General features: G+C 34.9%; 5 protein-coding genes, 1 non-coding gene and 3 pseudogenes across 7 annotated transcripts in view; 3 read left to right on the top strand and 6 right to left on the bottom strand.

Annotated features, from left to right (window-relative positions):
* Nucleotides 1-24,240: 24,240 nt before the first annotated feature.
* LOC143625618 (ferredoxin pseudogene) lies at nucleotides 24,241-24,657 on the bottom strand (annotated as a pseudogene).
* A 1,226-nt stretch (nucleotides 24,658-25,883) lies between these two features.
* Nucleotides 25,884-30,249, bottom strand: LOC143552045 (transmembrane 9 superfamily member 1-like). Its single transcript, XM_077042380.1, has 12 exons — nucleotides 30,103-30,249; nucleotides 29,081-29,273; nucleotides 28,893-28,997; nucleotides 28,765-28,782; nucleotides 28,563-28,657; nucleotides 28,318-28,470; nucleotides 27,950-28,084; nucleotides 27,698-27,864; nucleotides 26,994-27,088; nucleotides 26,510-26,883; nucleotides 26,142-26,415; nucleotides 25,884-26,054 (listed from the first exon to the last, which is right to left on the bottom strand). Exons 1-12 carry the CDS (start codon nucleotides 30,181-30,183, stop codon nucleotides 25,987-25,989), a joined length of 1,758 nt encoding a protein of 585 aa, XP_076898495.1. The 5' UTR covers nucleotides 30,184-30,249; the 3' UTR covers nucleotides 25,884-25,986.
* A 3,986-nt stretch (nucleotides 30,250-34,235) lies between these two features.
* LOC143625543 (uncharacterized) lies at nucleotides 34,236-35,771 on the top strand. Its single transcript, XM_077095866.1, has 6 exons — nucleotides 34,236-34,279; nucleotides 34,353-34,515; nucleotides 34,603-34,870; nucleotides 35,000-35,105; nucleotides 35,186-35,313; nucleotides 35,767-35,771. Exons 1-6 carry the CDS (start codon nucleotides 34,236-34,238, stop codon nucleotides 35,769-35,771), a joined length of 714 nt encoding a protein of 237 aa, XP_076951981.1.
* A 1,420-nt stretch (nucleotides 35,772-37,191) lies between these two features.
* On the top strand, nucleotides 37,192-44,340 carry LOC143625444 (uncharacterized; annotated as a pseudogene).
* Nucleotides 44,341-45,418: 1,078 nt separating this feature from the next.
* On the top strand, nucleotides 45,419-48,637 carry LOC143636447 (protein CONSERVED ONLY IN THE GREEN LINEAGE 160, chloroplastic-like; annotated as a pseudogene). The gene is made up of 9 exons (XR_013154247.1): nucleotides 45,419-45,727; nucleotides 46,729-46,778; nucleotides 46,873-46,945; nucleotides 47,439-47,534; nucleotides 47,640-47,720; nucleotides 47,799-47,890; nucleotides 47,998-48,090; nucleotides 48,195-48,263; nucleotides 48,469-48,637. The product of XR_013154247.1 is annotated as a protein CONSERVED ONLY IN THE GREEN LINEAGE 160, chloroplastic-like (transcript).
* A 3,103-nt stretch (nucleotides 48,638-51,740) lies between these two features.
* LOC143636358 (uncharacterized) lies at nucleotides 51,741-54,017 on the bottom strand. Its single transcript, XM_077103992.1, has 2 exons — nucleotides 53,825-54,017; nucleotides 51,741-52,230 (listed from the first exon to the last, which is right to left on the bottom strand). The coding sequence occupies exon 2, from the start codon at nucleotides 52,200-52,202 to the stop codon at nucleotides 51,750-51,752; it is 453 nt and encodes a 150-aa protein (XP_076960107.1). The 5' UTR covers nucleotides 52,203-52,230; nucleotides 53,825-54,017; the 3' UTR covers nucleotides 51,741-51,749.
* A 1,744-nt stretch (nucleotides 54,018-55,761) lies between these two features.
* On the bottom strand, nucleotides 55,762-61,273 carry LOC143625350 (uncharacterized). The gene is made up of 6 exons (XM_077095716.1): nucleotides 61,100-61,273; nucleotides 60,523-60,644; nucleotides 58,963-59,404; nucleotides 57,982-58,100; nucleotides 57,103-57,844; nucleotides 55,762-56,209 (listed from the first exon to the last, which is right to left on the bottom strand). Exons 1-6 carry the CDS (start codon nucleotides 61,271-61,273, stop codon nucleotides 55,883-55,885), a joined length of 1,926 nt encoding a protein of 641 aa, XP_076951831.1. The 3' UTR covers nucleotides 55,762-55,882.
* An 8,313-nt stretch (nucleotides 61,274-69,586) lies between these two features.
* On the bottom strand, nucleotides 69,587-69,657 carry TRNAG-CCC (transfer RNA glycine (anticodon CCC)). Its single transcript has one exon. It is a non-coding gene; the product is annotated as a tRNA-Gly (tRNA).
* Nucleotides 69,658-70,888: 1,231 nt separating this feature from the next.
* The window catches only part of LOC143636272 (kinetochore protein NUF2 homolog), a 6,320-nt gene continuing 5,119 nt past the window's right edge, over nucleotides 70,889-72,089 (bottom strand). The window contains exons 7-11 of the mRNA XM_077103933.1: nucleotides 71,815-71,868; nucleotides 71,465-71,579; nucleotides 71,238-71,395; nucleotides 71,071-71,166; nucleotides 70,889-70,982 (exon numbers count right to left, since the gene is read on the bottom strand). Coding sequence (XP_076960048.1) covers nucleotides 70,917-70,982; nucleotides 71,071-71,166; nucleotides 71,238-71,395; nucleotides 71,465-71,579; nucleotides 71,815-71,868 — 489 coding nt within the window. The 3' untranslated portion in view covers nucleotides 70,889-70,916. The remainder of the gene's footprint in view (nucleotides 70,983-71,070; nucleotides 71,167-71,237; nucleotides 71,396-71,464; nucleotides 71,580-71,814; nucleotides 71,869-72,089) is intronic.

The raw sequence follows: 72,089 nt of genomic DNA, 5'->3' as shown, positions 1-72,089 counted from the left end.
CTTCAAATTGTGTTTGGCCTTTGTTCTATCTTCGGCCGGCTCATCGGACGAACTTGACCTCCTTCAGCTACCGGTTCTGCATCACCTTCTCCTTCTTCAGATGCCTCATCCCCAGCAGGCTCTGTGTCTTCAAACAATCCAAACTTGGCCCAGGTCGTGGTCCAGTGTATTGATGACCTCTGCCCTTGGTGCTCAACAGCACGCCAAATACTGACATCTTGATCTCGTGAACGTGAAATGGCTCGGGGTGTGACTTCTTGTCTTTTGCCTTCTTGTCTCCCGGCCGTTGAATGTCTGGGACATATCATCCAATAATAACTGCACAAATCTTGGGTACATCAACCATGTGGCCCCACTCTTGATATTTGCGAGCATGCACAAGAATGTACGTCGTGAGTAATTAAACTTCTCTTTGTTGGTCAGTGCGCACATGACTCGAACCCAATCTGTGCTCATGCTGTCAAAACCGCCTCGAATATCTGTGAAGCAGTGTGTAATGATGTGGAAGAGGAATCTCCAATACGGTGACAGATGGCTCTTCTCTAAACTTTTCCATTCCGTATCATACCCCATTTGGGTAACGAGTTCTTCCAACATCTTCTTATTTCCTCTCTCATATTTGTAATCAGACTGGTCGTCGATCTTTAGCACCCTTCTAATATCCTCCTCTGTGATAGTTAATTCTTTTCTGGCAACTGTCGTGGTGAAGGACATAGAATCATCAGCAATTTTGGCGAATGCCTAGAAATCTAAGATCCACTTGTAGTAGATTGCTGGATCTGCGGCGATGGCATATGAAAGGGGCGATTGCCTGAGCCCCTTGACCATAGGAGTAAAAACCTTGTCACCCTTTGCTTTAGGCAACGCTAGAGTACAAAAGTTGTTATGACCCTAAAATGTAAAAACAAAAGATCATGAGAATCATCATTAAGTCAGACCAAGACAAACTAGATATTTACATGGATATTAATAATTTATACATTTGATAAGTTAGATTTAGCATTATGTACATTCTAGATATAATAAGTTAATAAGTTAACTTCAGCCAAATTACAAGTTAATAGGAACAAAAGGTACAAAGATCAAGTTCAGATCAGTCAACAATTTCAAACAGTGTGTTTGAGATAACAGACCAGTTGCATTGTGTTTGAATTTCTGAAAAATTTTCTAAGTATGAGTTTTTCGCATGAGAAAGAGTTTCGCTTCGCATGGACAAGCGAAGCGAAACAGAAAGTGTTTTCGCTTCGCATGGTGAAGCGAAGTGAAACAGGAAGTGTTTCACTTCGCATGGTCAAGCGAAGCGAAAGACCCTTCAAGCGAAAAACCTGTACTTAGTCCCTTTTAGCCACTTCTCACTTTACTCAAGATCGCCTTTAAGCGAATTGGGTTTTTGGAGGGTTTGAACTTGAAGCCCTTATGATTTCTAGGTCAATTTGTCCTATGAACTGATGAACAAAAACTTAAATCTACAAACTTTGTACAAATAACCCTAACACTAATAAATAATGATGATACTCAAGTTTTACAAGTCCAAAACAGATTAATCTTTAACAGATGAACCAATTGCATATGAAGATCAATTATGAATTGATCCGACGTCTCATTTGAACCGTCGTCTCAATCCATAAGAACCCAGAAAATATGAAGATGAATAATTTATGAAGTTTTGATGTTATACCGAAGGTGGATACACTGGATTCAACGGCATAATTGTAATATTGAGGACCAGATGCTTTGAAGATTTAAAGAAAAATCTGGGTTTGTGTTTGAAGATTAGAGAGAGAGAGGAGAGTGAAAAGTTAAAATATTTTGGTGAATAGTAAAAGAGATTTTAGGTTTCCCTTATATATAGGATCAGCCTATCTCGCGATAAGGTCAAAACATCGTGAGTATTCACCGAAAATGCACTCTCAGTCCTCGGTTTTTAACAATATTTGCATTTTCAAACCCGAAAAACATTTACCCACCGAATCCAAGCACTAAATTGTTTATAAAATTTTCTTTTGTTGGTCCATAACTGTTATCATTTACACGATCGATCTCTTTTGTCAAAACACAACATAATAAAAGAAATTTTTTTTAAAAAAAAATAAAATTTAAAATTAAACAAACAAAAAACATTAAAACAAAAATAATAATAATATTAAATTAATTTACATAGTACTTTCTTTGATTAATTTTCAAAGAATGATCGTGATATGGAATTATATTAATTTGCAAAGCTCTATATCGCGTTTCCATTATGAAGTTATTGTGACACAAGATTATCATTGACTGTAGATATTGTCCTTCTTTTCAACTTGACAAGTGTTTTGATGCCAAAAGTGATACAATTTAGGTACAATTTGGCACGGTGCTTATGTGGTCCCCACTCAATCGGACATGTTACTGATTCCGTCATATCTCAAGCCTTCTTTGTGTTAACATATCACCTCAACTTGACTTAAACCTTTTGTAGTTGATCACAGTACACTTATTAACAGACTGACTTACTGTACACAGTACACAATACATATGACACTTTGTGCTTTGCACACTTGACTCAATCTAGAGGGATTAAAATAAAGCAGAAGTTCAGGCTATAACAATCAGGTCGGATAATACCATATTATCGCGCAGAGAAAGTCCAAGGCTTGAATAAAAGAAAGAAAATAAAACAAAACAGAAGATTCAGGGCCTTAACAATCAGGTCGGATAATACCATATTATCGCGCAGAGAAAATCCAAGGCTTGAATCAAAATAAATGAAGAAATAAAGCATAAGTTAAAATTACTGGAACTGACTCTTTTTCTTGATTTTCCTTTTTCTTGCTTTTCTTGACGCTTTATTTGACTCTTTTTCTTGACTCAATAAAAATTAAAAATGACACTGATTTTTCATAAGACGACTGTGATCAGGTACAGATAGGCTTGGGTATGACATGTGTAGTTATATTTTTGCCTTCATATATATAACTACACGGAATCATGCAACCGCTTCATACTTGTATATCCACTAGCACCGGCAAGAATTTAAGTTTATATCACTTGACACTTACTTGTTTGTCAAGCCTACCTACACATCAATTAATGACCTTGGAGCCTTTTGTTCTTTTCTTGTAACGCGCTAGAGTTATTACAAACCAATGTAATATCATTTTCCATATAGTCGGATCAAATTCTCAAAAATTTGAAAATTTTAATTTTCCGACTCCCTCTAAGCAGGAGCTCCCTCTAAACGGGACAATTCTTTTTGAATTTTCTTTAAATTATAAAATTAACATCTTTTTATTAAGTCAAATGACTTGGTTTTGTTTTACTGAAAGTAAATTTAAAATCTTTTTGGTGAGTTAGAGTTAGAGTTAACTCATTTTCTCCCTCTAAAAGTGTGACATATTTGAAAAATATTTACAGTTTTAAACTAAAAGATAGACAATAAAAATTTACTGAAAGGAGATCATGCCCAATGACTCAACGAGAAACAAAAATCGGGCACGACAGAAGGCTTTTGTAAAGAGATCAGCAAAGTTAAAATCAGTATGGACTCGTTTTATGTCGACAAGCTTACGATCATAACAATCACGAATAAAATGTATTCGGATGTCTATGTGCTTAGTCTTTGAGTGCTGGACCGGGTTTTTGACCCCGCCTCATTATCACATTTGATCGTTGATCCGTAGAAATTCAAACCGTAATCCAGCAGCTGATACTGGATCCAAATCACTTGAGAGCAGTAGCTAGATGTGGCGATGTACTCGGCTTCGGCTGTAGATGTAGACACAGTGAGTTGTTTCTTGCACTTCCATGAGATCAGCCGATCTCCCAGGAATTGACATCCACCAGATGTGGATTTTCTATCCAAGTGGCATCCTCCATAATCACTGTCGGTGTAAGCATGAAGTTCCAAGGGAGAATTCTTTGGGTACCAAAGACCCAAACATGGTCTCCCTTTCAAGTATCTGAAGATACATTTGACAGCAGTCATGTGGGATTCTTTTGGATTAGATTGATATCTGGCACATTGGCAAACAGGGAACATGATGTCCGGTCTGCTTGCAGTGAGACACACCAGGGAACCAATCATTGACCTATAAAGATGTTGATCGACTGGCTTTCCTGATGGATCAGGAGCGAGAACAGGACGAGTAGCGATTGGTGTCATAAAAGCAGTTAAGCCCTTGAATCCAAATTTCTGAACAATGTCATGAACGTACTTTTCTTGGTGAATTAAAGTCCCGTCTGTCTTTTGCTCAACCTGTAAGCCCAGGAAGAAAGTCATCTCCCCTAAGGAACTCATTTCAAATCGCTTTTGCATGATCTCAGAAAACTCCTTGCACAGAGTCTCATTCGTGAACCCGAAGATAATATCATCAAAATACACTTGAACAAGAATCAAATCATCCTTCACTTTATTGGCAAAGAGAGTTTGATCAACAATGCCTCTCTTGTATCCATTCTTTACTAAATGATAAGCCAGTGTGGCATACCAAGCACGAGGAGCCTGGTGAAGACCATAAAGTGCTTTGTCAAGTCGGTAAACGTGGTCAGGATAATTTGGGTCTACAAAATCTGGAGGTTGGCTCACATAAATTTCTTCTTTTACTTTCCCATACAAGAAAGCAGTCTTCACATCCATCTGATATACTTTGAAATTCATATACGACGCATAGGCCAAAAAGATACGAATTGCTTCCAATCTGGCCACATGTGCATAAACTTCATCGTAATCAAGTCCTTCTCGTTGCCAAAAACCTTGTACGACCAATCGAGCTTTATTTCTGATGATCACCCCCTTGTCATCTTTCTTGTTACGGAACACCCATTTTCTTCCGATTGGTTTCTTGTGATTTGGTTTCTTCACCAACTTCCAAACGTTTAGCTTCTTGAACTGCAACAGTTCTTCTTGCATTGCATCAACCCAAGAATTTTCCTTCAAAGCAACTCTGTAGTCCTTGGGCTCTACCTGTGAGATAAAACAGGCAAAAAGACATCTGTTTATGTTACCAGAAGTGTTGGTGTTTGGATGCCAGCGGATGGATCGCCTATGATGTTCTCAGTCGAATGTCGACGATGGATCGGTAATTGTGGAGTGGGTTCGACACTCACGACTGGTGTTGCCTCCAGTTCAATGGTCAGGCTCTCTATGGGACAAAAGACCGTAGTCACATCGACAGCAGCATTTGGTTGTGGATCCCTTGCGTTTTCTTCTTGATCAACCAAATGTTCGTGAGTGATGGTGCCTTCCCATAGGTTGTCGTAGAAAGGTACGACAAAATCAGGAACTGATGATGAGATGGTGCTGCGAGAATTTCCAATGGGAACGGTGTCAATCTGCACATCCTTTTGAACAGCTTCCTCTGCAGATCCATGAACGTCCTCACCTGAGGAAGGTGTAGGAACTAATTCAACTATACTTGGATCAACAGCTGAGGAAGTATTCGTTTGGTGGGTTTGTTGATCTGCCGCTTGATTGGTCTGAACGCCTTCAACATTGTCAGCTGACATAAATGAGTCAGAGTCTGAATCATCTGTGTCTTCAACCACGGGTATTTCAGTAGATTCTGCAGATGTTTGCACATTGACTACCGGGACAGGTTGATTAGCCATATGTGGAACATTAAGTTCGGGTGCAGGTGCAGCAATCTGTATGTCTGTCAGACCTTTCATAACAGCATGCATCAAGATTGATTGATCAACAATTGTCGGAGTTAGTGTAGAAACATCAGGAGACATCACTGGCGCAGAAGATGGTACATACATTCCTCGAAACTGCCTGAACAAGCCTTCATAATCAAACATCCAATCAGGACCATTGTGTGTATCGGTAGGGTTTAGTTCTTGCCAATCGATGTTGTAGGACTCCAAAATCACTCGGGATTTCTTGTTGAACACACGATAAGCTCTTTTGTTAGTGGAATAACCTACAAAGTAGCACTCATCTGCCTTTTCAGCAAACTTTGAAGTTGTGGCAACATTAGATTGAAGCACTGTGCAAGGACAATCGAATGTCTTGAAAAAATTAACCCTTGGCTTGTTTCCATAAAAGACTTCATAAGGTGTCTTATTCAGTCTTTTATTCAGCGACACGCGATTCTGAGTGTAGCACGCAGTGTTAATGGCTTCCTCCCAGAAGAATAAAGGGAATTTGGAGTATGACAGCATGGTTCTTGCAGCTTCAACTAGTGTACGATTCCGTCGTTCAGCCACCCCATTTTGTTCAGGAGTGTAGGGTGCACTGAACTGATGAAGAATCCCCTTGTTGTGACCGAATTCATTGACACCCTTGTTGCAGAATTCCGTTCCATTGTCACTTCTGATGCACTTTACTCGTTTGTCCGTTTGATTCTCAATCAACACAATGAATCTGATAAGAAACTGAGATGTCTCATCCTTGTGACCTAGCAAAAAATTCCAACTGAAACGCGAGTAATCATCAGTAATAACCAGACAATAGGCTTTTCGACCTATTGCCATTGGTTGAACAGGACCAAAAAGATCCATATGCAACAGTTGAAGAGTGGAGTTCATGGAATTGACCATCTTAGGGCAGTGAGGAAGTTTGTGCTGTTTACACTTAGAGCAAGATAAACATTTTTCAGCACAATGAAATGATTTTACAGGCAAGCCCCTCACATGATCACCTTTAACCAACTTATTCAAGTTCTTAAAGTTTACATGCCCTAGACGTCGATGCCTTAAGGATGAGTCGTTCTCCGAGGCCTTGGACATCAAACAAGAAGCAGTACTCATGGAATAATTGCTTCTCATGTCCAGAATGTATGCGTCATTGTGCCTCGGAGTACGTAACATGATCCACTCTTCCGGGACTTTAAAACTTGGTTTAAGAATAAGACATTCATTTTCAGTGAAAAGAGTTGAAAATTTCTTATCACAGATCTGAGAGACACTGAGTAAGTTGTGATTGAGTTATTCCACAAGATTGACCTCGTCGAAGGTCAATGTACCATTGGAGACCTTGCCTTGTTTCGTGATTTCTCCTCCTATGTCACCAGCAAAGGAAACATGTCCACCATCGAAGGGCTTTATATCGAATAATAGGGACTCATCTCCTGTCATATGTCGGGTACAACTGTTGTCCAAGTACCAAATACTGTTGACAGGCCTTCCAGGCTGACCCTACATACATGAGCAGCTAATTAGTAGAAGGGTCCCGAGACGAACTTGTCTCGGGAAAAGCAAACAGAAAATCACCCAATTTTATTTTATGATGTTTGAAAATGTAATCTTTTGGAGAATCCAAATCTGAAGTGCAATCACTCGAGGAACTGGTGTTGGGATTCCCTCGGTTCTTAAAAGATTTTCTTGATTGCCTTCGTTTTGACTTCGGTTTGATTGTCAAATCTTCTTTGTTTGCTTTTGAAAATGGTTTAGAGGGGTTTTTAGAGTTTTCAGCTTCTGACCCTTTGGCTAACCGCTTCCTTTCTCTTTGTGTAAGCCAAAAAGGTTTCTTGGGTTTGTCGGTTCTTTTAATTGTTGAATCCGTCTTACTGGCTGAGGTACAAGTTTGATAAGACATTTTCTTAGGTTGAACGTTTAACTCAGTAAATGTCTCACCAAACCTGATTTTGGCGTCTCTTTGTTGCTTATGCCAGTTCTTGCAGTGTCTCGCAAGATGAGACGGATTACCACACACAAAACAACATTTTCTTTTGTTACAATCATAGACATGTTGATCACTGAAATATGTGGGGTGAGGTGATGTGGGAGAGTTAATGGATTGAAAACCCTATCTATGAACACATTTGAATGATTCGATGCAAAGTAATTTGACTGCCTGGGTTTATGACCAGTGTAGTAGTAGGTGCTATTAAATTGATCATAAGATTGAGAACTATTTCTATTAGTGGTATTCTGTGAAAATGAAGTTTTCTTTGAAGGCATATATTTACATGACGTGCTTGGTTTTTCATTTTTAAAGACAATTTCTTGTTTTCGTAAGTCCTCAAAATCATGATCAGTTGACAGGCACCTAGAACTTGTTTGTTCATTAACCTCAGTTACATTTGTTTCATCAAAAATTGTTTCATGCTCAGAATCAGATGAAGAACATTCACTTTCATTACATACTTCTTTACAATTTTCTTCAAGAGAGGTTTCACAAAATACAGGTTTTGATTTTGACATTAAACAATCCAACATTGATTCACAAACTTTGTTACAGACAGGGTTATTAATGCTTTTGGTTAGACCTACACATGACTCAAAACGTGGTTCTAATCCTCCATGTTGCTTAAGATCTTGATTAATTTTCCCACAATCACCATTGTTTACATTTCCTGCTTCACAAGACACATGATGTTAGCATTTTCAAATGATTGAATTGGAGCAAACAGTCTGAGATGCTGCGGGAATAAATGTCACAGGTTTTGGTATCCTACCAACACCGTATGCCATTTCCTCATCAGGAGAAGTATTATAGCTAAAGTGGGGCAAACTGGTGTAGTTATCATTGAATGGTGGTGGTACGGCCGTGTAGTCGTACCCCAACCCCGTTTTAACTTTAGTACTTCTCTGGGCTCCAATAAGATTATCTAACTTCTCAGATGATGCCACAAACCTTTCGACTTGTTTTTCCATTTCTTTCTTATTAGTAACTTCAAGTCTTAATTTCTTAATTTCGTAATTTCTTCTTTTAAATTATTGATTATGTCCTTATAGTAAGTGACATTATGTTTTTCTCGAAAAATTTCAAGTCTAAGATTAGCGACATCATCGTGACGAGTTTTGATCTTTTCAATGTAGATCTTATCAACTTTTACATATTCAGTGTTCAGCTGACGAAGTTTTGCATTTTCTTTCAAAACTTCGTCTTGCAAATATCTATAGTATGTAACTTTGTTGACACATGCTTCTGTGCAGAGATTTTGTTTTACCTCATCAAGGTGTGATGCACAAGAATCGACAGCAGAAGATGAAGATGGTTCATCGTTTGAAGTGAAAGCCATGCTAGCCATATTTAAAGGATTCTGCAACTCTTGAAACTGTTCGTCCCAATTCATATCGGTGTGGATTCCTGTTTGAGAAACAAGGGCTCTTGAATTTGAGCTTGAGCTGCCCTTGTGTGAACGATTTCCGATTCTTTGAGCTGAGTTGTTTGCCCTTTGATCCTCAGGCCTCTTTCCAGCAGCTTTTGCGTCCTCTTCTTCAGTTACTTCTGTCACCTGTATATCGTTTGCAAAATGACCCATCTCTGCACAGTTGTAGCATCGAAGCTTGTTCTTGTCAAAACCAATTCGCTTTCGATCCGAATCATTGAAGCTGTCTTTTCCGTAGGTTTTGATGAAGTTGGTGGCTCTTTGCACAGCCATGGCCATCTGATACTTGATGTCCATTTTCTCAAGATCCTTTTGATTTATGTCTTTCAGATCACCTATTTCAAACTTAGCAGGTAACAAATTCCCTTGCAACAGCTCTTCATGACAAGACAGAAAGGCTTTAAATAGTGTCACATTTGAATCATTTAGCATGGGAATTGCTTCACAATAGCTAGATGGCTTATTTGTTTGAGGTTTTGTTGCAGAAATTCCATGTGCTTTCAGAGCTTGAGCAACTGCACTGTCGACTGCTTTTTGAAATGAACTTGCACTGGATGGAGTTGATGGGATGTTGGTGAAGATGAAAGCAGTTGATTGTGAAGGGATAGTTGGTGAGTACTTGGGATTAGTCACAGGATATACATTCAGTTGGGATTTGCTGACAAAAGCTGTTGGCACACTTGAGGATGTAGAACTTACTCCGGCTTGATTCAGAGAATTCATGTGATTGTTTATCCTCATCTGTTCATCCATTTCGAATGATTTGATGGTGGATATTAGTTCACCATTTGTCATCCCATTTAGATTTGTGGTTCTCTTGATAGTTATTGTGTTTACACTCCATCTGTAAGGCAAAGAGTTCATCAACTTGTGATTTAACTCAGTGTTGGGAATGTTAACACCTGCAGCTCTTACTTTGACCATGAGCTTCTCAAACCTTTTCACTAAGTCAATCACAGCTTCACCTTGACGATGGTTGAACATATTGAATTCTTTCTTCAACAGTGCCTTCTTGTTTTCTCTTATTTCAGCATTTCCTTCAACCATTTCAACAAGAGCTTCCCATAAACCCTTGGCACTTCTGTGTTCTCGTAGTGTTTCTGTGATTTCATTTGACAGACAGACTGTCAACAACAGAAATGCCTTCTTATCTTGTGCTAATTTATCCAAATCATCTTGATCATAATTCTCTGGTGCCTTAGGCTGTTCTCCAGCATCAGTGCGAGTTATTGGAACATGAGGACCAACTTCAAAACATCTCATTAAATCAGTTTTAGTTAATGAGATGAAGTTCATGAACCTCCATTTAAAATCAATGAAGTTATCATCTAAGGTCATAAACTTAGGAGGGTTATGAGGAGTTCCAACTTGATTTTCTAACAACAAATAACCCTTCAATAACTCTGAATCAGTACTGGCCATGGTGTAAGTCTTCAAAAGAAATTAATCTTCCAAACAGTTAACCTTTTTCGCTTAAATAGCCACAAGCGAAGCGAAAGGATCCCAAGCGAAGCGAAATAATCCCAAGCGAACCGAAAGGATCCCAAGGATCCCAAGCGAAGCAAAAGGATCTCAAGCGAAGAGAAAGGAATCCCTTATCAAACCAACAAACCTGGAACCCGTAAATATCACCTTTAACACTTATGACTTTCAACACAAACACATTCTAAGACATTTTATGAAGATGTTGCCAATTCTTTTTGTATATATATATATATATATATATATATATATATATATATATATATATATATATATATATATTTTAAGAACACTTTGAACACTTATTTTTTTCTTTTCAAGATCAAAACCCAAGGTTGTGATCCAAAAACCCTCAACTAGTGAGCTGAAGCTCTGATACCAATTGTAGGTCCCAAGTCGGGTGGATCAAACAACGTCTTTGGATCAACCTAACTTAGTGCTAGCGGAAATCACACTAAGCAACCAAGAGGTCTCGGATCTTGAGTTTATTTTCAGTCACGGATAGTAGAAGTTAGAGAGAGAGAAAGTAATAGAGATCTTGCAAAAGGTTTTCTTATGTATATCAAACTTCAACAACCTTGCTTCTCATGGCATGCTCCCTATTTATAGGGAAGCATGCATGAGAAGTATGATATGTCAAATGCCCAATGGGCTTCTTTACAATGGACCGTGGCCCAACAATATACAAAATGACCCGTAGGCCCAAACATATAACTTAAACAATACAAAATACTAAATATACAAAATGGGACTAACATCATCTTCTGGTGATATCTATACTTTCGGTTGGAGCAAATATGGTCTAGGCCAGGATATTTTAAGGACCATCTTGTCCCTCACAAACTCCAATCTTGCAAGGCCAATTTATATCACAGGTATTTGCTTTCTTGAATGTGTGTGTCATATTATGCCATTAACACTATATAGCTACATATAATAATTGTGTATGGATGTTACAATTATTGCAATGTTTTTTAATGTGTTTTGATATCCCAGATCTTGGGTGGCTGGAGGCACATAATGGCATTAACATCAGAGGGAAAGCTTTATTATGCTTTGGCTCGTAAGAAGAAACAGATATGGAATGGAATGGAATGGAATGGATTTGGCACGTAAGGAATATTATAAACTAAAGCCGACGATGAGATGGACCGATAATACAACTAGAGTATTGGTGTGGTGCTCCAACTTTTGGATTACGTGGAGCCATTATTATGCTTGGCACATCATTTTTTTTTCGAATTAGAAGTGTAATAATGATCGGATTGTATGAGCTATTGGGATATTAACATACTGATTTATCTAGATGCATTGCAGATAGTTGTTGGCGGGTCTCTTGAACCTACTTGTGGACATGTCCCGAGAGGTTCATTATCCTTTATCTTTTCTGAGTTTCCTATTAGCAATTTATAATCCCATTAAAAAAATAGAAGGATCTAGGTCCCAACATAGATAAGTGCAAAGGTCAAGTATATTAATTTGAAATAAACTATCATGACGTGTTAGCTAATTTCCGGCCATTGGTAACTTTTTTAGGGTTAATGTTTTGGTTGAGTTGAACTTAAAACTTATAATTGTTGGCAAAGAATATCAAATTTTACTAAAAGAACATCCAATGTAAAATTTTTTTCATAAGTCAATAAGAAATGTATGTTACTTTCATTGGTAGTAGAGATTTGGATGTATTTGTACTTCTAAAGAAAAAGAATTACTTATATTTGGACTTAACATAAATTCGGTTTTTCAGTTTAAAAAAAGAATTACTTATATTTGAACTTATCAAATTCAGTTTTTCAAAATTAATTGAATGAGATATATTGGATTAAGTATGTGATCCGCCCAAATTAATACTTGAAAATTGTTTTGGGATGTTTTAGATGAAATTAACAACATGGATAAATTGAACCAATATATATATATATTTTTTTTTGCTTCACGTTATGAAATGGTTTTTATTTATATATTCTTACTTTTAATTTTAATTACGTATTATGTGATCCTCTTATTTGATGATGTACTTTTGTGTATGTATGTTAAACATAACTAATGATATTAAGTTAAGTTTTTTTATATTCAACCCCGTGTAACGCACAGGTTTATAATCTAGTTATATAATATATTATCCGCCCTGTATGTAACTGCTGTTTTGTTTAATATCCACCATTGGATCAAACTAAGGAGAAATCTGAACCGTAATAAGTCCTTGAAAAACTTCTAGAAGGGAAGGTTGATTCTTGGGGAGCCATGGAGGATAAAGAAGGGCGATTTCGATATCGAAACCCAAAATAGAGCAGGTGACGTTTCTATATTTATAACTCTTCCATTATTAATTAGCCTTTTCCGAATCTCCCTGGCTAACTCCTTTCTCCAATTTATAGTACATTTTTTTTGCAGAAATTCAAAGGTTCAATTTTTTAGCTCTCGATCTTTACATCGTCATCTTATGTTATGTTGTATACATTATACGCCAATTTTCTTTGCTTCAATTCCTCTTTTATATATATTTATATTTGTTTTAGATGGACAAGCGACTTACAATTACTTGAAGTTGAAACTCAGTTATGTGCATCTTTTTGATTTTCGGTTCTTAAGTTATGTTTTTATAAGTTGTTAATTGCTCACATTTTGTTGCTCAATTGTTGTTTGGCCCAATTGTAAAGCCCAGCCCAAGAATTATTAGGGTTTATTATATTTGGTAATGTCTTGACTAGGAAGTTTGGTTAGTCTATATAAGCCGAGTTATGGTTAGACATTAGAATAAGAAGTTGGTGCAACCGAGTTAGGGTTCATCAAGAGTTAAACCGAGTTAGGGTTTGAGATATTGTAATCAGTTTTTTGAGTGAGATTTTCTTATCTATATAAATGAGAGTTATTCGTTTAGTTCGTGTTGATTATCGATTTGGGACTTGAATTGGTATCAGAGCCAAGTTCAAGAAATCGATAATCGAGTTAACGGAGATCGGCGGTGAGCGGTGGCTTGAGGAGAAGCTATCATCGGCGTATTTCGGAACCGAGTTGGGTTTCCGAATCACAGTTTATTTTCACAGAAAAGTAAGTCAGACTTGTGGAGTATTGTTCGGAGGTAGCGCTCGAAAGAAAAGAAAAAATTCCGTCATCGGCTTAGTCATTATCAAAGCTGTTTGTTGACCCGGGCTGTTAGTTTTTCTTGGTGGACTTCAATTGTTATTAAACAAAAGAAAGAAAGGGTTCACGTGAAAGTTAGGTGGAGTTGATTTCTTTTAGATTTAATTGGTTTTTGTGGTTGTCACCAAATTCGAAAGAAGGGATTACCAGTGGAGCAAAGTGGGTTCGACATCAATGGCAGGTGAGGAAGAAAGACCGGTAATTCAACCCAAAGCAAGTGGGGGGATATCGCTACAGGTTCCAAAGTTGAATGGAACTAATTACATCACATGGGCGATTGTAGTGGAAGCGATATTAGATGATCAAGACCTATGGGAAGTTGTTCAACCAGAAAAGGGTGTGGTTATTGATGCGAAGAAGAATAAAATGACAAGATCGTTTTTGTTTCAAGTGGTGGATGGTGATATTCTTCTTCAAATTTCTCAATACAAGAATGCTCGGGATATATGGACGGCTTTGAAGGCACGGTATGTTGGGGACGAGCGAGTTCAAAAGGCTCGACTGCTAACGTTGAAACGTGAATTTGAGAAACTCAAGATGGCGGAAAACGAGACAGTTGACGAGTTTGCAGGAAAAATAACAAGTATGGTTTCAAATGCAACAAGTATAGGTCACGTGTTCGAGCAAGATGTCTTGGTGAAGAAGTTGCTGGATGCGGTTCCAGATAAGTACTTCCAACTCGTAGCCTCAATCGAGCAAAGTATTGATCTCGATAGTTTGATGCTTGAAGATGCTGTTGGAAGTGTCACACCCCAACCTAAGGTGGAAATGTCGGGGCGTGATCCGATTGCTCACGGCTCAAATATACTATCAAAGTTAAAGGTGACAATATCTAATTAATTATTTTATTACAATTATACACACAACAACCAAATACAATAAACAATTTAAACATACAAATATAAACTCAAATAAATGTTAACTTGATTGTATCCTAAAGTCTCGTCTACGTATCCAAACTTCGATCTTCAATACAATCAACCTGCATATGCGTATAAAATGGAGTTTTTGTCAACATAAAGTTGAGTGAGAATATCACCAGTTTTGACACAATACAATAAATAAGCATAACGTGATAAGTGCAGTAAATATAATCAAAACACAAACAAGTATGTAGACCGTTGCCAAGCGAATCGGGCGTTGGTCACCAGCAGCAACACCCGCTATATGATTGATTGAATAGTAATCCTAATATATGATTGATTGAATGGTAACGCAAGTAAGCAAGTAGCACGTATGTTTGATTAAATCACTTCACAATAGCACGTATGCATTTGTTTGAATATATATATATAGTATGAAAGTATGAATATATATATAGGGGAATGATAAACTCACCTGATTGAATAAGCCGAACGGGAATGTATACGACAAGAAAGCGGAAACCACGCTCTTCGAGAATTATCGACAAGGATCCTAATTAATTAATATAATATTATGAATGGATTTATAGTGATGTAATACATATAACGAATTTATGATTGCGATGTGTATTGAGTTACAATTACAATTAGTATGTTATGGATTGAACGATTGACCTCTACAGATTATTGTTATCGTTTAATTATAAAAATCACCGTTTAATGTATAATCGAACTTACAAATAATAATTAGTTTGAATAAATATAAATTGAAATCTATTATAATAATACACGTTTAAATATATAATGATCATAAAATTTACATTTTAGAATCCTTTACGAAACCCGATATAAAATTATACTTTTAATATGTTTAATATGTTTATTATGGTTTGGTTTTAAAAATAATACACATATATATATATATATATACTATAATTTTGAGCAAATTTATAAAGTCATTCAATCAATGAGAAGTCTCAATATTAATGTCGGATTTTAATAAAACAATTGTTGGTTTAATAAATAAATATACCTTTAAAATACATACATACATATATATATACACACATATATACATACACGAAAACTTGTATCAAAACTAGCCGACACGAAACGTTAAACTTTTATGAGGTTTGTATAAATAAAATAATGTTTAATTGATATTTAACATCAATTATAATAATTTTATAAATCATTAACAAGTTAAATATTCAAAAACCAAAATTACCAAAAAAAATAGGGCCTGGTCGGGACGCGAACCCGCGCCATGGCCGGCTTGAAGGACTGAACACACACACACCAACCAGTTGGGCTGGTGTGTCAGTTAGTTATTGAATGAAAACCAATAGTTATATACAAAAACTAATTCAACCAAATTTGATTATAAACCCTAAATCTGAAACCGAACAATCCGTTGAATGTTTATTCAATTAAGGTTAGGGCTTATGATCATGGATGAAAGGCGATCAGAAGGCATGTTTTAATTACCATAATTGACGACCAAATCACAGAAAATGACGACCTCCGTTGCCGACGGCAATAACCAAATCGAACAGGGGCTACGGCCAGAACCAATGCAATTAGGGTTAGGGCTTTTTATTGTTGATTTATATAGAAGGTGCAGACGCGTTTAATTGAATTGTTATTATGATTAGGTAATGATTCACGAGTTGGGCTTAAGACGGGTTTATTATTTATGTCAATACGCATCAAATTGGATCTCGAATCTTAATTAAATGAGTTGTATAGGCCGAATACAATAGGGGAAATCACAAACAGGATCTAATTCCAAGTTTAGATCGTTAATTGTGGCTTAAGTAAGCTAAACGGGTCACGAAATTGGGTTATGGGTCATGGTTTACGGGTTTGGGTAAATGGGGCATAAAGATTATATAGAAATTGCATGTTAGTCCTTAAAGAATTAGGATGGAAACAAATAAAGATTAAAGTTTAATTTCGGGCTAAAAATGTACATCTTCCCAAAGATATATGTATATTATATAAACATAATAAATAAATATAAATATTAATAAAAATTCTTATAAACATGATTATTTTAAATGATAAATTTCCCGAATGTAAAACGGGCCGGATAGTAGGTGTAAATTTGTATATGGAAAACCCGAGTTGTTACAGGAAGACTTAAGGCATTTGAGGAACGTCTACGAGGGAGAGAACGTGCTTCAAATTCACAAGCTCAGTTACTTTTCAATCGATCAGAAGGTAGTTACAAAGGCAAGTCGTATGATCAATCCGGTAGCCGAGGTAAGGGTTGGCGTGGAAAAGGCTGTGAAACCAGAGGTCCAGATCGAGATGATGAGGACCAAGATGGTTGAGAAAACCGAGATGGTCAAGATCATGGGTCAAGTCATAAGGGACAAAGAAGAACCAATGATCGTCAAAGGGGAAGAAGGGATAGATCATAGGTTCAGTGTTACCGTTGTGATGAGTTTGGTCACTTTGCGACTATGTGCCCGAAACGTATGAAGAAAAAGGAAGAATCAAATTTGAACAAAATTGATGATTTTGATCCAACTTTATTTATGATCAAAGGTAATCAAAGGACAGATTTACTGAATGAAGACGGTGTGATTCCAAAGCGTTTCGAAACCGAGCCGATGGAGAAAGATGTTTGGTATCTTGACAACGGAGCATCAAATCACATAACGGGTAATAAAGCGTACTTTTATGAATTGAATGAACAAGAAATGGGAAATGTGAAGTTCGGAGATGAATCTTGCATTGATATTCGGGGAAAAGGGTCGGTCTTAATTGAAGGGAAAACGGGGAGCAGCGCCTGTTGACCAATGTCTACTACATCCCGAGGTTACAGTGCAATATCATAAGTTTTGGTCAAGCAACGGAAGGTGGATGCGAGATTCACATGAAACATGATTTGTTAACCATAAAAGATGATACAGGTAAGCTTTTGATGAAGGTGACAAGGACCAAGAACCGATTATACAAGATTAGCCTCAAGATAACAAGTCCCGGTAAACGAGCTATTATTGGAATGAAGAATTTTGCAGGTCGGGATCTTCAAAGTGTTGGACTGAAAAAAGACAAGCCGGTTACGAGTCAGATTCCAATTAAAGATCCAAGTTCCAAAATTCAAAGTCCAAAGAAGAGTGTTCAAGAAACTAAACGTATGGTCAAGAAAGTGATTCAAGCCCAAGGGGAGGCATCTAATGATCAAACGAAGCAAGTGTTACTTCAAGCCAAGTGGAGCACAAAGAACATTGCAAGAGATCAAGAAAAGCCTCGGAAAAACCAAGAAAAGAATGACAAGCGTGAAGTTGAAGACCCGTCTAGTTCAAGTCGGAAATTAGGGGGTGAGTTGGGTGAGTCAGATACAACTATTGAGGGGGTGATTGTTGGCTCAATTGTTGTTTGGCCTAATTGTAAAGCCCAACCCAAGAATTATTAGGGTTTAATATATTTGGTAATGTTTTGACTAGCAAGTTTGGTTAGTCTATATAAGCCAAGTTATGGTTAGACATTAGAATAAGAAGTTGGTGTAACCGAGTTTGGGTTCATCAAGAGTCATACCGAGTTAGGGTTTGAGATATTGTAATCAGTTTTTTGAGTGAGATTTTCTAATTAATATAAACGAGAGTTATTCGTTTAGTTCGTGTTGATTATTGATCTCGGACTTGACATTTTGGGGTTTTGCTTCTTTGGTTGGTTTTTGTTAATTTGGTGTGAGTTGCGTAAAGTGAATTGTTGGTCTTCTAGAAAATGGCATATTAGAAAATTATTCAACATCAAAATCAATATTTTTTTGCAAGACATAGTCCCAGGTTGTGACTAGATGAATTGCTTTCTTTATGTCTTTGTTAATTTCTTGTTTATTGATTTATAAAAGATGGGATTATTTTTAACCATCATCACAACATATGATCTGACAGTTTCTTATGTGATGATTGAAAATGTAGGTAACTAGAAAGGCTCTCATGTTTGATGAAATATTACATATGTCCGCTCGGTGGTCACTACAGATCAAGTTGAGGTATATATTTATTTTGGTATCTATAGTATTAGCTATTTTAGTTAAGTAAAATAAACTTAGTTTGCTAAATAATTAATAAACTAATTTTCAGTTTCTTTTGATAAAGTTTGCTACTGTATACCGCATGTAATTTATTTTTGGAGTAGATTTGTATATCGCGTGAAAACGCTATGTTCTAGGAATCATTAATCAATATTTGTAAATTGTTAATCTGTGGCGTAATGAACAAGAAGAATTGCATGGATAAACTCATGACAGTGTTTCTTGCACTTCATGAACAGCAATCCAAGGGCAATGACTTTTCTGAGTAGCATTCAGTTTAATAACTTGCAACCTTGTAGGATTCAGATATTTTATAGGCATTGCATTGCATTCAGAGAGATGCTTCATGCACATAAAATGAAATCTGAGTTCTTAAATCACTGGTAACCCCCCCCCCCCCCCCCCCCCTTCTCTCTATTATTTGGTTATTTTCTTCTTCTTCTTTTTATTATCATTTCAGGTGGTGTTAGTTAACCCACACTTGCTTTTTGCTCAATTTTAGATTCGTTACTTTTCTAATAAAAAAGCATATATTACAAAATTTATATAGGAAGCTGTGTGTACTAAAAGTTGACTTAGGATGACTTTGGAGCCCTCGAACTCAATCCTATTTTGAAGTAGCGAAAGTCTGTAGTTCCACCGCGGTTGGCATAGTAGCAGTTTCCACTAACTGCAACAACGGGGCTGGTGATAATGGATGATACAGTCAAGTATATTTACCGAGAATTCACAGACAAGCGGAGCTTATGGTGCAAGATAATAGACTTTAAAAAGAGAGGTAATTAAGTTCCTAAAGTTTTAGACTTTGTATAATGAATTATTCGGGGGGTTGACCCATGTAAGGCCCTTTAGTTACATTAATGGATTGATTCCCTTCGCAGATGAGTTCTGTCTTTTAGAGTTAATTAGTATAAGAGGACTAAGAACTCCTTATACGTTGATAATATTTTTCATTTTGGTCAAAATTTACCAAAAAATGAAAGGTGTATATAGGAGTAAGAGCAATTAATTATATCCAGGTAGTTTACTGTAAATTTGTTTAAATTTGGGGTTAAATAGTTAATCTGGGATCAATTCATATGAAAAACGTATGCTACAAGTTGGAATTGGTTAGGGGTGTCATTATTAAGTAAACTTTGAAATGGATAGGGTTGGGTTGACCCGCTTGAACCCTTATCAAATAAAACGATTTAGGATGTCGTATGCACCCAAAATAAACTTTTTACAACTTTGAATACCCAACCCTACTAGGCTAAAATATATTTATTCGGCACGTTTGATATTTTTAAGATAATGACAAGAGCTCATAAATGCAGATTGTATCATTTTCTCACTGTGAATGATGACTTCACCTTTTCCATCATTTATAGAATATAATTCATGGTACATGCTGTCAAAATTTAATTTTTTTGGTTTTAAAATTGTGGGATAAGGGAGACATGCATCCTGTTCTAAGGAAATAGTTGAAGTACAAATGACTGAATGATTATTATGTGGAGTAGGTAAGTTCATATGCATGCTTTGTGTTTGTTTTTTCACAATAAGTTCATTTATGTTATATTTGAACTTTTTATGCAGCAAATGTATGCCGCAGACATAAATAAATACTATGTAAGACATGGTGGTTGGAATGGCTGGTTAGTGTAGTCTGACTTTTCTTGTACTTGTTACTTAATTGAGTTGTACGTTGATTTTGGACAAATATTTTTCGTTTAGAATGCAATAAAAGAAACTTACACTGTTATGACACTAAAAACACTCCGTCCCCCGGACGGATATAAAACTAGTTTTATTAGGTCAGCCATGATTATTTGATAGGAAAGTTGTTCATGATGGATACAAGAACACGTAATTACCAAAGACAACAGGAAAATAACCCTACAGCCTCTTCTACCTACACCACCCGTTACTGTGCCAGAGTTTAAGACCTCCAAAGAACTCAAACCGATAGAGCATGATGAAGAAGATGAACCATGAATTTCCTATGAGCTCAAACCACTTGAGGAAACCGAACCGAATACGATCATTCTCGAGGCTCTCCGGCAGGACTGCCCAAATGGTTACCCTTGCAGATTATGATGAAGTTTGAGGGCAAACATCTTTAAAGGAGAGAATGATAGCAATGAGGTTGCCCTAGAATTGGTAGACGTTAAAATGAAGAATCGGGTCAGCTCGACAACTCTCGAAACCCGCAGCAAGAAGGTAAATTACTAAAATGGATTACCCGTGACCGAAGACTCGCCATTAAAGAACAAGTCGGTGAGTCGGCTCATTCGTCTACTCCTACCCGACAATCCGCCGTGACCTGGTCATAGCCATGTCTTCTGCCCATCCAATATTTGTTTTTGTTTTCTTTTATTTTGTCATATGTTTTAGTTTGTTATTTTTAGTCATGTTTCACTATCCTAATTGTGTTAGTTACTAGCTTATTTTATAGGACATGTTTTAGGTAGTTCTTTTAGTTTATTTCCTATATGTACAAACAGATGATGGAGTGAAAAAAAAATCAGTGGATGATTATGAAGAGTTTTCTTTGGTTAATTTATCTCATTGGATTATGAGTTAAGTTAATTTGTCTTTGCTAGCTCGATTTTGGCATCTCGAGTGGTGATCTTAGACACGGTTTTTTAGCCGGAGCAATGAATCTGTATCTCCGATTGGTTATCGCAGCCCTACGGTTTATTTCGGTGGTGTATCTGTATCCGAAAACGAGTCATTGATCTATCCGTTTTATGTTTGAATCAAATTCCTACCCGTTACCAATTAATTCCCAATCACTAAATACTTAAAATTTCCCCATATGGAAAGCAATCCCTTCTAAAAGGCTTGATACTTATAATTTTCCCAAATAAAAAGTAGCCACTTTTAAGAGGCACGTTACTTACATTTCCCCATAAGGGATATGGCGCCTTTTAAGAGGCTCATTACTTGCATTTTCCCCTGATGGGACATAGACCCTTTTTGAGAGGCTTATTTTTTACATTTCTCCCAGATGGGACATGGCCCTTTTTAAGAGGCCTTATTACTTACATTTTCTCCATATGAGATATAGATCCTTTTAGGAGGCTCATTGTTTGTATGTTTCCCACTAAAAGGGACTCCATGCATATGCCTCATCGATCCCTAATGGGAAAATGACATCAATTCTCATTCACAATTAGTGAAAGGAAGGTCCGTTCTAAGGAGCTTGGATCCAAATACAAAATAAGAACATCATAATATATCCGCATTCAAATTGAAAACCTTATTATACCCCTGCAAACAGAATGTAAACCTTATAGCATGCCTAACATGTGCTTAATACACCACCGGGTTGAAACAGATTATCCACTAACATCTTTAGCATGATTTGTTCACATTAGTCTTTGGAAGGATAAACATATAGATATAGGACAAATCATCATGACTGACGTTGGTAGTTTAGGTTATTTAAAAAGAAGAAACATAATTACGTAAATCCAGCATAGTTACCTGATAAGGAAAACTTATTTTTTTCTTGGTTATGTTTGAGAAAGTTGGGTTTAAAGTCTCATATCTCAATCATAAATAATAAGTATAATAGACTGGAGGGACTTGAAGAGGTAACCTGAGGACTGGGCTTATTGTAGGGGGTTGAATTTAGATACGCTTGGTCCTTATCTCATCCCAAGACTCGGCCCAATAGCCTAAGTTGTTGATCCCAATTTTAATAAGTCAAAACGAAGCCAACCCATCAAGGCTTCACTCGCCCTTTATTATATAGAAGAGGGACCTCCTACTTCTTTTAGGACAGATTTAAACTATCAAGAGAAGAGAGTCAGGTCAAGAGCTACTACGAGAACGTTTCACATGAACACAAATTATCGTGTCAAGGTCATAGGAATCAAACAGCATCTACCCGACTATGGTTACTTGAACGGTTTAATGGATGTTCCAGCATTTTCATACTTGCCGCCGGTACCAAAAGAGGATCTCGCCCAGAACGAGCTCAATGGTTGGGCCCAAGGGCCAAGAAGATAGGCCTAACCAGGATGTGATGAGAAAACTAGGTCAGGACTAATTTAGTCCTTTGTCCTTATCATAAATAATAAAGACAATAGACTAGGAGACTTGTAGAGCCTACTATGGCAATAGGCCTTCGGTGCAAAAAGGCAAGTTGGCCCAAAGCAAGAATGTGTGACAAAGTCCAATAAAGAGTAACCAGGATATCTAGTGAAGGACTAAAGGAACTAATGTAGTTGGAAAGTACAAATCCCCTCACAAGACATCTAATCAAATAAGATAAGGAGAAGGAAACAAAACATTAAATGCTCCCAACTACCTCTAGCCAAGAAAGGGAGTCAAAGGCCCCATGCGCGAAGAAAGGAAGATCCACGCCGACTGGTGGATGGGACCTCGGGCAAAAGAGGGAACAAGGTACAATGGGTTGAGGAAGAATTCAAGAAGCAAAGACCATGAGATAATAAATTAGAGCTTCTTTCTTTTGCATGTAACCTTCTCCTCTAGCTATATATATATATATATATAGGAGAGGCATTCGGTGTAACTCATGACTCAACGGCCAATACATTCAATACTCAATGTGCATTCAATTATCTATGATGAGTCATTAACTAATACATAAACATGATTTTTTTTTTTTTTGCTGGATTTGGATTAGGTGATTTAAAGAAAAAAAAGTGGTTTTTTGTGGTTGACTAGAATTTAAATATTTAGATAATTTGTTATCTCAGATAGCGGATTACTAGTACACGTTAGCTTACTCTCCACGTGACTGTCCACGTCTTCCAATTGTTCAACTAGTGTCGTATATGTGAAATCCGCTATCTCAAATAGCGGATTACGTAGAGTTTCCAGACGGTAAATGTCGGTAAAAGAACTTTGCGTAATCCGCTATTTGAGATAGCGGATTCCACATGAATGACACTTGTTGAACAATTGGATGAAGTGGGCAGCCACATGGAATGCAAGCTGTAATCAGCTGTTTGAGATAGCAAACCTAATATCACTTAATTTCTAGTCAACCACCTAAAACTTGAATCACCTAAATCATCAAGAATTTCACATAAGCACCTCTCTCTCTCTCTCTCTCTCTCTCTCTCACACACACACTCACCCTCTATTTGCATACTAAAGCATATGCAGTTAGGTACAATTAAAGAACTGAAAGACGACAATAACAAAAACGGATCCGAGCCAGAGGATTCTCCTCCCTCCACAATGAGACCCAAATCCATTCCAAACACGGGGCGAATCGGGGTCTCAACATTAACCTTGCCATCAGATAGTATTCACGCATGGAAGGAAATACAACTCCTCCCTGATGAATATTATCCGATAAGCAAGACAAGCGATTCCCAAATGGCTATTAGCCATTCAGTTAGCACATGGGTGAACCCTTTCATGAATCTTTAACTAGATTCAAATAGAGGCTAAGTCAATGTCCCATGATATACCTAAACAGTATTTGGTCAAAAAAGATTAGACATGACTAGTTTACACTCCCACTACTGCAAACCAAGAAACATACATCATAACAAAACTCACAAAATGTAAACAAAGAAGTGATGTTTATGTAAAGACATTATACATCTTTATAACTAAGTAGCACATCATCAAACTTATTAATGAAAATAATAATAATAATAATAATAATAATAATAAATGTTACTAAAGTAAAGCTAACTTAACCAACAAGCTCCTCCTCCTTGTGTGTCTCAATGACAACATCACTTTGGGGATAAGCCACACAAGTTAGCACCCAGCCTTCTTCAATCTGGTCATCATCAAGGAAGCCTCCATCCGACTGGTCAACTTTGCCTGAGACGATCTTCCCAGCACATGAAGAGCATGAACCAGCCCTGCATGAGTAGGGCAAGTCAATACCAAGTTCCTCCTCTGCATGGTCAAGAATGTAGGCATTATCAGGGCATGTGAACTCCTTCTTTCCATCCGGGGTGATGAGTGTCACCTTGTGGCTGGCCATCATTCTCACTCTGCCGGAGTTGGGCTTCAGGTTGAATAGAGTGGATGGTTTGGTGGTGGTGAGTGGGCGGCGGAGGATGCTGATGCTGCCGGTGAGGGAGGCGGTGGCTGCTGCCATGGAGAGAGTTAAGGGTGGGTGGTGAGGATGAAGCTATGAATGAATGAGAGGAGAAGCCGGAGGCTTGTGGAAATAGTGTGTTTTTTGGATGAGATTTCTGCCACGTGGCAAGATTTTGTGGTGAGTTTTATCTTGTTATCTACAACATTGTTGTTCAGTTGGTTTGGATTCACATGTTTTTCTGTTTAAATGTTTTCTTTTATTGAATGTCATCTTTGGATGCACTTTTCTATAAATGTCACACAATTTTTCTAAATTATAGAATTATTAATGCTTTATCACCATTTGAGGGCAATAATTAGAAAAGTAAAGATAAAGTGAGAAAGTATTGTTTGAAATTGAAACTCATGCCAATGAGCTGGTGGAGTGATAAGGAGAGACTTTGTGTTTCATATGACTCGGGTTTGATTCCTGCCCACAGCATTTAGTTTCAGAGGCTATATGACCCAGGTTCGATTCCTGCTCACAGCATTTAGTTTCAAAGACACCAGGGTGATGATGAAAGACTAGGCGATTAGGTGGCTTTCACTAGTTTGATCCTTGAACTGAACGAGTTTTATCTCACCGCACTGTCGTGTGTGCCTTCGGGCGAGTGTTCACAGGCGTTGGCCTTAGGTGAGGGTTTTTTCTAGATCGAAATACGAGTGTATCCTGATACGATGAACAGTCGCCCATTTGGAGGATTCATTGACCGTTCAAAAAAAAAAGAAATTGAAACTCATAAACTGAAGTTTTCTGCTAATGAAATAGGATTTTTTTTTTTTAAAAAAAAATAATGTTAATATAATAATAGTTTATAAAATTCAATAAAATAGTTGGAAAGGAAAATTTTGTTTGATGTTATTTAACCTAACCCGGCCCATCTATTTAATAACCAAACAAAAACCTTTTTTTATGTTGGGTATAAAAAACATAACTATATAGGATCCTAACAATGCTCCAATTACTTGTTTTAAAATGAACCCACTTCTATCAAATGGTAAATGAAGATTCAATTTAATTTTATGGAATGGCTGATGAACAAGAATATAATAGAATATGTATATGACAAGTTTTTTCTCGAGTTTCCTTGATACATTAACACTCAAGTAAACCACAGTAACACCCCACCCCCAATAAAGCATATTCCTAGACCTTTCTTCCACATTCATTCATTCCATACATGGAAAAACGAAAGACCTCATCGGTAAAAGTTACCAAAATAAAAAGAAGCCAGTCGATGAACACCCGCTTTTAAATCTGCTCCAAATCTTCATTTGGTATCAACAAAATAAACTACAAAACCGGGAACACCACTGTGGGGCGTTTGTCTGCTGTTAAAAGTGTTCCCTAATCACACTTAATGTTTCGGTAAATCCGCCTCACAAAGAGATTAGAGCCCAAATACCCGACAGCTCCTGGACATTTAAAAGAAAGAGAGATTCAGTTTGTAAAATGAGGCATAAAAGAGAATTACTGAATAAAGAAAATGTAATGTAAACTACCACAAAGAATTCCTAAACCGAGGCAGAACATGGCAGTGTATCCAAAGTAGAATGTGGTTTGGAAAAACCCCGACATCTTGGTCTTGACGTAATAATAATATACTGAATACAAGTAGACATAAATAGCTGTAGAGGCTGCAGAGAAAAAGGAAGTCCATTGCCAGTGGTAATTCTCAGCATTTAGCAGGAAATATGTTCCCACAATTGTCACGCATACGGTCACAATGATGAGAATCAGAAAAACGAGCAGCATAAAACCATAAACATAGTACACCTGCCAACAAATGTATAATAAAATTTAAGTAACATTATAGCAATTGAACCAAAACTTTAAAAGCCAAAAATACAAGGATTTGAAGATAAGATACCTTGTAATTCCAAAAAGATGTGAAGACAAAATACATTTCAATGAAAATACTGCCAAAAGGTAGCAATCCTCCCATTATGGAGACTACAGATGGTGTGAGATACCACTTCTTTTCAGGTATAGGGCGAGGAATGGTCTTCACACGACACGGGTTGTTTGGGGCCCCACTCCAGTTTCTTCCAACAACTGTACCAAATAAAGCTAAAGGGAAAGAAATGAAACCCCATATAACAAAAACAACCACCATTGTGCCAAATGGAATTGCTGCAAGAGACCCGTAGAATATAGCAATTGTGTTTAAAACAAAGCCAATTCCAAAGCACAAAAATGGGAAAAGAGATGCGGTTAGGATCATCGACTTTATCCAGTTTTTCCCTGTACGGATAACAAAAAAAAACTTAGCAAATCAAATGAATATCTAAGATTTTAAATGTGTTTTTAAGACTAAAAAGAGAAACAGAAACATCAAAACTCAGGGTACTTACCACCATGGCGTGAATACATGCCACCACTCACATAACCTGAGACGAATGATGTCAGAGCATAACACACGATGAACGTAGTAACAATCGCTCCTCTCCTATATTAACAAAAAACTTCTCTTTTAATATGAGAATTAACAAGATCAAGATAGCAAAATTGAATGGGTTGGGTAAACGGTGGGTCAAAATGAGATTGGGTTGAGAAACAAAAAACACTTTTGTGCAACTATTTTAATTTTCAGCATATAATGTGTGATAAATATGATCTCAAAAAGTAGCATGTTACAATAATCATCTTGGTATTACAATAAAGTAATTTTGTTCTACAAAAAGTAGCATTTTACAATAACAATCTAAGTTTTAAACATGTGTGTTAAATATGATTTCAAAAGGTAACACTTTTTGGCTACTTTATACCATATCCTTTTTAGCTAACTTTTTTTCTTCTTCCATTTGACATTTGCACACTAGATATAAAACATACCCCAGATCAACCCATTCATAATTAACCAGGTCAAAATTGCAACCTCTATTGAGGCATAACGGGTAACTACTAAGTAGAATAGGTGGCACTTTTGACCTTCTATATATGAATTGGTTAATCGGGTTATGTTCTGTCTCAACCGGATCATAAAGTAGCATAGCTAAAAAAACGTAGCCAAACGGATCCAAATTCACCCATAATGTGGAAATACGGTATAACATACCCAATGTACAATGTTGCAACAATTGCAAATAAAATGACAAGAAGAATCAGCAGCGCCAATTGAGCGCCCGTTCCAACCACCGCTGACAACAAAACCAAATTACGAGGTGGTCGGAAAACATCTCCATGCACAAGCTTCCAACCAGATTCTTCACTTACATCTCTTTCCTAAACAATCAAACATTTTAAAATTCAAATAATTGGTGCCTAGAATGCTCCAATTTATGAATCTCATTAACTAAGAGCAACATACCAGAGTTTCCAGGTCATCATCTTCCCGAGCATACTTAGCATAATCATTTCTAAGAGTCCGCATCAAAATCATTGAAACCAAACCAGTGAGGAAGATAACCATCATAAACGAGTTAAAAATAGAAAACCAATGAATCTGCACAAATCAACACACAAGTGTAACCTCATGATGAACTTTCATAAATGAGAGATAAAATTAGTTTCAGTGACAACAAACAATGATTATCATAGCATAAGATAAAATTACCTATTTACCCATATTAACCTAATGTGGGAGATTTTTACTTTCATCTCTTTTCTCACAGAATTTGTCATTTTACATATTAATTTCATAAAGTTTTATAATTTGTTCAATACTCAATAAGATACCTGATGCTCAAAGAAATGATAATCCAAGTAAACATCAAAACGGCGTGCAAAAGTGATATTAGTTTCAGTCCATGTGACCGAGTAAGTCATGTCTAGTGTTTTCCCAGCTTCCAGTGGTTTTGGGTTCTCTTGAGTGAGATTAACATGAATGATCTGTAATAATAAGAACCCATGAGATAAGAAAACAGTTACTATGAAACCAAATTACCACTGTACAAGCTCGTATACAGATATAAGATAAAGACCTGATCTTTGTTGTATTTCATAGTAATATTCTTATGAGTAAATAGCATATGTTTGCTATCACTATTCTTATCAGTATGTATCTCCCCAACAAAACCTGTATAAACAACAATTGTAAAAAAATTATAAACATTAGTATGATATACTAGAACATTAAAATATGAAATTGTGTAAACAAAGGTGGTTTTGATAGATGATGCATACCCCAGAATGGCAGGTCATCTGAGTTAGGATTCCAAACAGCAAAAACCAAAGAAAATGATATCAGAAAGAAGAAGATGAAACAATAAACATATGCAAGTATAATGTGAACAGAAGACTAAAAAGCGCACCCATGAAAAACTCAAACCAATAGTTATTCTCAATGGCTTCTTTAAACTGATTAACCTTTGATTCATCAAGGTCAAGTTTACAAATTGTAGCCTTCTCAACATTCTCTGCAAATTGATACATGTTACTTATGTCATGTACAATTTGATTACGTAAGCTAAAACATTGCAAGAAACAATTACCAACTTACTCTGAAACTTGATGTCAAATTGACTATCAATAAGTTCGTTTCCACCCAATACTTCACCTAGACCACCCCATTTGTGCCCAGGGTTACCCGGCTTACGACAAAATGGAAGACTGTAGTAGTTATATGTTTCCTGTGGGTTATTATAAGGCCCAACTTTATTCACCCAAAGGTTGACTGGATCATCTGTATGATACTGCAAAACAAATCATAATGTATACAGAGTAGAATCAATACAACTGGAAAACTACACACGATTACGCCAGAATATAAGTCCATTTAATTGTAAATATCGATTAAAGGAGTACCACAAACTAATAGGGGTGTAAACGAGCCGGGCTGAATTCAAGCTTGGTCTCGGTCTCAGCTTGTTTATTATTTTTTTAATTGGAAAAACACATATGATTACACCAAATTACAAATCCAATTAAATTGTAAATATCGATTAATGGAGCATCCAAACTGATACGGATGTAAAAAAATCCAAGCTAAACTCAAGCTCAGCTCGTCTAGAGCCGTATTTCTAAAACTCGAGTTCGGATCGTGATTATTTAGTCAAGTTGGAGCTTGGCTCAGTCTCAGCTCGTTTATTGTTTTTTAATTATTTACATATACATTTATAATAATAATAATAATAATAATAATAATAATAATAATAATTTTATACATAATATAACAACTATTATTTAATTAGTTTTATCATATGTTTATATATAATAACAGTTATTATATAAATATATTAGATAAGAGGCTTGTTTAGGATCGGGCTCTAGCTCGTTTATTAAAACCCGGCTCGATTCGAATGAGCGGTTTGGCTTGCTTACACCTACACACTAATAGGTATCTAAACCCTAGCAAAAACTACAAACCTCAAATCTGGAGCTAAATCTCGCTACATAAAACAAAACTAATGAAATTCAATTGCACTGAATTGTAAAATGCAGGCATTGATAATGAAAGATGTACGAAATTGAATGCTGAGTGTTGTAATTAAAATAATTAGGGTTTGGCGTTAGTTAGCCAACCTTGTGGTCGTACTCGGAAGCCACCACCGGCGACGAGAGGAAGGAGGCGGCGGAGAGGAGGAGAACGGCGTGCCACGTCATGCTCGCCGGCGATTGGATTTGGATCTAACGACGATTGATCGGAGAATTTGATGGCAAATGATATCAGGTCTGTCTTTGTAATATATATTGTTTTTCTAAATTCAGCAAGCCAAATTGTTTTGTTTCATTGGAACCAGTTAAATTTAACTTAACTCTTTAAAGCTTTTTCCATATTTTAAACTGATTATTTGTAAGGCTTATTTAGAAACGGCTTGGTTTTTGTTAACCGGAAGTTTAAACTTCCGAAATGAAGCACCGTTTTGAGGTAGGTTTTATATCAATCAACTCGTATCATCCTTTTGATTAAAAGCCCAAAATAATCAGTTTGAAATCAGGAAAAAGCTTAACGGAGTTAAGTTATTTTTAACAGGGTCCAATGAAAATAAAAGGTGGGACCGGTGGCAGGGATTTTCTATGATAGGATTATTATCGGCCAACCTTAAAACGTGGGATTAATAGAATCCAATTTGTCAGCCAACATGTCCTAATGAAACTTATAGTTTAGTAAGCCGGCCTCTGGTATCGTAATATGACATACGATTTGGTAACATACGGTTTGGTAATGTATCCAAATTGAAATGAGGAAACAGGTTTGGGTTTAGCTATTTTTATTGGAATAACCGGGTACCGAAAAAGATTGGTGTATTTACATGGAGAGCTGAAATGGATAAAGTACATCACTAGTGGCATTAACTAAACATAATGTGGCGGCTCCTTTGGTTACATGCCCGGTTTGTGGTGAGGTAGAAGACTCGGCGGAGGGCATTTACGTTTCATGTGGCTTTGCTCAGGTAACTTGGCAGGTGATTCGATCGCAGTGGCGCAAGACTCTCATTTTCTTTGCTTTTAGTATTCATGATATTTTGGAGATGTATAAGCAAAGCGGAAGGCAAGAGTGTTTCATGCAATATGCCTCCTTACAATTTGGTGTATACGGTCTATAACCAAAAACAAGCACAAGGTGATAAAGTGGTGAGAGACATTAAAACATTGGTTATATTTGGGTTCGGAATATGGCAAAGAAGGAGCTAATTACGTGGGAGATATGGCGTACTTTAAATTTATAACATGTGAGTATGCCGAAGTACTTATCAATTACACTTGTTTTTGTTTGTAAATTCCATTGGGTTTTCTTGTGCACCTGGATTAGTTAATACCTTAACTATACCGTTTGGTGATGATGAAAGTTTTTATTGATCGTTCAAAAAAAAGTATTTTTTTTCTTTATAATAGCTTTCTTTTACGTGTATGTCATAATCTAGAATTTTAATATGTTGTTTTTCACGATTTATCAAACCTAGTATAAATTTGTACATAATGACAACGGAGTCGTGACGTCCAAGTCAACTGACCAAATATGTCGAGACGAAAAGTTTGTTGACATCACGAAATTTTTTTCACAGCATAATATATTCATGATTTTAGTATTTTTTTTAGCAACCATCAATTTTTTTTTATATATTTTTAGCAATTATACTACTTTTGTTAACTGCAACAAACTATTATATGATTTTGCAGCAGACCAACCAGAGTATTTATTACTTTTACATCCAACCAGGTGTTGAAAGTTTACAGCTCAAAAAATATTATTATCTATTATCTTGCAGCAAATAAAAGAGAAAAGATATGTAGGCAACTAAAAGATAATTTCCCCTTGCTGAGATCATTAAAGCATATTACACAAAGTGCATAAGTTCATACAAATTTGCAGCAAATAAAAGATAAGTTCAAAACAACTAAAATTAGTACAGACCCAATATCAACGGCTCGTTGAAGCTTCAACAACTTCGTAGAAAACACCAACAGCATATCACGCGGTAGAGACCCGTCGGGGGGTGAATAGCAATCCTTTTTAGGAGAGGGGAGCACACAAGTAAATATTTTATTAAACATATTTCATTCTCCGAACCTTTCAAATTTGTAAACCTCACACTCCAAAGCTGCAACAGGCCCATTGTATTGTAGTCTACCCGTGGTGGCGGGCGTGCATCATGCTGCAATAATACATTAATAACCAACTAGTATTTAAATGCAAAAACTATGATATTTTAAGGCGAGTGGTATTTTACATACCCGGTCATTGACTATCATTTCAAGAGTCGGCAGATTTGGGAAGCTCGAAATCAATTCAAGAGCACGTGATAACGTCATACCATTGTCTAAACGTATATTTAGAGATTTTCAAGTTTTGCAAACACAACTAGTTGTACATCATCTAGTTTCAGAATATCAAGTAAGGGACACCGAGTAATAACCTTCTCAAGTTCACTGTTTTCTCCAAATTGCATAGACAACTCTAAGCTCAATAGGTTTGGAAAACGGAAAACCATGAAATGCTAGTGGAGGAATGAAACAACAATTGCGAAGTTTCAAATGTTTCAACTCTAAACAAGAGAAAAGATAGGTGGGTATCTTAAACGGTCTTCCATCCAAATTCTCAAGAGTGAGGTCCTTACTTCCTTAATTTTCTGGACAAGAACAAAATCCAGTGACTGATATCGTCATCCAATATGGAGTAACCGTAGTTATCTGTGAAGAGAACAAATTTAGTAATGGCGCCTCTAAGATGAAGAAAAAACCTACTTATAACTCTCACATGATTCCTTTTGGCTTGTGTATTTGTTAAACACTCAAAGAAGTTGTCATCAAATACGAGGTGGCTAAGCATAGTCCACTTAAACCTTCAGGTTTTTGAAAAGATATCAGTACTCACCGCGTCTTGTAACGACAACCGATTCATAATATTAGTTATCACAATATCTGTCATGTTGCTTATAAAATCTTCCGGTGCAAGCTTGGATGCTTCATGTATCCCGTTAATCGGTTCCATTTTTGTAAGAAAAATGAAATATATTAGCCATTAATAAACTATAATTAAAGAGCTATGACATGCATATACTAAATACCTTGTTTTCATTTTTACTAAAGCCTCATTATGGGTCAAAACATGTGTTACATAACTATATGCAAGAGAGTTAAAACTCAATTTACAAAGAAAATAAAACTCCATTTCGCACAAAATTCGGGGTTATATATGTAACAAAAACTTCATCACGAAAGATTAGAAAGCTTGATTTGTTTATAAGTAGAGTTAAGTGCCATTTCGTACATGCGGTTTGTTTAATTACTCAACTTTAGTACCATTTTTGAATTCATTGTAATTGGCTACCTCATTTTTCTAAAACTTGTCATTTTATTACTTTTTTCTAACCTTGTCTATTTTTTCGGCTAAGTTAGGGGTAAATTGGTAATTTCGTTTAGTTTATTTATTTTCTATTTTGAGCTAAGTACTATTTTTATATATGTTGTTTGTTTAATTATGCAACTTTATTACCTTTTTTGAATTATTGCAATTGGATACTTTGAATACTTTTGGATACACAGGTAAATCAAAAGAGACATTATACATTGCATTTCACAATTAAAAGGTAACTAAAATCTTCAGATAGGATCTTCAATAGACGATTCGAATCACCATCTAGCCATTCATGATTTTGATAAGGTAAGCTATTTTTCTTTATTCGATTTCGATCTCCTAAATTAATACAGAGGAACGATGCTAGAAATCACAAGGCATCATTGCCAGGATACAGTGGCTGGAATAGGAGTAAGTCTGGAATTTTGAAGTTATGGTCGGGATTCCTAATGAAATGCTGGCTACTATAGCTGGGGAGTATGAAAGCTGCTGAAAATGGGTCTCTAAGAATGTATCTGACCATATTAATAGTTTTAATGTCAATATTAGGTTAGTAATTGTTTTAAATTCTGTGTTTTTATTATTGTTGCTGTTATGTTTGTTGATTTACCGTTAAGTTATGGGTAAAGTGGATGAATGTTTTTAAAGTGATATTTCCATGTCATTAATTATTTTAATTTAATCATTTTGAAGATAATGACTATTCGAATTTGAATTTCTTATCATTTTACTCCTATCTTTACTCCTTTGAAGTTACACTTCCCATTTTTTAGGAACTGTTTATGTAAACGCAGCTATAAATCAAAGACTACTGGACGGCTCCCTCGTCATCCTACAATTGTTTATATCAACCAACATGTCAGCATCTACCAATGAAAAGCAACTCCTTGGCAATACCAGGTAAATTTTAATTCATTATTTATATTCAAATATTAACTGTTGATACGTGACTGTTTTCGTTTTTCGTACACAGCAACACTTTGGAAGATGATATTCAAATTACCATGCTCAACAAACTTCATGTGTCAACAAAGGTTTTCAATGTCAAGGTCCGTATTATCCGGTTGTGGAAAAATATGAGCTATATGTTACAGGGTCAAGTTCACACCGTTGAGATGGTTTTAGTGGATGAAGAGGTAATTTAATGTGTATTGGTTAGACATATATTTTTAATGCTTGCTACTTGAATATTAACGTCTTGTATTTTTATGTTTAAATGATAGGGAAACAAGATGCTGGGTAGCATCATTAACGAACATTGGCAAAATTTTAAAAGCTTGATTGAGCTCAACTCTACTATCTTAATTACTAAGGCTTCTCTTGCTGAAAATCGTGCTGCCAACAAATTTATGGGGAATCCTAACAAAGTATCTTTTAATCATGAAACTAACATTGTTGAAGTTATTGATTTCTCAGGAGAACCGTATGGCTTTACTTTTGCAAGTTTTGAAGATATGAACAACAATCTGTTTCCACCATTTCATACAGTTGGTTAGTAACTGAGTGAATTAATTTTACTTCACTTTTTTTTTCAGAAATTTATTTTAATCTATACTATTTATACATATACCACTTCATTTTTTATCTAGAAATTTATTTTAATCTAAAGTATTTATACAGATATCATTGGAATTGGATGCATTACAAGCTTAGAAAAGCCCACTACTTTTCTAGGAAAAGGAAGGGAACCAACACCTAAAGTTATTGTCCACCTTGAAGATTTGAAGTTTGTTTTTTTTTATAATTATGTTACTTTTTTAATTAGCATTTTTTTTAATATTAAAATACATCTGAATTGATATACAGCCGTAATGCTATTAATGTCACGTTCTTTGGGGATTATGCTAATCAGATGACGGATTATATTTCAAATAATCCAGACAAAACAAACGTTGTAATTATCTTGCAATTTGGTAGATTCAAGTTTTGGGGAAGTAAGTTTTAAAATGTTGTTTACTAAGCGCGTTTATTTTAAATTTTTTCAATCTTTTTTTATTATTTTATAACAAAAACATGTTAAACGTTTTTGTAGAAAAAACATGAGCTTCAAACAACTTTGTTTATTCAAAGCTTTTCATCGATGAAGACATTCAAGCCATAATATCATTTAAGCAAAGGTTTGTTATAACTTTATATGTTGTTAATGCATATTATGTTTAAATTTAATGTTCTCAATACATGTTATAACTTTATATTACTATAATACTATAGTTGTTGTAATTATATCTTTAGGCTGATTGAGCAAACAAGCCATAATATCATTTAAGCAAAGGTTTGTTATAACTTTATATGCTGTTAATGCATATTATGTTTAAATTTAATGTTCTTAATACATGTTATAACTTTATATTACTATAATACTATAATTGTTGTAATTATATATTTAGGCTGATTGAGCAAACAAGTGGACTAACGGGTTCCAGTCAGAAGTCTATTGGCGAATCTGTCAATTGATCTCTTGAAGATGATTTCCGTATCAAGACTGAATTCAATAACATTGTAGAAGTCCATATGAAAACGGTTTGCTGTTACTAGTATTAAACAGATTCAATTGTATTTAAAAAGCTAATAGTACATATCACAATATCATTTGTCTATTATTACAGGTTAGATCAGTCGTCATTCTTGGCACCATTAAGTATGTACCGCCAGTGGTACTACTTATCTTGCAGCACATGTCCAAAGGGGGTTAGAAAGAGTGATACAAAATGCAGCAATGATAAATGCAAAGATAAAGAGTTCTCTCCAATCAATAGGTATATAAATAAACATTTATCCAATTATGGTTTTGGTTATATTTTTATACAACCTTTTTAAACCAATTTCGATGAATAATATATGCGAATATTCACCTAAATACCAGAAACCAGTTTTGTTCATTTGTTTTAAAACTGTCTTTAAAAGATTTCTTTCTCCACTGTCAAAATTTATTTCATTTTAATGCCTTTTAGAAACTTCATAGTAAACTACAATGCAAGGAGGACTGTTACCATGACTGATTCAGGTTGCTGTCCCGACCCGGCAGCCCTATTCAGTAACCAACGTCATGAATGTAAACTACAATGCAAAGAGGACTGTTACCATGACTGATTCAGGTTGCTGTCCCGACCCGGCAGCCCTATTCAGTAACCAACGTCATGAATGTAACCTTTCAAATTTTTTTTTTTTTTTTTAAGGTTTAGAATTCTTATACGAGTACAAGATCCTACTGGCATCATAGATTTGACATTATGGGATAGAGAAGCAGTTAAAATTTTGAAAGTTTCTGCTAATGATTTGGTCGAAAGTATTATAAAGGTATACTTATAATAAGATAAATGAATAATTCATGGAAATAAGTATTTTATACTTTCACTTTTCAATATATATATATATATATATTGCAGGGTGAAACATCCGAACAATTCCCTGATGTTTTGAACAATTTATTGGAGAAGAAATACGCTTTCAAGATTGATATCAAGAAATATAATGTGGATAGACAAGAAACAGGTTTTGGAATCTCTAAATTTTCTGATGATTCAAAGATAATTGACACTCTTGAGAACAAGTTCAATCTAGAGCAGTTATGTATAAATGTTCATATGACTAATATTAATATTTTTTATTTTTAATTAAAATTAAACATGGCTGCTTTCTCAACAGAATGACTTGTCCGACTCCATGCATGTGACAACCGGAGATATCATTTCTTAAGATATTGTCAATATGAAGGTGCCCTTTCATTTTTTTTCACATTATATGTAGATATTTATTCCATATATAAATTTTCATTAACTTACTTCCTTTACTGTTTTCTTTATAAGGATTCTATGTCGTTCATTGGTGATAATACAACACCGCTGTCATGTGGCAACTCTGCTTTTGTGTCCTCAAGTACTCTAAAGTGTAGTTTGGTTGATGTGTACGACGATGATGAGATAGAGCCAACTAATTCTGCAACAAAAGCTGCTGCGAAGCCTTTGAAAGGCGATAAAGAACATGAGAAGTTTGGAAACCTACTAATTCCAAAAAAAGAAAAATAATCGGTGGCTTAAGTTTTAAGAATTGTCATTTTGTTTTGGATGCTTTTTAATATGTTTGGAACAATTTGTTTGTTTTGGATGCTTTTTAATATGTTTGGAACAATCTGTTTGCTTTTCAGGATTTATCGTTAAGAATTTTGAATTTGCTATGATGCTATTTTGAAGTTGGTGAATTAATTTCTATAATGTTTTAATTGTTACATTATTATAATAGTGTTGATGTTATGTCTAAATCTAGATATTCCTTTACTGCTTGTACCACCTAAACTTTTAAGTTGTGGTTGCATATTTGGTTGTTTAATCTGCGTTAACATAAACCAATTTCTTTTACAATTCATGGCTACAGCCGGTGTTGCTTGCCTAGCTCTGTTGTCTAACATTTTATTTTTTAAATATGTGTATGGACCCGTCAATGTTAAACATTTAGCAAGGCTTCCTAACATATCGAAAATAGATAAAAGTCGACCACTTACCCAACCAAAATACACCGTAACAAAGCTACGAGAAAAGTTAAATGTCAGTTGGGCCTTTATATACTCATACTCATAGGTTTGAGAGCAGACAGGTCAAATTCATTAATGAATCTGAAAATGGATTGCAACTTCTAAGCTCAAAAGAATGCAATGGCTTCCTACCATCGAAAATAGAGAAAAGTGACTGTTTGTTAGTTGAGTGGATAAATATAAAATAGCCCCGAAAACCAGTTACGTATTGAACGCGTCCCGCAACCGTTAGGCATTACACAAGTACCGGCACCCGGCTACCCATTTGACGCCTACCTTACGGTATTACTATTTTTATATTTTATATTATTATTATTTCAACACTTATTTTAATTTGGCCCGATTTCGCATAACAGTGCGCTGGTAGGCACACTATCGGCGACCAATTACGTATTGAACGCGTCCTGCAACCGGTTTCGCGTTACACAAGTACCGGCGCCCGGTTACCCATTAGACATGTACCTTCCGGTATTAGTATTTTTATATTTTATGTTATTGTCATTATTATTATTATTATTATTATTTGAACACTTATTTTTATTTTTTTAATAACTGGCAATTAATTAATTATAAAACAATTTAAATTGGGTCTTAGATTAGAACGGGGACTTGGTTGTTAATTTAGTTCAAAATCTAATTTTGAACACATTAATTAATATTTTAATAAACAAATACAATCTGTTTAAACATTCATTCCTCTATCATGGCTCTGTTTTCAAATCTTTTGGCAACCAGGTACATGTTTTCTATTCTTTACAATTCTGTGATAGGTTTTACAAACTAATCAATTATATGACCGTCTTTCAAAGGAAATTAACCAATCGATTTTGTTGAATCTATCACATACGATCTGAGTTCTCCGTATCAGCTTATTTTTGCTACATCTCCAACAATTACTTACATTAAACCGACCTGATAGGTATGTTGGTCGATTAAAACCTATGAGGTTTTTTGTTCTTAGTACTATTGATTTACAACTTAGTAGTATTGATTTGCATCTTTTTTTATGTGTTTTTTCTTTAGATATCAATATGGACAAAACTTATTGTAAACAACAAAGAAAAAGAAGAAGGCTTTTTTTGAATTACAAAAGAAAGAGGGGAAAGTTTGTACCAGAAAGTTCTTCTCATGCATAGAACACAACAAACAAGAAGATGTAAGTTTTTTTTAATAAATCAATATTTGCAAATGCCTTATAACATTTAATGTTGTATATTTGTGTTTATATTTCAGATGATACAACACATCAGTACAGTTTAATATCATCAAATTCAAACAGGCATGCTTCGGTTGATAAAGAAAATGTCAACTCGCATGATTTTTTAACACATCCTCAAAAGAATTCCACTTAATCCTCTCCAATTATAAACATTACAAGTCCACTGAGTAACATCACCAATGGTAAGATTCTATAAATTCCTCATTATATTTTACATAATACACAAATTTATTAGAATGATATAGTATACTATCTTGATTAGATTCCTAAATCAGCTAATAATATTACTTGTAGTTATTTACCATACCAGCAATACACCAACAACTGCAACACCAATAATGTCAACATTCTCATTATTGTCTAATGTGGGGACATCATCAAATACATCGACGCTCACTAGGAAGGGCTCTTTTACGAAAATACCTCCAGGAAAACGAAAGCTAACACGGAATACAATATGCACAAGTGACATACCTAGCTTTGATTTGACAGAAGAAGAGTTTGTTGATCAAGAATTTGGTAAAGACATTTTCAAAGGAATCTCAAAAGGTTATATATGAATTGAAATATTCTATTTATTTTATTAACTAGCTTAGTCATTACTTGCCACTACTTATTTAAAATATTTTAAATAACATAATATGATTTAATCAGATTACTCGGATCATAGCGATCAAAGTGTTATATGTGAGATGTGTCATGCAAAATTATGGAAAGACGAAGCCAAAAGGGGACAAAAGAACAAATGGTGAGAAGATTAGTTATTTCATGTGTTGTTGCTACGGTAAGGTCCAGCTTCCAAAATTAAAGGAACCGCCAGCAGATTATATCAGTCTTTTTAATTCATCTGATGCTAAGAGCAAATTCCTTTTGAAGAATATCCGTCGTTACAATTCAATGTTGAGCTTTACATCAATGGGTGGTAAGATTGACAAGTCCATTAATAAAGGTAACGCTCTGTTTATTTTCAGACTTAGCGGCCAAAATTATCATAGCATTGGAAGTCTTCTACCAGCAACAGGTTCTAAACCAAAGTTCGCTCAACTATACATATATTACACTGATAATGAAGTCTCTAATCGACAAAGCATTTTTGAGTATGTATTCATACATGACTTTTAATTTTTATAGAAAATTATAGCACGCTGTCATTTATCACAGCTCTGATTTTACATATACTAATAATCATTTTTCTTAATTTTTCAGTCAATCCGATAATGGCAAATCATCAACTTCAAATGTGATTGATCTTCAAATTATACAGCAATTAAAGCACATGCTAGATTCGCATAATCAGTTGGTTAAATGCTATCGAATGGCAAGAGATTGTTTTTCTGAAAATCTGGCTGTTGACTTAAAGCTACGACTTATTGGTAGAAGGCAAAATGATGCAAGGACTTATAACTTACCAACTGCTTCGGAAGTTGCTGCTTTAATTGTTGGAGACATTGGTGATTGTATAGATAACCGTGACATAATTGTGAAAACTCAAGAAGGTGGTTTACAAACTGTAAATGAACATCATCCTTCGTACCTCGCCCTTCAATATCCATTGATATATCCATATGGTGAAGATATTTACACAGTCGACATTCTTCACCGAGGTGTTGCTCAAGATTCAGAAGCTAAAAGAAAAAAAACAACTATGAGAGAATTTTTTGCTTACCAAATTCAAGACAGAGAAAATGAGTTTTCTACGACTCTTAATTCAAGGAGGTTGTTTCAACAGCAATTAGTTGATGGTTATACGATGATCAAAAGTGAACGGCTCTATTACATTCGAAGAGAGCAGAAGGCTCTTAGATATGAGACGTTTGAGAATTTAAGCAATATTAAAAACAAAGGAAATAAAGATGCTTCAAAAGTTGGACAACGGATTATATTACCGTCATCTTTTACCGGTGGGGCTCGATACATGATGCAGAACTATTTAGACGCCATATCTCTATGTAAGTGGTTTGGATACCCTGATTTTTTCATAACTTTTACATGTAATCCAAATTCGCCCGAAGTTAAAAGGTTTCTTAATGATACGATGCTTAAGGCCGAAGATAGGCCTGATATATTACGCAGATTGTTTAAAATCAAGTTAGATGCATTGATTAAAGACTTAAAAGAAAAGGCATTGCTCGGAAAAGTTCAAGCAGGTATGATATAGTTTTTTATTAAACTACTTTTATTGCCATTAACATATACATATATATATATAATGTTATATTATGTTTATTTAACAGTAAGCATAATTAACGTTTCCTAAATTATATGTAGTTGTTTACACGGTGGAGTTCCAAAAAAGAGGGTTGCCTCATGCGCATATATGCTTATTTATGCATCCCGATAACAAGTTTCCAACGGTTGAATATATTGACCCGCTTATTTCCGCTGAGATTCCGGACAAGAATCAAGACCCTGAACTGTATTCACTTGTAAGCGATTTTATGATCCATGGTCCATGTGGTGCTGATACTATGAAATGTTCCTGTATGGTCAATAAGAAGTGCTCAAAAAAATTTCCAAAGAAGTTCCATGATGAAACTTGTGTTGACACAAAGGGTTTTCCTATATACAAAAGAAGAGATTCGGGAAACTTTGTTGTCAAGTCTGATGTTCACTTAGATAACCGAAGTGTTGTTCCGTATAACCATAAGCTTTTAAGAAAATATCAGGGACATATTAACGTGGAGTGGTGCAACCAAAGTGGATCAATTAAGTATTTATTTAAATATATTAACAAGGGTCCGGACAGAACAACTGTTTCTGTTGTACAAAATAGTAAAGAAGATGATTCAGATGAAGGAGTGGATGAAATAAAAGAGTACTATGATTGTAGATATCTTTCAGCATGTGAAGCAGCCTGGAGGATTTTTTTCATTTGATATTATAGATACCCTTCAGTTATCAGACTTCCATTCCATCTTCCTGATAAGCAACAAGTTTTTTATGGTCCGGATGATGATGTTGAAGATATCCTTGAAAACCATTCAATGGGGCTTCAACAATGTTCACGCCTTGGATGGAGTGTAATAGAATTTATGATGAGGCAAAAGATCTTAATTATATTGAATTTCCCTCTAAATTTGTTGGGAACGAAGAAAAGTTAGGTTCTCCATTGGTAGAATTCATTCAGTGTCACCACACATGGTGAAGCGTATTTTCTAAGAATTCTACTAAACAAAGTAAAAGGTCCAACATCATTTGAGGACATCCGCACTGTAAATGGTGTAGTATTCCCTACGTTTAGAGACGCATGCTATGAGCGTGGCCTACTAGATGATGATATGGAGTATATTGAAGCAATTAAAGAAGCAAGTAATTCTGGTTCCGGTGGTTATTTAAGAAATTTATTTGCCATGATGTTAACGTTTCACTGTCTATCTAGACCCGATTTTGTTTGGGAAAAAAGTTGGGAAATTTTGTCAGATGGTATTCTTTACAATCAGCAGCGTGCTTTAATTTCTACAGGTTAGTTAAGTTTATTAATCATTTAATTTCTTTAGAACTTTATATAAAAGGATATATAGATAGATGTAACACTAAAGTTGTAATTTTCTGTTTTTCTTCTACAGATTTATCACTTACCGAAGATCAAATAAAGAACTTGACATTGTGTGAGATTGAAAAGCTATTACTTCGGAATGGTTCGACACTAAGAAACTTTGAAACCATGCCTTTCCCTGATGATCATGCTGTATCTACCTCTAACAATCTTTTGATCAATGAAGAGCTTAATTATGAACCGCAAGATCTTCAAAACGAGTACGATAATCTTTTTGTTTCATTGACTGAAGAACAAAGATGCATTTTCCTTGAAATCACAGAAGAAGTTGAAATAAATAAAGGAGGCGTTTTTTTTGTTTATGGCTATGGTGGAACTGGTAAAACGTTTTTATGGAAGACATTATCTGCAAGCATAATATCCAAAGGTCAGATTGTGTTAAATGTTGCTTCTAGCGGAATTGCATCTTTGTTATTGATAGGAGGTAGGACGGCACACTCTAGATTTCATATTCCGATAAACCTAAATGAAGACTCTTCATGTACTATAAAGCCAGGCACTGATGATGCCCAACTTGTAAGTGAAACCAGATTGATAATATAGGATGAGGCACCAATGGTTCATAAACATGCATTTGAAGCACTAGATAGGACTTTGAAAGACGTGCTGAAATGTAATACATTGCCGTTTGGTGGCAAAGTAATTGCTTTTGGAGGTGATTTCAGGCAAATTTTACCAGTTGTTCAAAACGGTAGCAGAAGTGACATAGTTAATTCTTCTTTAAGTTCGTCTTACTTATGGTCAGAATGCAAAATCCTAAGACTAACTAAAAACATGAGGTTGCATGTAGTAGGTGATCCCTCTAATATGGAACAAACTAAGTTGTTTGCTTAATGGCTGTTGGATTTAGGTGAAGGAAAAGTTGGTGGAAACAATGATGGGGAAGCAAGTATTGAAATTCCTGATGATCTTCTCATTAAAGTTTCGTTGGATCCTGTTTCTGATCTTATTAACTTTGTCTACCCTTCTATTCTATCAAATTACAAGGAAACAAATTTCTTTGAAGACAGAGCACTACTTACACCTACTAATGAAGTTGTTCAAGAGATCAATGATCGGTTGCTATCGATTTTTCCAGGTAATGAAAAGGAATATCTAAGTTCAGATAGTATATGCCAGGAGGAGTATCTTAATGAAAATTTTGATGAATCATTGTACTCGCTTGATATTCTAAACGGGCTAAAATTATCTGGTTTGCCGAATCATAAATTGGTGCTAAAGGTTGGGGTTCCGGTTATGCTATTAAGAAATCTTGATCAAAAAGGAGGGTTATGTAATGGAACCAGACTTCAAGTAAAGTCACTAGGAAATCGTGTTATAAAAGCTAAAATTATATCTGGAAGTAACATTGGGGAGCCGGTTTATATACATAGGACGTCACTCACACCTACTGACAAAAAAATTCCTTTTAAGTTCAACGAAGACAATTTCCATTGGTCGTATGTTTCGCAATGACGATAAATAAGTGTCAAGGACAGTCGCTATCTAGAGTGGGTTTGTTTCTGAAGGAGAGAGTTTTTTCGCATGGTCAACTATACGTAGCATTATCTCGAGTAAAAAGTAGAGACGGGCTTAAACTGCTAATCTTTGACAAGAACGGTAACGTTACCAATACAACTACAAATGTGGTATACAAGGAGGTATTTAGAGAGTTGTGAAATCTATATTAAATTGAAGTTGCATTTGTTGATTGTAATTCGACTTATGTATTGAATTTCTTTTGCATTTTATTTTATGGAAAATTGTAGTTCATATGTTGGTATCCTATTTAAACTTACATAGTTAAATATTTTGTTTACACTTAATTCATTACATAATCTGTCAAATTGTATAAATGAAATAATGTCAGCCTTGGATTGTAGGTGACAAAACAATACTTCATTTTGATGTTAATTCCAATACATTTACTGATTTGGGATTTCCAGATTCGTTGTGTATAATGAGGTTAATTTGTTTGGTCAACCAATTTCAAGTAGTAGTGTTTATATCTTTTATGGAGGATCAACATCATCACGTTCAAAACCCCAAATTCTTCATTCAAGGAAAGAAGAATTGTTTAGCCACCGTGCATTTTGGTTTTGTTATAGATGATGATCATTCAATCTCTCTCGCATCCTTTCTCTCTATCCCCATTCAAATAACAACAAACTTCCTTTTCTTTTCTTTAACTTACCATTTAAACCCTCCTATTATTGTTATTATTATTATTCATTAACTTATAAAACATAGATCTTTCTTTTTCTTTCGCATATGAATGTTTTGGTTTTTCTGACTGTTATGTTGTTCCGGTGTGTGCATGGTGATCTGTAACACACGTTATGAGTAATGGTAAATGGCTAATCATGTAATGCTTTAATTATTTTATCAATTTTTTTAAAAATATTCTTCAAATTCAAATTTATTTTCTCTGACCCATGTACCACACGAGTCAGTAACCTAGTACATAATATATGAAAGACAACCTACACATTTTTTTTTTATTTACTTCCGGTAGATTAGGCTCTTCTAATTTATTTTTTATTTATTTATTTATTTTTTCATATTTTCATGAAATGTAAAACATATTTTCAACGTCCACCGGCCAATTTCCATGAAAATAATCCCAAATTTAGATAAATTTTTTCATCTGCATTTGAAATCAACCGTCTGGACAGTAGGGTGACGCGACACCCTCTCTAATCTCTATACAATAAACCCACAATTCCACATATTATCAAGCTCTTCAATCAATCAACGATGGCAGCTATCAATTGCAGGTACCTCTCAGTCACCTGCACAGCAACACCCATCAATCAAGGGGACTCCAATTCATCAGCCACTTTGCCCACCAAGATCATCTTGCCCAACAAAAAGCCCCAAAAGTGGTCCACCGGCGACTACGGCGGGCCACCGACCACCACGAAGCTGCGGAAGTACTGGGGAGGTGAAAAGGAAGACCCTTTAACTTCCGATGAGTTGATTTGGAACAACGATTTCATGCCTCACATGAAACGCTTCGTTGCGGATTCTAACCCCAACCCGAACCCAACCTTGGCCCCTCTTCAGGTTTTAACTTTTAAATCTCAATTCATTATTATTATTATTGTATTGAATTGTTAAATTGAGATGGGTTTGTTTCTAATTTGTAATTAGATGTGGTTTCTGATGATACATTAGGAGTTATTGAAGAATGATGTTATGATTGTGAATTTGTGATGAGCATAGGGGTGCAAATGAGCGTGTTGCTCGAGATCGGATTCGATAAAAAGATCAAAACGAGTTAGCCCGAGCATCAAATTAAGTTTGTTTAGTTATCGAGTCCAAGCTTGGGTTTTGTGTCGGAAGATCGTTTAACCTCGTTGAGCCTTAACAGGCCTAGTGTATTTTTAAGTTTTAACCTTTTTGGACTACAATGTATCAGTCACACTGCATGTCTATGCTTGAGCTGAGGTTTGGCTCGTTTAAGGTATTGCACACAAGCTCGAGCCAAGCTTAGGCTCATTTGAGGTTTTTCTCTAAATGTGTAAAAATATTGAAAAGCGTATATAAATTCATTAATAAATCATAAACGTGATCGGATCGGTAAAATGATCGAAACATGCCAAGCCCAGGGCTCAAATTAAGTTTGTTTAGTTATCGAGGTCGGGGTCGAGCCTTAGTGTATTTTTAAGTTTTAACTATTTTGGATTTGTGTGTATTGACTTTACATTGCATAGCCGAGCTCAAGCCGGGATTTTGCTCGTTTAAGTTTTTTTTTTAAATATATAAAAATAAATAAAAATGTATATAAGTTAATTAATAAATGATAAATGACCCGAGCTGAAGCTTGAAAAACGACTCACAAGTTTAGCTCGAGTTCTTGTAAGTCAAAACGAACCAAGTTCGTGCCTAGTCAAGCTCTGGCTCGGCTTACGCACCTAAATTTATTGTATCGAATTGTTAGTTGAGATGGTTTTTTTCTAAGTTTGTAATTAGATGTGATCTCTGATGATATATGAAGAATTGAATGAATAATGATGCTATGGTTGTTGATGAACTGATATATGTTTGGTGTTTTTTATGTATAGGAAGAGCCATCTGGATTTCTGAGCTTAAATAGAGCCATGAGCCTAGACAGGTATGAAAATTTTCAAGCGTCGTAATTATTAATTTAGTAAAATGTGACATTTTTCTGTTGATCAATATGACAAAAGTATATTCATGATTTATAGTATGGAAGTTGACTTGAGCAAGAAGCTAACAACTTCAACTCCAGTCGTAGAGAAGCAAGTTAAGCCTTCTCAAGTAAGTTAATACGTGCACACAGCATACATACATACATACATACAATATATGTATAATAAGTTTCAGGATCAAATACAAATCATTCTTAACATAAAAATAGTGAGAACCAATTTGCTGCTATTATCAGGTTTGTTTTTATAAGTGTTTGCTGTTATTTTTTGTTCGCATTTGTTGATTTCCGATTATGAGACGTTATAAGTATTTTCTGATTTACATTTTGTTATTATTAGGTTTTTTCTTATGCTGCTATAAGTATTTGCTGTTATTATTTTATTGCTAATTTTGAATCTTTTATTGTTATTATTAGGGTTTTTTCTTTGTTATTATAAAACATTGCTTATGTAGATTGGTATTGTAGTTGGTATTGTTCCCACGTTCTCATTTTTGATAGATAGGTATTGTTTCCTACGTTCTCATGTTAAGATCATTTTGTACATGAACCTTCCCCTGTATAATAATAACATAATAATAATAACAATAAAAATGATGTTAGGGTACCAACACCATGTCAAGAAAATGGAAACCAGCACCCACACGTCGTGAACAAGACAAATGGGACAGAGCAACTAAAGCCACAACCGGAGGCAGTGTATGATTACGAAGCACTATTGTTATTATTATTATTATTATATAAATCGGTTGAAAGTGTGACATCTAGTTTAGATATTTATGATTGTAATCCTCTTGTATACAGGACGTGATGTTCAGGGAAGCGAGGCGTCCTAAAGGGGACCCGCAACTGCTAGCTGCTAAATCGAGAGAACAATATAAAAAGGTTATATTCTTTGAAGTGGATTTTATAAAACACAATTTCTTAATTTTCCCTTCATATGCATCATATTCAAATTTGCAGTTAAAGAACAAGATGCAAATTCTTACTTTGGCCATAGGTGGTGTTGGACTAGTGTCGGCTTATGTTTCATACACTCCGGAAATTGCAGCAAGGTAACTATAAAATTATTAATATTATGCATGTTATGTTTTAGTTTCGAGTTCTTATATCATAAATATAGAAATATAAAGTTAAATATTTAATTTTGATGGTTATTCAGTTATGGAGCTGGATTAGTTGGTTCTTTGATATATATGTGAATGCTCGGTAATAGCATTGATGGAATGGCGGGTGGGGCCCGAGGGATTATCAAGTAAGCTTGTTTATTATTATTGTTAACATTATTGCTTTTGGCACTCATAAATTTTGTATTAGTGAAAGTTATAATTTTATACATATGTAACATATTACTTGCAGGGGAGCAATCGGGCAGCCACGATTATTGGTCCCTGTTGCATTAGTCATGATCTATAACCGGTGGAACGGGTAAGTTTTTAGAATAAAAGCTATTTTTATACGAACGACACACATGTACCTTGTGCAGTGAAAGTTGTACCTTTCAATGTGTTACTTTCAGCTATTAATATTGAAACAATAGTGCAAGCTTACTTTTAAGCTCAAGCTCGTTTAAACACAGTTTTAAAATTATTAAAAGCTGTTTATTTAATATCTATCATCTGGTTCCCCGCAGGATAATAGTTCATGAATATGGTTTAATGCACCTAGAGTTGATTCCAATGCTGGTGGGCTTTTTCACATACAAGATTGCCACTTTCACTCAAGCGATTGAAGAGGCGGTTACTGTTGTAAGTAAAGATGCTCAGATTGATTAAGCGCTCGCCAAAGAAAATTCATGCGGGGTTGGTCAATTTTTGTTTGGTACAACTACTTACGCACACTTTGTAAAATTGTATAGGTAGGGGATCGATATAGATATAATGTCCCAAGTTGTATGTATAGATTCATAAGTTCATAAAAATAAAAGAAGTTGGTTGTAACTTGTAGGTTCATTTTTGTTGTACGGTCATGTTCAATTCAACTTGTCGATATTAATTTTCTATTTTAGAACGACTAACTAAGTAACGCCGGGTACTCCGTACGCGGCCCGCATTGGCTAAAGGTAGCCCGAGCCTAGACGGACAGAGCCCCTAGCGGTCCACCTGTTGAGGGATTCCCCGGATAAAACCCGACCCCATGCCCGCCAAACGGCACGACAGCGAGGAGCCGGTAAAACCGGGTGAGATCAGGACTCGAACCCTGGCAAATCAGGGTCATTCCTCATATCTCCCATATTAATTGGTGATATTGAGTTTTGAACCTCATACCTCTCACTAATAAATTGAATGCTCTACCATTAAGCACATTGGTTGACCAATTTATTTTTATGAAAAATATATACGTTTGGTGTTGTAACCTAAGCTGATAACTTCTAAGTAAAAGAGAAAAGTGTTGTGTTATATGGTTATACACTTATACATATAACTAATTAGTATTTTTAGTTGTAAATATAAACTTTTAGAGTATTAATGTAGAAACGAAAATAATAAGTATGTGCGTTAGGTTATCAACAGAGTAGTCTTGCATCAAGCGTGCCTCTCCCTATTCATGTTCCCGGTTGCAATACCTTGTTCTTGTACGAGGATGATCTCTTATGATCATATTTGAATGTTTGATTAACTTGTTTTCGCCATGACTCAAACTCATTTGAGTCTGATGAATCGAAACTCTGATAAGCTTTCATTATACGACATTTTTTAAAGAGATGGAAATGAAAAACTCTGGTTGGATGAGAAAGTATATCAACATTATGCTATATTTATACAAGAAAAGTAATGGATTTTCATACTAGATAATATTACTATTTCTTATCTAAATAAAAAAAACGCACCCAATGAAAAATTGACAAATGAAAGATATAAGCTAAAGTTAGATCGGCATGATAATGTTATATTATCTTATCTAAACAAAATCCAAATATCCAATGAAATATTAACAAGTGGAACACGAAGATAAATTTAAGTTTCATGGATAATGTTAAATTATCTTATCTAAATAAAAATCCAATCATTTAATGAAAAGTTGACAAATGGAAAATTAAATATATGTTAGAATGAGCCAATAATATCATATTATTTTTATCTTACACATACATAAAACACATAAGTTGAAAATTAAATATCTTACAGATACATAAAATACAAAACTTGATAATCAAATATGTTAGACATAAATAAAATACATAACTTGATAATTAAACATCTTACCCGTCAATTAAAAATAAATTAAAGATAAAACACACAATAGATAATCTTACACATACATGAAACCTGAAACTAGATTTCCTTTCCATAGTAATTCAAAGCTAGTTGGTTTTTGATGTCTTCTTCAATAGATGACAAGTTCTCCTTTCGTAACAGTGTGTAATGTAGGAGTTGCATTTTCTTTAGGCCAATTTCTTCCTTTTTGACGTAGCTTTTCTAGGTCCATGTCGAGTTTTCTTTTGAAAAAGAATATTCTCATACTCTTTAGCAAGATTCAATGCATGAAGTCCTTCAGCAATTGCATCATAATCTTTACCTCTTCCTTTTTTTAGCCGCATATCTACCTGTTGGACGTTGAATTGTTGAGCGGCCGGTATTTGACGTTTCTGGGTTGGAATAGTCCCCTTCGTCAGTAGTCCTCGATCTTTTTGTACTACAACCACTTTCTTCATTCTCCACTTCACATTCCGGACGAGAACGTATTGTGTCACGATGTGTTGGTAGCGCCCACTTATGGTTTTTACACATAATATCATTATAAACAACGATATCTGTAAACTTACTTTTAACATCTTGCTCATAAATTTTGTGAGCTTCACTCTCAATATTTTTCTGGCTCATTCCGCTTTTTTCGCGACGACGTGCTTCCTCGTATGCACCAACCCACTTTTGAACACTTTGGCAAAGTCGTTTATGACCTTTCATTTGTTGAATATTCCTCTTATCAAGCTTTTTTGGTATTTCTGCCTAAGCTTCGTCATACAACTTCTTTACCTTTGGCCACATTATTGTAGAATTCTAGTTTTTGCCACAAATTTTATCTTCACTAACAATACACCATGATGACATTAAAGCGACATCTTCAGCAGCATCCCATAAACCTCGTGCGATTTCTTCATTATTTTGTGAGGCTTGAATATTTTCAGTGACAGGAACTTAACTCGAGGGTGAATAATAAAAGTGTTTTCATAGTATTGATTATTTGGCCAATCTCCATCTCCAAGACTTGTATGATAGTTTGAAAACGAAGGATCCATTAAAAATCAAAAGAGAATGGAGATAGAAAACTAGGAGTGGACGTGAATACATTCTTGTTATGTCCAATATATATCATACATATAAAAATAAATAATGTTAGATTTCTAGATAACAATTTTTACCAAAAAAAATATAACAAACCAATAGAATGTGGACAAATGGCAAATAAGATAATATCATAATTCTGTAAAAAAAAGAAAAAAAAAACCTTGAATTTTTACAAGTACTAACAAAACTAATTTTACATATAACTAATATTAAAAAACTACGTGTTTTTAAAATGTGATCCGTTTTTAATAAAATTTACATCAAAATGCTCATAAAACTAAACTAAACTAAACAAGACTGTGTTTTTAAAATTTTAAAATAAGTTAAATAATATAAATTATTAAAAAAAAATCATATAGAAAAGAAATTGTGTGAAAGAAAAGAAGAAAAAAAAAGAATATTTAAATGAAAGGTTAGGTCATGACTTAGGTTGTTCTCACAGCTGGGTTATGAAATCAAATTGATTTAATTTATTTTTTTAATTATTAGACAGTGCAATAACCTCCAATAAGGTTGTTGATAAACTTGGTCTAAGAGGTACCAAACAGCCCCTAAATATATTTACTAAGAGATAAATCAAATCATAAACACCTTTATGTACAAAACAAAGCAAACCAAAGTCAAGTCAAACATTAGCAATCAACCGGTCATACCACAGTCCATGAACACGCTCGGTTACACTTGCCATCACTCCCAACACCTTCCCGGCTTCCTCCACCCGATCAGTGAAAACCGCCGCCCCGACCTGGCGGAGAGCCATCTCCGCCAGTACTCTACCATTGTTCCCACCACCAAGCACAACCCCTCTAGTAGCCAAACACACTGCTCTAGACACCTTCACAAAAACCGAGTCCTCAGCCTGTACACTTTTTCTCAGCATTCTTGCCATGACAAGTCTTCTCGACTTGCTTTTTGTTGGGTCGTTGGTTTTATCAAAATTGTCGCCGGTTTTGCTCAGAACTTGAACTATCTCCTCGAAACCTGCATTCTCTACTGAGTCTAGTATCTTCAAAAGCTCTGTGGCGCATTTTTGTATCGTGGTCTCCATCTCCTCGGGGCTTGATATCATTTTCTCCATCACGAGTGTTTGACGAAGGACTAGAATGCTGCACATGATAAAAACAAAACCCAAATCGATCAGTTTCAGTCAAAACTGCCATCAAATATCAAATAAATACTTGACTACACTTCTAGCAATTCTATAATCTGGATAAATTCACGTTTCTAACAACTTTAGAGTATTATTTGCTATATTTAAAGATCATATCATATACTATTATGTTTTATTTTTGATGTAAGTAAACATGTTCGAGCTGGTATCACCTAATAACCAGGGGTGTAAAGGAGCCGAGCCACTCGAGAATAGCTTGCTAAAAACTCGAGTTGAGACTTGAGACAAGCTTAAATGAGCTCGAGCTTGGGCTCGTGTTGTTAGTGAGGCTCATTTAACAAATGAACTCGAGCCAACTCGCGAGCCTAAAGGAGCCTTTTGCTTGTATAATTTTTATTTAAAATATTAAATATATATTTGTATAATAATAATTATTATAAATACTATTACGATAAACAAAATTATATAACATATATTATGTGTGTGTGTGTGTGTGTGTGTGTATAGGATTGGGATCATGTGAAATTGAGAACTTTGAGAATCATTTTGGACCATAAAAAAAACTCTTTTTAAAAAAGATAAAAGAATTTATAAAACAAAAAACATAATCGAAAATAAAAAAAGTAAAAAAACCAAAAATTCTTATCTTTCATCCCGGTTTCATAAAAATAATTTAAAAACAAATATCGGTTTAGCAAAATTATACTACGCATTTTTTAATTTTATACATGTTATTCTTTATACACATATGTACAATTAAGATAAATTATAATGTACATATGTGTACATTATGTAAATCGAGATTAAATAAAAATATACATATGTGTATAGTTAAGGTTTTCTTTTTATGAAACCGGGATGAAAAATAAATTTTTTTGTTTTTTTTACTATTTTAAAATTTTTGTTTTTTTTCGTTTTATAGTTTTTAAGGGGTTTTTTGTGGCCCAAAATGGTTCTCAAAGTTCTCAATTTCAAAAAGTTCTCTTAGGATCCTCACCCTATATGATGGAGAAAATGATATATATATATACAAACGAAAACCCTAAAATCCTACGTGTCACGATGTGGTCGCTCCCCCCTTTTATGGAAGCCACCAGATTGCTTGATTTTTAAATGGAGGCCTCCCATTGATTTAACCCAAATTCATGGGTATGGGTCTTACCAAAACCAGATAGTTTTTAAATGGGTTATAACATCTCATTAAATTAAAAATTAACTTACCAATTATTTGATATGAAAATCCTATAAAATAGGGATATACTAAAATTTAATATCCAATGTAAAAAGAAAAAGATATTATTTATAATTAATAAACAATTTTATAGTAAAAAACATAAGCGGGTCATGGATCACCAAATCCAGATAGCTTTTAAACAGGTTATAATATTAAAAACGAATAATGTAAAACAACCCCCGTAATGCGGGGGATAAAATCTAGTGTGTGTGTGTGTGTGTGTAAAGATATTTATAAAACTATATAAATAAAATAATTAATAAATAGGACACAAGCTGAGCCTGAGCTCTAAAAATAGAGCTCTAAACCTCGAAACACGTACCAAAAATGTGAAAATTTTCGAAACTTAATATACCTGGTAGCAGTAACAATGATCTCCTGAAGTTGAGCCTGAACAAGCCTCAGCCTCAGAAAGTTAAGCTTCACTGTTTCAGGCAACTCTTCTTGGATCACACCATACACATCATTCACCAGTTTCACCAACCCAAGCCGCACTAGCAAGTCCTGCTTTTCTCCCTTGCACTCAGGGTACTTATTATCTGGAGTGGTAAAAAAGAACAATGGACGTTAACGGGTCAAATTACAAGTTAGGAACTTAGGATCATAAAAACATCAACCAAAATGAAAATTTTATCAACTTGCCTGCTGCATTGTCTGTTACAGAGACAGAGGCTGAAGTTTGCAATCCATTAGAGAAGCTTCCACCAGTTCTAAGAGCAGTGGATGGAACCACAACCTTCTCTAATGATGAACCATCTTGTAAGGTTGAAAGAACTCGTTTGTGGTCACTCCAGTCTTGATCATATGTGGGCCCTGTGGATGAGAGCCACCTCATGGTCAATGGGAGGCGGGTGGAAGCTTCAGATGGATCACCAAACCGCTTAGCAAATGCTTTTGCTAAATACTCCAAACCTGCAGGCCCCTTCAGTAACGGTTCCATAATCTTTATACGTGCATTGCTAATTTCTTGCTTGAGCCCCTACAAAACATTGAAATTTGCACATAATTTACCCGTTTTGACTTGTTAGATATAAAAGTAACCCGAGTCGAAGTTTTCAAGCAGAAAACAGATACCTGTATTTGCTCGAGGACAAAACGCAAGCCCTTAACCAATGCTATAACATTTAGACGGTTGGAATCACCGGCCCGACATATATCAGTTAATTCTATTAAAACTTTCTGGTGAGCGTCTTTGAGGTTGATTTCATTTGCTGGAGCTGAAAGCTTCTGTAAACTTACCAATGCAAACTCCATAATTTTCCCGAGATACTCCATGTCTAAACTATCAGACTTCAACAACTACATACATAGAAGATGTCAACAAATGTTCAGCAATCTAAGCAAACAAATATAGGAATCCCCTAACGGTTTGTATGCTTACCTGAGAAAGAATAGCCACATCAATAGCTTCAATAATTTCTTGTTTCCAACTCTGAGGAGCCATCTCACAAAGTTCATCTCTCACTTCCTTCATGAGCTCAACTACACGATCATAGTTATCTTCTTGTATAGAAGCAGTTATGCCATCCCAAAAAGCTTTTTCAATTGTCTGGCGTATCTGTGTTCATTGCCAAACGTTACCATAGAATATAATAAAATAAAAAGGGGTAACTTCACACAATAGATACCAAGTTTCTCAAGTGTCCACTAGACTTGGATTAATGTTCGTTTGTTTCTCTAAAGTCACTCAACTTTCTGTTGGATTACAAGGCAGGTTGCAGGAGCCGGATTTGGGTTGATAAGAGTCAAGGGCATATGAGTCATTTAGTGTGTCATGTTAATTAAGTTTAGTTTGATTTTCATTTTCAATTAAGGGTTAATAAGAATGGTTGAATTTTTTTTATTGTTTTAAAAATGAATTAGAGTTTAATAAGGAGTGAACTATTAGGTCTTATATAACAGGTCGTGTGTCTTTGTAATTAGTAAAATCAATTTCCGGTTGTGTACTGCATTTTTTTCCGTTGACTCTGGGCCATTACTTTCATTCAGTATTCCAATCTCGTATAATTTTATTACAAATGCTATTTATTTTCTTCAAAATTAAGTTATTCCAATGAAACATATATGAACCTTTGTTACTAAATAGTGATTAGCTTCTCCAATTTGACTTTAAATTAAACAATTACGAAACTTTTTCTTCATGATTAAAAAACTAATCACTAAATAGTAACCAAGTAATTTAACAAACTTTAAACATTTATAAAAAGATTATAAAAGATTGAAATACCTAGTGAAAGTTGAGTGACTTTTGGGAACAAAGAGTAATGTTGGCAAAAGACAAAACTAACCTTGACCATTCTTTGTTCTTCATCAATGCCATTCAAACTATTCGGAGATGAGTAATGTTGTCCATGAACAAATTCATTCACAATCAACTCATTCTCCATGCTAACAATCTCACCAGAATGATGATTTAACTGACTTTCTGAAGATCTACTGCTAGCAGCAGAGGAGCCGAAAGCTTTTTGCAGTGGCTTGGAATCATTATCTTTGAACAGGGAACGGACCACGTGGTTAGGTCCTTCACTTTTGTTCTTTTTGTCTGAGTCAGCAGTTGGGGTTGCCAGCGAGGACGAAGATGGCGGTATATGTGCAACTGGTGAACCCATGGGGTTTCCATTCTCAACTGATTTAAAGTATTGTGTTCGTGTATCGAAAGAGCGTTCCTCATACGCTCTATACCTGCATCTCCACTAAGGTGTCTAACCCTTTCACTCAACAGTCGCTGATCCTCTGTAACCTGAATTATTTAATACATTGCAACACCTTTTAGGGGTGTTCATGAAACCGAAATAATCGATCTGTAACGTAAATAAGCGACATAACCAAACTCAACCCAAAACTGGTTTTCTGTTTCTTTCGAAAACCGAAATTCCTGTTTGGTTTTGGTTTTTTCATGTACCACAAACAGAAAAATCCCGAGCCTAACCATAAAAAACAAACTGACTTTTATAACCAAAACGAACCCATAAAAACCTACTTTTGTTATTGATTTTATGAATTATAATTTTTACTTTTGAATGTTAAGTATTTAGAAAAATGGTAAATAGCGTAGCCCAAGATGTTTAGGCTCACATGTGTAATCAATTAATAATTAATTAACGAAAAATTAGACCCAAAGTTTCAGGCCCAAATTCATTGCTTTAGGCCTCTTTTTCTTTGCCCAAAAATTTCAAGCCCAAATCAACAAACCTGAAACCGAACACATTGTGAAAACCAAAAGAAAAAACTAAACCAGCAGCTTTCAAAAACCCGAAAACCGAGTTTTTGGTTCAGTTTCAGCCCAAAACCAACCCAAACCGACCCATGCACACCCCTAAGCAATGTTCAATCTCTAACGGATCAAATAAAAAAACTTGAAGTAGGTCGAAAGTAACCCAAAGAGTACTTTTTATGCATGAAACCACCAACCACCTAAAATACTTTATTTAAAACAAATATCAAACTGTTATTATTATTATTGATATAATAATTTATACAATCATATTTGAGTTGTGGTATGGTTCAACCCAAACCTGACCTGTTTCAACCTATACACACCAAAAAAAGCCTTTTTCACCTATTACTCGACCCGCCACTTTGTTCATTGCTAATTAGAACAAAAGAAACTGAAACTAGTAGTAAATTGATAACCTGTTTCTGAATAGCTTTCATATCAGGTGTAAGCTCAGAATTATCCCCTCCAGGTGTCGGTTTGCATTTTTGCATCATTGAGATTTCCATCCGACAAGCAGCCCTCACCAGATCCTCCTCTAATGACTCAGCATCCTTAACCTTCCATACCACAAAGCTATTCAGGTAACCACACCACGCCGAATCAAAAGCTGACAGCTGTGACCTAAACATACGGCCTTCAACACGCCCATGTAGTATTATATTAATCAAAAGTTCAAATTCTTGAACAAACTTTTTTGCTGACTCGGCTAAAGCTGCCTCACGCTCCCCTTGACCACTAAAAACCGCATCAGGATGAGCCACAATCATGTAGGCACATAGCACTATTCTCACTTGGTACCTTGACATAACAACAGGTGTCTTGGAGACTGCTAGGGTGGGACCCGGTTTTTTTAACCGTCTACTGTGAGCAGGGGATCTGGGTGTGATTCTCCTACTAGGTGAAGCAACTCTTTTAAGGAGGTGGTCAATGTCATTCTGACCATTGTTAATGCCAGATGTCACGCTCACTAAAGCTTTGTAACGAATCTCGAGGCGGTCGAATAAAGCTTTTGCGGTCTGAAGTTTAGAGGGTGTTTCAATCAGGACTGCAAACTGCTCAAATGGCATTGACTTTACTTTATCCTCATTGATGTTTAGAACCGAGTAATTTTTGGCCAATTCAAAGGTGGTTTTTCGCTTCTGAAACTTTCTCCAGCACCTAACAGAATTTGCTAACTTAGTTTCATAAACAATTTAACAAGCATTCTTAAAAAATATCTGTCATCCTATATCCATAATCCATCATGCTTCATTATAATTCACACAAAGGTTAAAATCTAGTTTTAGCACATGTACCTTGCTAATTTTCTTGAAAGATGGTCAGCTTGCTTCTGCATTTTCTTGGTCCAATTAGCACCTGCTGAGTTAAGTAGTTTTGCCCTCTGCTTCAGGTATTCTGCTCTCTGTCTCTTTGCCTGCATACAACAATAGAACCACATTGTCCAAAATAAGTCATCTGTCAATGCTAGAGACATGTTTTAGAAATAGAAAACGAGTGGTGACGGAAAAATGGGAGGTGGGGTAACCAAGGGTGTGAATTTCTGACATGAAACAAACCTCACACAAAATTCACGGGGTTGGGCTGGGGCTGGGGCTGGGGCTGGGTTTAAACGACATCTGGTCAGTTTTGGGTCGAACCACGAACCCATTTACCTAAATCGATCATGTTCGGTTAACCTGGTAGGTTCGCGGATTGACCCGTTTAACCCATTTATTTTTTTTATTTTTATCTAACAAATTAAATTGATTGGGTATCTGCCAAAATCTAAAACCAGAAAGGAAATTGACTTAAGATTCTGTAATTAAGATGTTAATGCTTTTTATAAACTTGTATTTATTGTTGCAGAAAACATAAATTTAAAGTATTGATATGAAATATAAAGAACTTTCGGGTCAAACAGGTTGCATTTGGGTCAGCCCGTGAATATATGGAACATGTTCGGATGCATGTCTAACACAAACTTCGAGTTCGGGTGGCGACTTTCGGGTCAAACAGGTCGCAATTGGGTCAACCCGCGAATATATGGATCGTGTTCGGATACATGTCTAGCACGAACAAGTTCGGGTGGCGACTTTCAACCCGTTGGAATCTTCCAACGCATTTGACGTCCATTTGTTTTTACCTAAACTAATTTATTATATCGGTTTCTGCTATTAGAGATTAAACAAATAATACAAACCACCCATTTATAAAAGCATGTGTCTAAATTTCCACCTTAAATACATATTGGCAATAAAAGAAAAGATTCTTTTAAAAAAAGAAACAGATATGCATACCCTTTGTAGTTTATCCTCTAAACTTTCTCTTAATATCCTTCTTTCAATCTCTCGTTTCTGAGAGACAAATTTAGCCACCTTTCTTACTTGTAAAAGCCTAGCATGTGCTCTTTCCACGTCAGCTTCCAATAATCCCAATCTTTTCTTCTCAGCTGCAGCCCGTTTTTGAGAAGCAGCACCGACACACTCTTTATACTTACTCTCACAGGCAATCCTTCTTATAAGTAACTGAGTGGTTCGGTCTCTTAATGTAGCCCTTCGTTGCCTATAAGCTTTTAAGATTCTCATTCTGTTTGTCTCCGCCTGCCTCGAGCAAAATTCCACTTTTGACCCTAGCTCTGCACTTTCCTTTTGAGCGCGCACTTCTACCCCTGTTTTGACTGCTTGCCTTAACTGATCCTGCTTAGCTAAACGTAACTGAGCTTTTGCCAAAATGCTTGATCTGATAGTTTATACAACAAACACTATTGTAAATGGAATGCATTAATTGAAAAGGGTAAAACACAAATGACAGCCAGTATTTCTGGAATATGCTTTTATCAAAAGATAGAAATCAAATGTAATGTACAATATTATCTGTTAAAACTGGAGATGACGGCAGAAATTTACAAAGGATATTCAACAATCTATATACTTCTTCAATCTCCTTGAGAAGAGGGAAAGTGGAAAAAAGCATCATAATTTAGTTTTGTAAGCGAACACAAATGAAGCATGTTCATGTTCATTCGTTTAACTTTAACCGAACAAACGATCAACAAAGACAACTAAATGAACTAAGTTTTCTTGTTCATCTTCGCTCGCTAAGAAAATGAATGGACGTAACGAACGAACATAGATGAAAGAACATAACTGAGCAAACAACAATTTATTAAACTAGACTAAATTGTAATGGGCAATCATAAAACTAAACTAAATTGTAACCGGTGTAAACATTTTTACCTTAAACAAGCATAAACTCCCAAACATAAATGAATGTAAACGAACGAGCGTTCATGAACATAAATCAACGAATGAGAAATGTGTTCATGCTCATTTGTTTACCTAAACGAACAAAACTTTTTATTCATGTTCGTTCGCTTATTCTGCCAAACGGTTCACTAATCGTTAAGTTTGTTTACAGGCCTAAGTGAGAACAGAACATCAAATATTCACTCCATCGGATAAAAATCCAAGCATAAGAAACAATGTCAAAGTAGCAAATACCATCAACTTTCTCATTTCAAACCAAGTACCATGAAAAACAATATAATAATCTCAAAGTAGCAAGATTTCGCCGATGAAGGCCAGCAATCATACAGACAAATAGCAAACAAGTAGGGATGCAAAAGGTCATTGAAAGAGAGGGTTAAGTGAAGTACACAACCGATAAGATAGAATACAAATGCAAGATAAAAGTTACCAAATAGTAGGCTCATAATAGATAACGACCTAAACTTCACATGGAATATATACAGCTTTTGTTAGCACCTAAATGACAGAAATATGTCACAATCTGAAAAAACTTGGCTCGGTTGGTTCAGTACAACAAAAGCCAGATGAAAAAGCTGAAGAAATTTTTACCTTTTCTGTTCAGCAGCTTGAAGCTTTGCCTGTAGCCGCTGGCCAAGGTTTTCATGGTATCGAGATTGTGAAGGACTCCTGGTCGTTGATCGTGCCTTGCTTGACAAATGCTCATAAAATTTCTGCATAACAAAATCAGCAAATGAAAAATTAGATGCCAAGAACAGAGAAAACTAAGAGAGCAATTATAAAAGTTTTGAGTTAAAATCATTTCTCAATTATCTCTAGTTTTCAAATTTGTCTAATATGTCAAAATCCCAAAAGTTAACAATAGATTCAGTGTGAATAAAGATTCTGAAGCAACCACCTCACCTAACTTCAGGACAACCTTCAACAAAAAAAAATAAAAAAAAATAAAAATCAAATAAATTTAACTGGATATGCCGCCGCCGCCGCCGCCGCCGCCGCCGCCGCCACCACCACCACCACCACCACCACCACCACTTTGAGTAGCAAAAATTCACAGAAATTGAGATCTATATGACAATACCTAAAATTGCATCAAACTTAATTTAAAAAAAAAAACTGGCCGTTATACAAAATTACAGATCAATTAAGTAATTCAAATAGCCCTAACCTGTCTCCGAAGATCTGCATGACGAAGCTTAGTTTGAATCTGTTCAACACTAGACGCAGACGCCTTTGTTTCCGTGAGTCTCCGGCGAAGCCTCGTCGGCATAATTGAAATTGATAAACCTTCAACCGGAAACTCCATCGCAACACCACGCGAATTATCCGATCCAACCTCCATCAATCAACGGCTATTACAAATTCATATCAAATCGGATTTTGTAATTTTAAACCCTAACTCAAATCAATCCATGGATCACAGTTTACTGTATATATATTTGTATTGCGATTATATATACAGAAACTTTTATCAAATTTACACCTTTTACCCTTTTGACTAATTATTATCATGTTTAATCCCTTGAGTATTATTATGCCTTTTGAGTTGTTTCACAATAAAGGATTATTTAGCAAACTTGTGTTGAATCATCAGCATGTTACTAAAGATAACCATTAAGAGGTTTCATAAGCTTCAACTAAACATACTTTACCTTTGATCTACTCAGAGGTAGCCTCTAACTTTTATCGATGATTATGAAGCGATTGTGATTTAACTAACAGGCATAATCACAATAAACTTCTATTGCTAATGAAGAATTAACCTTATAAATAAAACTTTTTGAAATCATGATTGTTACAACCCCTTATTGAATTAATTCTCGCATTTTGTTTTATATAAATCTTGAATTTTATTTTTGATTTGGTATTTAAAAATATTTTTTATATATAAAATCATTCCTTTTGTTGCTTTATATAATTTTCTAATCCAAGTCTTTCTTTTGATATTTATCTGTCTTTATCAAGGTCAAAATTTAAATCGCGTCTGAAACACTTGATCTTTAATAAGTTGGTCCTTTCAAAGTTGGATTGTAGTCTAAAAACCAATTAACGTAAAGGTATTGATCTTGTTATATACTTGAAAGTTATTTTTATCAAAAGTCCTTTTCACATAAGCTTAAATTTGTACTTTGTTTGAGCTTTTGGATAATAATAAATCAAGCACAAATACAATGAAACAATTTACACATAAAATACATGACTAATGTTTGCTAAGTGATGCATATTTTATAACTAACGATTAAAATTGAAATAGTAAAAAAAACATTAGCGTTAATTACAAATGTTTCGTTTTTGATAGTCGTGGTTCTTTTCGCTAAGTAATGTATACTGATTAACAACAAGCATTGCACCATAACTAATTAATAGATTACAATATTTTTTGAATAAAACTTTAAATCTAAGATTTTTTTATACTAATTTTAATTCATATACTTTGAAACTTGCTTATTAAAAATTTTTAATATTACTTGATGAATCTCAATGTTCAATATTCATAATGCGAGTAATTTAAGATAATGTTTTCTCTAAACAAACAAAAACGTATGTCATTTGATCATGTATAAAAATTGATTGGGTTGATAATGTATCATCAATCCAGTATTTCATTTACTTGATGTTATATTATAACCATATAAATAACATGAATATCAAAACAGAAGTATTTATTATTATGATTTTATAATAATAAACGCAGGTGTACAAACTCATAATAATTTAGTGAGTGGTCGGATCATACTATTTTTTGCTCAAGGTTGAATTTTGTAAGTATAACGTAATATAAGACTAAAAATGTATTTTTGCAATATTTTGAAGGGGTAGAAGATTTTTGAGGTTTGAGAAGTTAGTTAAGTAATGTTTGGAGTTTGGATTTGGACACGTCATTCGGACCCAACGGTTATCTTGGTCACTTTTTTCCTTGGAGAAGAAAAAGAAAATGCTTATAGGTTATTTGGATAGCATACGTGTGACGCGTCAATACGAATAATAGCATGTGCAAAAGTATGTCTGTTTGTGTTTGAGTATGTCAGATGTAGGGCAATATGACTAGTATAACACCCATTTGACTTGTATAGTTTTTTCTTTAAATACTTTAAAAATACCAAATATTAAAAATAATAGCTGGGTTGATTATAAAACAAAAACACGTAATTTAAAAGTATATATTTTGCTCCATACTAATCAAACAGCCTACGAACAACATGAGCGCTTCGGGGTACCGGCTTTTTAGATGTCGTCATACGATCCGTTAGGGTTGACACGTATACGAGTTTTCTAAGTGTTTGAACTAGAGTTGTTATACGGGTCGTATAGACCTATACGACTCGTATAGGTCAGATGTGATTATGAGTCTATACGAGATGGTAAGCCTATACGGCTCGTATAAAGGCTGTAAGACCCGTATAGACTGAAAAAGCTATCACAATGTCCCCTTCGTACATCTGTTAGGCATGTGAGGGTTATACGAGTCGTATAGCCCATATACGAGTCATATAGAGTTACTAACACACCATGAAGGTGGTGTTTGAATATAACAAACAAAAAAGAAGGCTTCAAAGTATAGATTGATTCAAAACAAAGATATTGACTTTCAAATTAAAACAATTAATTTTGATTTCAATATAGTGAGATCAAAGGCAATTTTCAATAGAAACCTAAACACGAGTTGACACGGATATAATTAGATTTTAAATTGGCGAATTATATTTGTTAATAAACAGACGTGTTTGGTTTAATTAAATTGGGTTATTGGATTTAAATACTCTCAGCTTTCACTCGTAGGCCCGAAACACTCTTAACTAATGAAATGTCTACCGCCACTCTCAACGTTCACCTTATTTTCTTCCAGCACTCCCATGCTAACTTGAAACTTAGGTTTTTTATGATATGACATTTTTTGAAATGGCATGGGAGTGCAAAAGAAAATAAGACAAAAGTTGGGTGTATTTAATCCATTAACCCTAATATGTTTAAGTGAACATGTTGTATTTTGGATTTTTCTTATTTCATTTAAACACGTGGACCCTTCAATTCAATCATTTTAGTCATTTAACCCATATTTTACGACCCACTAACACGACTAATGCGTTCAAAACTATATTGATATCACCAATGTGACAACCTATTTGATAAACGGGTCATATGAATCATATTTGGGTTACATTAGTTACAAGTATGTATATTTGGACTACATATCCATGAATAATTTTGTTTAAATTTACTATTTATCTTACTCTTTATATAAATCATGACATTTTATTGCATACACATAAAGAACACCAACTCTTCCAAAAATGAACTGTAATGTTAAGTTCAAGAGCTGGAATCACGTGAACTGTTAAAGAAATAATTAAATAGTTATTTTGGTTTCAAAGTGTTGTTAAAAGGATAGTTAGGCTATTCAACCAAAAATAAAGTAGTTTGTTGCCGTCTTCGCCACATACAAGTTTGAATTGTCGATCGGTGTGTACACACTATTAAGGACCATGGCATGTATTTTCAAGAAAAAAATGATAAGCCGGGTTTTTTCTACATTTGGTCAAGTAGCTGTATATACACATGTACATGAATATAGCTTAGAGATGCAAAACAGGTTGCAACGTTTACTATGATTAGAATACGAATATAGCTACGGCTTAATTTTAATTCCTTTTCTGTTCAGATGCTACATAGTCCTTAGGATCAGCACAATTGTGACTTGAAGTACAATTACAAACCTTATTTAGGTTGCCGCTTAATTTTTTTTTCTAAAAGCTTCATACAATATGTATAGTTTTTCCTATTTTCAGATTTGTATATAGTCATTAACCATTAAAATCAGATTGTGTTAGGAAGATTTGGTTTGCTTTTATGTCACGCGTGTTCTTTAATCCTTTATGAAAAAAAATATTGGAGGGCGCGGCATATAACCCAAAGCCTGCAAGCTCGCGTGAGTTGATGTATGCAAGTTCCGCATTCGGATACAATTTTATTAAAAATGGAGTTGTATCCAAAATAAAACACCAGGTATGACGGTGTCGGTATCCAGAACCAATTTGGTATTTATTTTCATGTTTTCAGATCGATGTAAAACATACGTGACTATTATTTAGACGTATCAAAAACTAAATATGCGGTTGTCATTATTCTTTAACATTTTCATGTCCGGATTTTATATCTTTCATTAATGTTTTACGTCACAAAGCCTGAAATACTTATTCTATAAAAATAAAGTATTAATGCGCAAATTTTAGTAACATTTAAAGTTGACAAAATAAGTTGTTAATTACAAACTTAAGAAAACAAATGATGTATGCGCATCCAAGGAATCAAACCCCGGTTAGTACCATGGGAGGGTACTATGATACCACTACACTAGATACACTTTTGTTAACATTGTGATATTATATATATATTAAAAATCAAATGGTTGTTGTCTCACAAAATTTACTATTTATGAGTTAAACCAATAAGGCTTTTACATGTATGCATAATATCTCTACTTTCAGTATAGGTTGTTATAATAAATTCACTTTCAACTATAATTTTAATATCAGTTTGTCTTGCATGACCATATTGATTTCCAAGTGTTTTGTCACTATAGTTTGGGAAATACACATTTTTAGTTCTTAATTTTAAGTTTCACATATATATGTTATTGGCCCCTCAAATTCAAGTATCACATGCATAAGTTTTTTGCCTATCAACTTTTGTTTTCCACGTTTCGCATATATATATATATATATATATATATATTTGGTTGGCTACTAAACTTTTGATCAAACTTTTACCCTTACGAATGGAATCCACACGATCAATTTCCCGTCGCGTGCAAATTACAACGCACGATAGCCTATGAATTGTCACACAAGTTTCACGTATATATTTTTTGGCCCCTCAACATTTGTTTCATATATTTTACTTTTTGGCTCATCAACTTTGGTAATAAATTTTTTACCCTTACATTTTACTTTTGGTCTATTCAACTTTGATAATACACTTTTGCCACAATACTTTTAGTGTAACACATTGAACTGATACTGACTGACTTCCCGTCGCGTACTTGCCACAATGCACGCTACCTTTTCGAACATGTAATACATTTAACCCACTTCGCTGCAACGTGCGGGTATAATTACTTGTTTTTTATAATAAGTCAAATTACTTGTATAAGTTGTATATGTCTAATTTTTAAGAATTAAACCGTTATATTTAACTGTTTTAATTCTATACCATTATCAAGTTACCTATCATATCATAAATTTTCTTTTCCTTTTTCCGTTCTAATACTTGTATTATAATAACTCTCACGTAAATGTTAGTTGATAACTTACATACGTAATTATATGCTTGGTTTAAAAAAGCACATCTGAGGCGAGCCGAGGCGAGAGGCGACCTAAGGCGAGGGCCTCTTCGCTTTAGGCTAGTCAAGGCTAGCAATGTTCAAAAGGCGAGCTTTTTAGACAAAAAGCGACCGTGAGGCGCTCGCTTTTCGTACGCAAGTGGTTTTTAAGCATCTAAATGTTGTATAATATATTTTTTAGGTCGTATGTGTAGGTAGTTTATATATTAAATCATATATAATGCTTAAATATAGCTATATCATGAGTCAAGATGCTAAATACCCATGATATATACATATATAAATATTATATAAATGCGTTCGCCTCCAGTAAGAAAAGCTCTCGCTTTTGCGCCTGACACTTCACGCTTCTGTTTTAAACCCTGTCGTTTTTCTTCGCCTCTCGCTTTTTAAAACCAAGATTATATGACATGTACATATTCTTTTTGGTTATACTAAGACATATTCATTCACCCTATTACCAGGCATATGTGGCTTTTATGTTGAAACATTGTAGTGTTGTTTTGTTATCGGTGTAAGTTATCATTTAATCATCTCCTTTAAAACCACATTGTGATACATATCCTGATGGCGATAGTTATTGTTGTGGTGGGTACACACATTAAAAATGTGTGTCCCTCGATAAAAACGACCTTAAGTTTTTATTCGTGAGTTTAACACTCTTGACACCTTATTACAAAATTCAATTTGTCTGGAAGTTTTAGCTATTCCCTCTCAAACTTAATGACTTAATTCATTGTTAAATATATCCCCCTTTTTTTATCGATACAAATACATTATACATTGCAAGATTTTATATAACAAACGTACAGTTACAAAACAACATAAGGACACGTTACAATATGTTATAGATATAATTATTAAAGCGTGTGAGCATTTCTTTTTGTTTTTGTTTTATGAACGGCAAGCATGTGTGCGTTACGCTATGCTAAATTAAAAAGCCTAGTCTTGATAAAGAGAAACATCGTCTACTACTAAGTGTTCTAAGTAGGCACTACATTCATGTTTATATGGACATACCATTCAATGTTAGTTGTGAACCACATCACAATGGTGATAGTTATTGTTGTTGTGGCGAGTACACACATGATACATGCTGGTTCGATAAAGTAGGCGCGATGACACTTGTACCTCTAGTGAATGTTGTTGTACTGCGGACTTCAGAGCTCAAACCCAAAGTTCTCGGATCGCGGATTGGTAAAAAAACAAAGGCATGCTTTCTACCATGTGTGCAAGTTGAACTCCCATGATAACACTCATGACTCATAAAAAATTAATGGACCTCATCTAAAATAGATCAAATAAATTAATAATAAATAAATGTATAATACTGCTAATCTTGATTTTATTTGTGTTTATACACTAGTGCATAAAATTCTGGACATTATGTTATGTGCAACAACCTAACGCCCTATGCCAATTCAGCTCGTTTGGTCGTTGAACACCATACCGCCTAGCTAGGCGTTTTTTTTTGGGTGTTTTAGATGGGTGAGTCGAACAACGGATGTCAAGCACATGCAAAGAGCCGTTAGAATCATCTTCTAACCGACCAAGCGTTTAGGCTTAATTTAGGGGGTGTTTGGGTGAGCTTCTAAAACTTGTTTATTTGCTATTTATTTGTTGAAAAGCAAAAGGTGTTTGACAAAGCTCCTCAAAAAGCTTCAAATTGAAACTTTTCAAAAGTGGCCTTTGCTTATCAAAAATAATCTCATTATTCATTCAATCTTCACACACTAATTCATCCATTTTTCTCATTATCTATATACATTCTTTATCTATTTTTCTTACAATCCACGGACATTATTCATCCAACTTACAATCATGAATCCTTACAGCCTAAACAAATCATTATTGGAAACTGCCAATCCAGCAAAAACCAACAGAGTAATCCAAATATCCTAATCAGACCAAAATTTTACAACCCCAAACTTTATTTATCCCCCCCCCCCCCCAAATTTGAAACCGCCCAACTGAATCACTCCACACATTCGATAACTAAAACCCAAGCCAAACCCAACCCGTATCTGAATTCATACTCAAAACCCAAATCGAACCCATAACCGTTCCAGAAACATAAATGACCATCAGAAATTGAAAGCATAAAAAAAACATCGAGTCCTGATTCTACCACATGTACACATGAAAGGTGGACTCTATAAGAAGGCATTGCATTGGCATAAGCTTTGTATGTGTCACACGACCCCAAGATTGGTGATATTTATTTTATACTAACTTTTATCCCCCGTATTACGAGGTTGCTTTACATTATTCGTTCTAATATTTATATATTTTTTTGAATTTTAATTTTATTTATTGTAAGGAAGTTAATAATATACTTACGATTTGATGATGAAATAGTTTCATAAATAAATGAGATTCTATAACACGGTTTAACAGGTATCTGGGTTTGGTGAGACCCATGACCTGCTTGTTTTTTTTACTATAAAATTGTTTTTTAATTTTTTTCTGAAATAAAATTAAGTATTATAATAAAAGGATCCAATTACAATAGAGAAGCAGGTAAACAGACAACAAGTTGCGCCACCACCCCCCTTTTGAATGGCAAAACCGATCCTACTGAAAACAAAGTTATCGTTATTTGGCGTCGTTGAGTTATTGTGCACGACCGTGCTTCCTAATTATAAATAATATTTTAAAAAAACTCGGATATTAATTTGTAGTATATCCCTATTTTATAGGATTTTCATATCAAATATTTGATGAGATTAATTTTTAATTTAATGAAATGTGATAGCTCATTTAAAGGCTATCTAGGTTTGGTGAGACACATACCCGTGAATTCAATCAAATGCATCAGAAGCCTCCATTTACAAATAAATTAATCTGTGTGACTTGAGAAAATGCATGAAAGTAAGAGTTTTCAAAAGTTTTCGTTTATATATATTTAAGATTAAGATTTAAGATTCCTTATTATTTTGTATATTTGTAGTAATGTTTATTTTATATTACTTATTCCCTTTTTGTATATACTTTTAGTAATGCTTATTATTTATTCCTGACATGGAATAATCAAACGAGTTCAGTTTTTTGGAAAAGGGTTGGTGAAAAAATTCACAAAACAATGGGTCGGGGGAGAATATTGTAATACATAAAAAAAATTATTCCGCCATCATAATATTTATGGCATTCAATTTGTTTTTCACTCATTACAGTTACCAAACAAAGGTTGAAAAAAGAAAAAGTACTCTTTTTTCATGGGAGTAATATTGTAATACAAAAAAATAATTTTTTTATTCATAAACAGCTGACAAAATAAATTGCTTTTAACTAATATTTGACAAAAAAAATGAGCCGTGCGCATCCGGGGAATCGAACCCCGGTCAGTACCGTGGGAGGGTACTATGATACCACTACACTAGATGCGCCTTATGTTTATTAAACTTTCGAATAATAATTATATAACATAGATGTTAGGTTGTTTATATTTTATTTTTTAAAATCATGCGTTAAACTACATGTATAATGTGTTTCTCCAGTTTAATGATCAAATCATTATTTCTGTCGAAACACATAACGGGCCTTAAATAACTTCATATACTTTGTATATTGATAAACTTGGACATGCTATATATTTCAATGTGTTTTTAATTTTATTTGTAAGACCTCTTTTCAGTAAAATATAGCACAAATCAACCAATTTTTTAGGTAAACAATTTACAAAATTGTCATATTTAACATTTTCCTTTCAGGTGTGTGTCACTGTGCCGGAAGCAATGTTTTCGAACCTACCAGTCGGTTGGAAAGTACACCACCGGTTGGTTTCGAGAGAAAATAAACTAAGGGGGTGTTTGGTAGAGAGAAAAGAGGGTGGAGAATTGGATTTCCATTGTTTGGGAGAATTAGGTAGAGAATTGGGGGGAGAATTTGATTTCTCTGGGAATTGGGTGTAGGCAAAAAATTGAGAAATCTAATTCTCTCCATTTTGAAGAGAAATGGAATTCTCTGTGAGCCACCATCGCTTCTCTGCTCTACTCATCTGTCTTCTCGGTGTAGGCAAAAAGTGTGTATGGTATTATTTCCATTGCTCCGACCGGCGATGATGTCCGGCACGGCGGAACCCTACTCCGTCGCGTTGCAACTAGCAACTCCGGCGATGATGTAGGCCAAAACATCCGTTCGTGTCCTACTCCGACTGGCGGAACCCTACTCCGTCGCGTCCTACTCCGACCGGCGTCCGTCCGTTCACAACTAGCAACCCTAAATCGCGGCGGAGTGGTTGGCGGCAGCTGTGGTTTTAGTGGTTGGTGGCCGTGGTGGATTAGAAGAAGATAGAGGAAGAACGGTCGCCGGAGAGAAAGAGGAGAAGGTGGAGTTGGTGGCAGCTGGAAGAGTTAGGTTGAGAGAATGAGAATGATTTTCACTTCTTTTCTCTATTCTACCAAACAAAGGAAATGATTTTCAATTCTCCACCTATTTCCATTTCTTTCCAATTCCATTTCTCTCCTATTTCCATTTCCATTTCTTCTCATTTTTTTTCTCTGTACCAAACACCCCCTAAATGAACAGACCAATTTTAATTAGCTAACAAATATTTAAGTTCAACACTTCACAAGATTTTAACTAAGATTGACATATACTATTCAAGCTCCAAAGCTAAGAGTAATACAAAAACTTGTAGCTCAGCTCATTCAGAAGCTCCCGCCTCTATCCGAGAAAGCAAGTGCCCGATAGCATTTGAGTAGTTAAAAAACTACACACAGCATACAATACTTTCAATTATGTGAAAAATAAGTGAAGCAAATAATATATAAAATGAGTAAACAAATAAAGAAAACTACCTCTTTACTGATCTCTTCACATTTGGCGAGTAGCCTTTGCTGTGTGGCTGTTGCTGATTCTTTCTCAGTATTGATCTTTTCAATTATAGCAGCCCCCTTTAACAAGTAAAAAAAGGTCAAATAACGGGTTCTTAAATTTTTTTTTTTTAAATTTGAAACATGCATACCTCTGCAGCAAGAGCTTCCACTTCACGATGCCTTTGTTGCAGACCGTGACTGTTATATTCAACTTGTGATCTCACGTTGATTAGTTCTTTGGAAGCCTCTTCACATTTAAGATCTCTTTCTTTTTCTAACTGCTTTAGTAGTTCTTCTAACTGATCACCTGATAAAAAAAACAATATAATATTAAAATTTTAAGTTTCCGGTGGTTTATGAAGTTAACAAGACGCACCTCTGCCTTGAAGTTCAAATAATTTGGCTTCAAGTGATTTGTCCAACACAGCGTCATCACTGTTCTTAGCTTTCAGGATCTTTAAATCTTTCTCAACTTGTTTTGCTGAATTCACCTGTTCAAGAAATAAGTAATGCCTTTAAAAATTACTATAATTTGAATCTTAGAATAGAAATAAACTACGAGGCTGTTTGAACTTTAATAAACATAAAATTTTGTTGGCATGTACTCCTTTTAGCCAACTTTTTTTCTAATGTTTTCTAATGTAGCCCGTTTGAGATAAAGCACAACCTAAATTGACCCATTTATAAGTAAATGAATTGTAGTTGACGCTTTTAATGAAACATAACCTGCTCTTGTAATGCCTGCATTTGCTTCAAATGCTTGTTCATTTTCTTGCTAGCCTGAGAAAAAAAACATACTAAGATTTCATTATCTTTTACATCAAACTAAATAGGCAAGCACATTAGTATTTATGTCTAATTGCAATTGGAACATAATCATGCGCACAAACTTTATGAGCTTTGAACATGTTCCTTTCTGATCAATGGATGTGCCTGTGTGAGGATTTAACGAAAAGGCAAGCAAGTTTAATTGTACTTTCCTAATAAAGAAAATTACTGCA

This window comes from Bidens hawaiensis, unplaced genomic scaffold (genome assembly GCF_021521415.1).
Source record: "Bidens hawaiensis isolate Kalapana, Puna unplaced genomic scaffold, B.hawaiensis_p1.1 tig00000055_1, whole genome shotgun sequence".
Lineage (NCBI taxonomy): Eukaryota > Viridiplantae > Streptophyta > Magnoliopsida > Asterales > Asteraceae > Bidens > Bidens hawaiensis.
The sequence above is the reverse complement of the archived record's forward strand: the minus strand, read 5'-3'. Positions and strand labels throughout refer to the sequence as shown.

Coding starts and splice junctions, on each gene's coding strand:
- LOC143552045 (XM_077042380.1), bottom strand. CDS start 30,183: ATGACGTGGCACGCCGTTCTCCTCCTCTCCGCCGCCTCCTTCCTCTCG. Junction 29,274..30,102: donor CTTCCGAGTACGACCACAAG/GTTGGCTAACTA, acceptor TTTGTTTTGCAG/TATCATACAGATGATCCAGT. Junction 26,055..26,141: donor CGGTTTAGGAATTCTTTGTG/GTAGTTTACATT, acceptor TTAAATGTCCAG/GAGCTGTCGGGTATTTGGGC.
- LOC143625543 (XM_077095866.1), top strand. CDS start 34,236: ATGTCAGCATCTACCAATGAAAAGCAACTCCTTGGCAATACCAG. Junction 34,516..34,602: donor TGGTTTTAGTGGATGAAGAG/GTAATTTAATGT, acceptor TTTAAATGATAG/GGAAACAAGATGCTGGGTAG. Junction 34,871..34,999: donor TCCACCATTTCATACAGTTG/GTTAGTAACTGA, acceptor GTATTTATACAG/ATATCATTGGAATTGGATGC.
- LOC143636358 (XM_077103992.1), bottom strand. CDS start 52,202: ATGGAGAAAATGATATCAAGCCCCGAGGAGATGGAGACCACGATACAA.
- LOC143625350 (XM_077095716.1), bottom strand. CDS start 61,273: ATGGAGGTTGGATCGGATAATTCGCGTGGTGTTGCGATGGAGTTTCCG. Junction 59,405..60,522: donor CAAGCTGCTGAACAGAAAAG/GTAAAAATTTCT, acceptor ATAAACTATCAG/ATCAAGCATTTTGGCAAAAG. Junction 58,101..58,962: donor TAGAGGATAAACTACAAAGG/GTATGCATATCT, acceptor TGTTGTATGCAG/GCAAAGAGACAGAGAGCAGA.